Source organism: Adelges cooleyi, unplaced genomic scaffold (genome assembly GCF_023614345.1).
Source record: "Adelges cooleyi isolate 19-005CV unplaced genomic scaffold, UGA_ACOO_1.1 ACOO_flye_CR_arks_rails_tigmint_CR_PRNA_2, whole genome shotgun sequence".
In the NCBI taxonomy this organism is placed as follows: Eukaryota; Metazoa; Arthropoda; class Insecta; order Hemiptera; family Adelgidae; genus Adelges; species Adelges cooleyi.
In genome coordinates, this window is record NW_026095860.1 from 10860617 (window position 1) to 10932705 (window position 72089).

General features: G+C 32.3%; 6 protein-coding genes and 1 long non-coding RNA gene across 8 annotated transcripts in view; 4 read left to right on the plus strand and 3 right to left on the minus strand.

The window, feature by feature from the left end:
- The window catches only part of LOC126833409 (fibroblast growth factor receptor homolog 1-like), a 20175-nt gene extending 19159 nt beyond the window's left edge, over positions 1-1016 (plus strand). The window contains exons 13-15 of the mRNA XM_050564733.1: positions 1-110; positions 196-336; positions 398-1016. The exon at positions 1-110 is cut by the window's left edge and continues 84 nt beyond it. Coding sequence (XP_050420690.1) covers positions 1-110; positions 196-336; positions 398-596 — 450 coding nt within the window. The 3' untranslated portion in view covers positions 597-1016. The remainder of the gene's footprint in view (positions 111-195; positions 337-397) is intronic.
- A 1959-nt stretch (positions 1017-2975) lies between these two features.
- On the minus strand, positions 2976-9205 carry LOC126833702 (adhesion G protein-coupled receptor A3). 2 transcript variants are annotated; one of them, XM_050565185.1, is made up of 17 exons: positions 9116-9205; positions 8743-8988; positions 8604-8672; positions 8276-8347; positions 8102-8173; positions 7961-8032; positions 7670-7886; positions 7387-7544; positions 7182-7318; positions 6903-7114; positions 6347-6499; positions 6117-6269; positions 5899-6048; positions 5382-5836; positions 5128-5316; positions 4768-4872; positions 2976-4695 (listed from the first exon to the last, which is right to left on the minus strand). In XM_050565185.1, the coding sequence occupies exons 2-17, from the start codon at positions 8955-8957 to the stop codon at positions 3267-3269; spliced, it is 3858 nt and encodes a 1285-aa protein (XP_050421142.1). In that variant the 5' UTR covers positions 8958-8988; positions 9116-9205; the 3' UTR covers positions 2976-3266. The 2 variants fall into 2 exon arrangements, with proteins under 2 accessions (XP_050421142.1, XP_050421143.1); XM_050565186.1 differs by lacking the exons at positions 8604-8672; positions 8743-8988; positions 9116-9205 and adding an exon at positions 8425-8544.
- Positions 9206-9817: 612 nt separating this feature from the next.
- LOC126833200 (beclin-1-like protein) lies at positions 9818-12757 on the plus strand. The gene is made up of 7 exons (XM_050564367.1): positions 9818-10266; positions 10343-10652; positions 11575-11629; positions 11701-11888; positions 11948-12221; positions 12312-12526; positions 12592-12757. The coding sequence occupies exons 1-7, from the start codon at positions 10155-10157 to the stop codon at positions 12698-12700; spliced, it is 1263 nt and encodes a 420-aa protein (XP_050420324.1). The 5' UTR covers positions 9818-10154; the 3' UTR covers positions 12701-12757.
- LOC126833201 (uridine diphosphate glucose pyrophosphatase NUDT14-like) lies at positions 12531-15021 on the minus strand. Its single transcript, XM_050564368.1, has 5 exons — positions 14632-15021; positions 14519-14562; positions 13381-13445; positions 13100-13313; positions 12531-13029 (listed from the first exon to the last, which is right to left on the minus strand). The coding sequence occupies exons 1-5, from the start codon at positions 14710-14712 to the stop codon at positions 12792-12794; spliced, it is 642 nt and encodes a 213-aa protein (XP_050420325.1). The 5' UTR covers positions 14713-15021; the 3' UTR covers positions 12531-12791.
- Positions 15022-15390: 369 nt separating this feature from the next.
- LOC126833199 (structural maintenance of chromosomes protein 1A) lies at positions 15391-22176 on the plus strand. Its single transcript, XM_050564366.1, has 21 exons — positions 15391-15762; positions 15831-15951; positions 16054-16156; positions 16257-16405; positions 16486-16654; positions 16885-17097; positions 17167-17418; positions 17481-17909; positions 17993-18370; positions 18452-18574; positions 18652-18783; positions 18850-18915; positions 18988-19243; positions 19305-19486; positions 19565-19687; positions 19779-19912; positions 20051-20195; positions 21088-21267; positions 21330-21508; positions 21606-21783; positions 21873-22176. The coding sequence occupies exons 1-21, from the start codon at positions 15651-15653 to the stop codon at positions 21966-21968; spliced, it is 3720 nt and encodes a 1239-aa protein (XP_050420323.1). The 5' UTR covers positions 15391-15650; the 3' UTR covers positions 21969-22176.
- Positions 22177-28325: 6149 nt separating this feature from the next.
- On the plus strand, positions 28326-29635 carry LOC126833553 (uncharacterized). The gene is made up of 3 exons (XR_007684957.1): positions 28326-28466; positions 28554-28705; positions 29503-29635. It is a non-coding gene; the product is annotated as an uncharacterized LOC126833553 (long non-coding RNA).
- A 34154-nt stretch (positions 29636-63789) lies between these two features.
- The window catches only part of LOC126833583 (homeobox protein Nkx-6.1-like), a 16863-nt gene continuing 8563 nt past the window's right edge, over positions 63790-72089 (minus strand). Inside the window, exon 4 of the mRNA XM_050565007.1 lies at positions 63790-64621. Within this exon, the coding sequence (XP_050420964.1) occupies positions 64433-64621 (189 nt within the window). The 3' untranslated portion in view covers positions 63790-64432. The remainder of the gene's footprint in view (positions 64622-72089) is intronic.

Below are 72089 nucleotides of genomic sequence, written 5' to 3' on the forward strand. Positions count from 1 at the left end.
GACGTGCAGAACCAAGAATACTACAGGAAGACCACGGACGGTAGGCTTCCCGTCAAATGGATGGCCCCCGAGGCTTTGTTCCACAGGGTGTACACTACACAATCTGACGTGTGAGTACCTATTGGGGTTAATACAACTTACAGTTGTATTACAAAAGCTACTTTTCACAATCACAATATGATGATGTTTTTACAGATGGTCGTACGGAGTGTTGTTATGGGAAATCATGACACTGGGAGGTACGCCCTATCCTTCGGTGCCCAACATGGAGCAGCTCTTCAATCTATTGCAGAGCGGACACCGCATGGAGAAACCGTCTTGTTGCTCCTTAGAAATGTAAGTAGTCACGTCATTTAACTATAAATGCTTATTATAATGTATAATATGTGATTATTAGATACATGATAATGCGAGACTGTTGGAGCTATCATCCCAACGAGCGGCCAATGTTCGACGAACTGGTAGAGAGCCTGGACCAAATTCTTTCGGTAACGGCCAACCAAGAGTACGTGGACTTTGGTTTGCCCCAGCTGGACACGCCACCCACTAGTCAAGAGTCCTTCGACGAAGAGGCTTTGATGAACTTTGCAGTGTGATCGATCACAATGTGTATAGATCCGCTATCATTACTTAATTATGTCGGGGACTATTGGCAGTTAGTTTGATTTTTGTGTATTGACTGAAGTTCGAGGCGTTGTCGAACAGCCGTATCAGTATTTAATATTTATCAAAAAAAAAAAAAAAATGGTGTCTAACATAATATTGCTTCTAGTTGTTTGTACAATGTACGTTTTTGTTTTTTTATATGATCAAATTATGTTATGTATTGTTTAAGTGAAACGCGGGTCATTATTTCCTGGGAAATAATAGACGAATTATTTTTGTTAAAGATATGAGACTGAAAAATTATCGTTTTATGTATTATTATATAATATATATTATTATTATTATTACGCACCTATCAAATTTTAATAATGCAATAATAATAATGTATATATTATCTCAACAATTATTATTTTGTGTAACTTGCATTTTATTCATTTTCATGCATGTATATTTATATATATTACTACTTATTATCGTTAAAATTACATTGTATAGCTGTATAATACAGCCTGTATATATATATATATATATATATATATATATATATATATATATATATATATATTTAATTTATGAATAAAGGAGATGTCTAGTCAAGATCGTACCATATATTTTTTCAATAACACTGAAATTTTATAATATCCGAGAATATAGTGTGTTCAATGTTTTAAATAATGTATTTTCTACTTTGTAAATTGTATAGTTAAATATAATATCTTTATTTTACTATCTACAAACATATTATTTATTTGAAAAATGAGACTATATAAAATGTATTATGTGACAACTCAAACAAACGTGTAGTACTGTTATTGATTTAAAATTATTAATAAATTGACGTATCTGGAACATTGTCAAACGTTATCGATGGTGCCAAAGTCAAGCCATTTCCTAGGTTTTTTTTTTGTGTTAACCGGTTACTTAATGTATTACCATTTTCTTGTGTTAAATTAAAATTCAAGTTAAAGCAGGAAAATATTAAAATTAATTGAAAATATTTACTGAAAAGTATTTTAAGTTCTACCATTAGGTTGGTCGTGGAAGAAAAGGTATTTTTTTCTATCTACGCTCATAACTCAACCTCTAAGCTAAAATTTTTAATTTTTCTAACTATGATCCTTGATTGATTAATTACAAACCAACATCTTCAGTAAATTATTATTATGATAAAAAAATATGAAATCATTTATTTGTTACAGTACATTTATTTAGTAAATTATACAATATAATAGCTATATTACTAACTAACTGGGCAAAACTTAAAATAAAAAGCGTAATTTATATTATAAGTAGAAAAATTGTAAAAAGAAATGTATTAAGATATAATTTACAAAATTATAAAATAAGAAAAATACTAAAATTCTAATACAGATATGTTACTCTTAAAAATAAAAAGCCACGACTTAAAATAATTTACTACTTCACAGGTTGTAAATTAAGTACAATTTGTGTTTAAAAAGTACACACAATTAAAATTAAATTAAATAAAACAAAAATTAAAAATTACGTTATTTTTAATTAAGTATAATTATGTTTACAAGCATAATCAAATAAATACATATCAATATACAATTTATTTATCTTTAAGTAAATAGGAATAGGTAATTGATTACAATATGTTAAATAATCATTAATATTGTATAATTATTTATAAACTACAATTTAAATCTTTAGTACTAAAATTAACTGAGTGATGTAGTCGTAATAACGATGATAGATCAATAGCTACTATATAGTATTTATATTACTACTATACTGTTGTGCATATTAGAAATTTCCTATCTGCTTATTATGTTTATCGGTACGTTAGGAAATTTCTTCTTAGCACGGCAGTATAATAAATACATTTTTAGCTTTAACAATAAAATATAAAAAATCATAAGTTGGAAAAGTGAATAGAATACCTATGCAATTATTATATACACAATACATAATTTAAAAATATAGATAAGTACGTGAAAAAGTAAAGAATTGTCTACTTATATTTAAAGAAAATTATAAATACATTAAAAAAATTAATACATTACGAATATTACAAAATATTATTTAAATTTAGATCATATAAATAATTTTTTGATAAAATTCATAATGATATTTAAAAAATAATTTTTTAAGGGCAGTAGCACAGCTGGATTACCAGTGAAAACTAGTTATACAATTTTAAAAATAAATAATAATAATAATATAGTACAAATTAAGTAGTAATTCGATTTAAAATATAAAATACTTCTAAATGATAATAGTAACAATAATAATAGATCAACAAAAGTATAAATTTTTTTTTTTTTAAATAAAATTAAGTCAAAAACTAATATTATGTTAATAAATACTATTTATAAATAAATAAATCTAAGTTGTGTTGTGTGTGTGAAAGGTCATTTGAAGTATTTCAAATATTACAATAATTGCATAACTTTAACTGTGAGAAGTAATCTTTATGGTTTTTATTTTACACAATATTGGATATGTGAAAAAATAAAAATATTTATTTGTTGACAAATTAGGTAATTTTCAAATGTTATAATTTTTCAATATGTTTGAATTACAACGACACTACTTAGATATACGTATACTACTGTATGTTATTAAGTTATAATAATAATAATAATATGGAATTTGTCGTAATACAAAATTAAAATAAATGAATTGTCAAGCAAGCACTAAACACAAGTCTCATCATTTTCATCACTGTCCGATTTATTTGTTCTAGTAAGCGTATAACCAGATTTTTGTGATTTTTTTTGATCTTTCTTTCGTTTGCTCGAATCTGCTCTTCTCTCTTTTATAGGTGTAATCGTTTCATAAGTATGGTTCATCGGGTTTGCACTTGAGCAATCGGACACTATCACATGTGGACTACTGCAGTTTTCTTTTTCACTAATATTACGTCCACAGTCAGTCACACTATCCGAAATTCCTTCACAGCTGGCTCCACTCATTTGACTAGTGACAAACTCTTCGGTTGAATATTCCCTCGGTTGTGTATACTTGTGTTGATACTGGGATCGACCGTCTACTTCGACGTACTCGTGATCGGTTATAACACTGTCAGAGAACACGCCTCCGTTATGTTTTAGGTCTAGATGGAGATTGTTTGTTTTACCATTATGGCAAAAGTAACCGTTATCGGTGAGGTCAGGTGAAGTAAGTGGTGGACGCCGTGGTAAATTATTTTGTTTCCGTCTTTGTTTTTTGAAAAATTTTTTCGCAACAGTAATTTGATGGGGATTATAATAATCAATCTGCCGTTCGGAATTCAATTGATGCCTCATCATAACGAGCTGGAGCTGTGGTGACCTAAATGACTGGAGGGATACAACTTCACTATTCGACTTTGGTCTTACCGATTGGAAGCTATCAGTTCTGATAGATGGAGCCCTTACCGAGTCTACAACTTTTTTTCTACCCCATCGATGGTCTTTAAGTTCAGTAAGAGCGTTTTGAACATCGTTCCGAACAAAAACATAAAACCACATGATCAAAAAACATTGGAAAACGTTAAAGCACGCAAACCATACACCCAACCATAATTGTACAGTTGGACTGTACATAATGACAACATTGAAATAAGCCATTGCGACAGTCAATAAGTATCCTAACAAGGTACCATTGAAAAACCTCAATTGAAGAACCGGAGATTGTTCAGGATCTTCGACTTTACTGGACGGAGTGGTAAGGCTACGGCAGCTATTGTGTTCTACCATACTGTTGGTTTGGTCTAGTAGTTCTAAATCAGTAGCTTGAGTACCTTCAGAAAGTTGTACGTTTGAATCCAAATTGTTAGCGGCACAAGATACTAGCATACTGAGTATAATAATACAACAGATAACAACTAAAGCAACTACGACAATGAAACCAAAAGCTGGTCCAGGCTTTAAAAAACAGTAATCGCCTTCGTGGCCGCCGTAACCAGGTAAGTTCACAGCGCTAGACATACCGCACAGCAACATCGGTATGCCCCAACCAACCATGTATATACCTAGAAGTGGTTTTTTTACAACAATATCTTCATGCGGAATGTTCATACCGCCGTCATCTGATGGAGTACTGGCAGGTAAAAATGGTTTACGAACTCTTTTATACAATACTCTAAAATTTATATACCAGCTATTAATAATTAAGTGTGACAAAAAAATAGAATATACAGAAATGGTTACTTACTTTATTGTTACCGTCATCCAAAACATCGAGGCTAAACTAAAAAACTGAATTAGTAGACCAATTATTTGACATGTCCTAGCGTTTTCAGTTCGATGAATTCCATTACTAAACAAAATTGTAACGCAATTTTTAATTAATCATTATGAAGAGTTTTTTTTATACTAAAAGTTATTATCAGGATTTATCACTCAAGCATTTGTTTATTTTTTTAACACATCAATGAATCAAAATAAATTCTAAGGAAATTTATGTACACTTATTTAAAAAAAAATGTTTAAGTACTTAAAATAGTGTTATGAAACACAAATATAAGCTTAATATTTTTAAGTCATTAACTCTTATTATTAAATATATTCTTACCAGTATACTAAATAAAACATTGACATTGCAAACCACGTGTTAGGCAACGAGTGTTTTAATTTTTTAGCCATTTGTATGTTGTTGTTTAGTATTACATAAAGTACCACAGAAAATAACAAAAATGTACTCCCCATAAATGTTCCAATGTAAATTGACGTTTGACTAAATAGTGTTTTTCTTTTAATAGTGCTAAAATAAAAACAATTATTTAATAATAAGATTTGGTTTTATTTATTTCAGTTCAAACAGAATACCTGTTTATTGGCGATAACAAATTGCGTATGGAAGTCTGACTCATAGTCAGAGCAAAGTAACCAAATCTGTTACATCTGTAAACTAACATGCCACCGCCAATGTGTGCCAGTTCACAACTAGCGTTTGGATTTATATCCCACAAACCGGACAGAGGATTCCACCAAGACGGACTCGGTCTCATATTTGTAAAACGGTCATAGTTTTCTGGTTGGCGCAATGCGATAATAATTGGTTCTGGTGTAACTTCCATATCAATTCCAACTAGCTTGGAAACTAGTACACATGATTTAATTTCAGTGGGTATTAGAGTCACATTGTCATCTGCAGCCATCATTGGCTCTGGAAACATTTTGCCATCTTCGTACACAGTAAATACTAGTTTCAATTCCGATGACTGTTTTTTTGTGTCACTTGCAAATAATGAACCTGGTATCTCGATTAGCACATCAATAATCTAAAAAATGTATATATATATATTTTATATAAAATCCATGAGAAAATGTTCTATTTGCTCACTTTGTTGTGAGGAAGAGTGTGATTATTATAGACGTAACACATCAATGAATTCATTGTTGTCGGAGAATCTTCATCTCGGCCCCAAACACAAGTTAACCCACTAAAGTTTTCTTTTGATATTATAAAATCTTCCATAGCTATTGCCGATGTCTAGATTTCAATAAACATGGTAATTAAAAAATATTTTATAAATGTCTTTAGTATAATTAATAATTTACCCATCGAGAATTCAAAGTGGTTGTAAACTCTAATGCCGTTTCAAGTGCATTTACTAATCTGGAAGTCGATTTGTCATTTTTTTGAGCTGCTAACAGTAAATCTTTAGGTAGTTCAGCCATTAAGCTTATCAAATCGATAACAACTGGTGCCAACTAATAAAAATAATGTGAACATAAGTTATATCAAAATGTTTAATAAATTGAAAGGGGAAAATAATAATATAATTTACTAATTTTTCTTCACGCATAATATCCAAGTAATCATCTACTATATCAGCGATGTAACTAATATCAAGATAATCTTTAATTTCATTAAAGTGGTCTCTTGTATAATTGAATAATTGTCTGGCTGTTTCTGAACTGTCTTTATGAGTAATGTTAGTCTATGGAAATTATTTTTAAAAATAATTAATATTTACATAATGTGACAAAACATAATTTTTTATGTTGTACCAAACTTTTAAATAGTATTTTAAGTAAACAAACCTTTTTTTTATTTAAAAAAATTGTACTCAAACTAGACTTAAAGAATAAAGCTATATAATAAAAACATTGTATTTTTGTACAATAAATTTAGATGTAATAATGTAGTAGAAAATGTATTGAACACAAGATTTCTGATAGATAAACCATTCTTTGGTATTTACCCGAGGTTGATTTCTGAACCAAACTCTTTGGTACTTACTATGGTTTAATAATGTCTATAATTAAGTTTTGTTTTTGTTCGACATTCTAACAATTTATCCCATAATACTTTAATTAATTATTTATTAACACAATATTTACTTTTGACTGGGTATAAAAAATACGAGTAATTGGACTTATGTATGGACAATCTGATGAATCTGCTAAATCCCATTTTCCATTCCAGTTACAATGCCTACTAACAGTACCTCTAGCTAGTGGTTCTACTTCATCATTAGCTTGGCATTGTTTAACAGTAACCACATCTGAAATTGTACGGGTCCAAATATATGATCCTTTGTTGTCTTTACTCTCTAAAATAGCGTAAAATAATGTTTATACAAATTATAACTTAAATAGGTAAATATAAAAAAAGGTTACCGTCAACTGAACAAAATCGAGTTTTGTTTGAAATGACAGTAATCGCAATTGTTTGAATACGTATTCCACTAGTTGAATTCAGAGTACATTCATATTTGCCAGTATGATTAGCATTAAGCTTTGGAATTGAGATATTACTGGATAAATATAATAGTTGAGTGATTTTAATGGTTTTTGTCAAATAATAGCAACTAAATTTCTGTACCTTTGAATAAGTCCTGTATTTTTAAAATCACCATCAATAATAGTAATTGAACCAGAAGAATTTGATGTAATAGCATTCCACGTCAAGACAATTCCTTCTACAGCATCAGTGCCAACGGCGCGACAAAGTAAATCAATAGAATCTCCTTCAAATAAAACCTATCAAAATAAAATGAATAATTTTGATGGTTAATTGTTTAAAGGTTAAATGACATATGACATTTAAAAAGTACTTAATTGATTTTTAGAGTATAATTTACATAACATATATAAATTTCACTTACGAGATTAGAAGTTGGTATTATTTCAATTGCTGGAGGTGTATTTGATTTAGGACGTAAGCAGTTTAACATATCAGGACGTAGATTTTTAATTGGAGTATCTTTTAAACTAGGAGGTTCATGACATTCCGATTTGGGTCCAAGCTTTATTTTTCTTTTGACCCACTCAAGAAAACCAGTAATTTCACAATCGCAAACTAACGGATTATCAGAAATATCACTGTAACAATAAAAGTTTAATAAATTTGAAATTATAAAATAGTTTTTTTTTGTTAATAACTGCAATGTACTTACAGTCGTGAGAGATGATTCAAAAAATTAAAAGTATTAGCTGATATATGAGCAAGGAAATTTTTATTTAACTTCCTACAATAAGATAAAATAATTAGTTAATAATTTAATGTGTACATTAATAATTTTTATATAATATCTTACAATTGCTCTAATGAAAACAATCCTTCAAATATTCCCTGAGAAACATTTTTAAGTTTATTATCAGTCAATGTCCTAAAATAGTAAAAAAAATAGACATAAAAGTTTAAAAATATAATTTTTACAATATATTGCTAAACGCACTGACATAAATTCATTGTAAAAGAGCTAACTTACAAAATTTTAAGATTTGGTGTGCCTCGAAAAGCTCCATCTTGAATTATAGAAATCAAATTTTTAGTCAAATCACTGAAAATTAAATACAAATAATTATAAATAAATAACTATGTAAGTTAAAATTATAATTTATTGTATGCATTGTTTACATGAATGGGTTAAACTGCTTTAGCATAATCCAAATTAAGAAACTCCTAGAGTAAAAAGCATATAACACTTGTTTATCCGGTTTAGATAATTTATCTAAACTGTTAACCTATTTAGGTTAAGCTAGATTGGTTTGTGCCACACATGTAAACATAGTAACAACATAAATTCAGTTTCTTACAGTTTTTGAAGAGTCGGAACTGGGATTGCATTTGGCGGTAATGTTGCTATTACATTGACTGATAAATCCCTACAAGAATAAAATTGTGTATAATAAAATTAACAGGTTCTTAAGTATTATATATGACTAAAAATCATACAAAAATGTAACGCCTGTATTATTTGTCATTTGTTCAAATGGTATTTCATTGATATACAAAACTGGTTTATCCAATCCCCCGCATTTGACTTTGCTGAATTTGTCGCCAACACGTTTCTTTGGACAAACACATTGTTCGGGACATACAGATACATCGAATTTTTGAGCTGACACACAGGCAATCAATAATGTCCATAGACATAATTCAAGATACATGATCTCCCTTATGTATATTGCAACTACATCGCTGTATAAACCAAAAATATTACATTCTACATTTGAATTTCGTCAAAATCTCATTACTGGCTTAAATATATTTAATAGTAAAAACCGAAAAGTGTATACCTATCGTAGAAAAATATATAAGTGCATACCTATTATAGTGGATAATTACAAAATTGTTGAAAGACAAAAGTTACTTGAGGAAGTTTGTTTACATTTTTTTTCTAATTGAAAACATATACATAACCTTAAAATGGTAAAGAAAGGAAAAATGGTTAGGGTTAGGTAACTGTGGTAATAAAAAAATAATGTAAAACATGGTATCGCAATTTTGTATGGTATCCAAGATTTGAGATATCGATGGTGACACGGCAAAAGGATCTAAGCGACATATTTCATAGTTTTCAGGATGGCCACTAAACGTTTTTTTGTGATTTTTTACTATACAAAAAATAAATTGTTGTTCATATTCCAAATTTAAGATGAGAAATGTTCGTTAAAAAATGACCACAGCAGTTTTTGCGCGTGCGCAATGGACGAAATACATATTTTTTTAACCAATAGTGTAAGCCGTGTCGCTTAGACCCTTTTGCCGTGTCACCATCGATATCTAATCATATGATATCTTATCACATGTTATCACCTACCAGCAGCTGCAAAAGTCGTAAAAATAAATAACTTGTAGAAGTAATATAAGGACTTAGATTTCAGGACCTTTGGGTGGATTTATGAACTTATGGATTTAGATGGATTTACAGTCACCTTGCTTAGATCATATTATACTATGAATATGATCTAAGATAATCCATGTTATCAATTATCACTATCATCATTTGAATAAATTTATATATTTAATCATAACACAAGAATAGATTCTGTGATCATTGTACGTGATTTGTTCCGTTATATGTTAATCAGTTAATAAATAAAACGCACATTCGTATTGTGTACAATATGATATCAACAATAACATTTAGTAAAAATAATATAGCTGACTTTATGTAACGCATTTTTTTTCTTTTGTTGAATATGCATTTAAATTTTAATGCTCATACCAATTTTATTAACGTCATGATTTTTTAAAATTAAATGATTAAAAACCTATCAAATATGATAATTAATCATACCTTGATTGATGTGAATTTTTGCAAATTGTTACATTAAAATTTATAATACCAAAATAATAGAATAATGTCGAATGCTAATGTGAATGTTAACTTTGCATGTCAACGGTGTTTTGCTCCTATTCGATTAGATAGCTCGTTCAACAGTATCAGTGAACATGCCATTGCTGAATTGTCGTGTAAGATTGTAGCTCGACGATTTGTAAATAATTAAAGTTAAACTTTTTAAGAACAGTCGTATCAATATTTTTATAGTGCCAATTGTGACATGCCCAGAAGTTGATCTGGAATCGCAAGCTAAACAAGTGGACCATATTATACCTGGGTTTCATTTAAATGATTCATCAGGAGGGAATAATGGTTTCACACTTTTGGGTGAAGGAGAAACTCCAACGCTGAGCCATCAAATGAAAATAGCAGCTGGTTTATTTGACATTGTATCTGGAAACTCTCAAGTGAATCATCCTCTATGTGATGAATGTACTGATATATTAATGGATATGATGGATGAAGAACTTCAACAAGCTGAGAAAGACTATATGGATTATAATAACTATTTGAAAGAGTAATAGTTAAACTTACTATTTATTAAAAAAAAAAATAGTTAATGTAATAATTTTATTGAAGTAAAAAATTAACAATATGTAAAGGTAGTCAATTGGACATATTTTAAGAGAAACTATGTTAAACATTGAAAATGAGCTATCCAACCCTTTTTTATAAGGTTGTGATCATTCTAGTTATCTGTTTTTTATTGTAGGGTTTTCTCTAAAGAAACATTTTTAATTAAAAAAAAACCTTGGAACAATATCCAAATTAAATTATAAAAGTTTTACTAGTCATGTATGTACTAAATAGGTACTGTAAATGCAGTTTACTATGTAGTTATACCATATTAACATTCACATTGAACATTTAAACATTATGCATTTCTCAATAATTTCAATCATTATGTTATTAATATCAAAAACATCTGTCATACCTACTCCAGTCCATGTAGACATTTTTTTTAAAAGCAAAACACTATTATTTTAACATGCCACCTTTTAAAATGTTGAGCAACTGATAATGGCAATTTTTTATTTTTTTAATAACCATGGTACATGATTTTCTAAAAGAGAAAACCATTTTAGTTGTCAAAATGTCCAGTTGGGTTAATTTATCAAAACTCACGTTTGTCAGGGTATAATTAATTTTATTAATTATAATCATAAGTCAAATTAGTAAACTTTTGGATTATAGAGATTGTGTTCTATAGATTGCATTCAAATACAAGATTTTACTATGTAAATTTATTTATTTATTATAATATTGTTAACTAATTGTCATTATCATTTAGTTTAACAGGCCTTTAACCCAACGATGCTATTAAGAAATGGTTGTTAATTATACATTTTAATTAAAACTAATTACTAAAATATCTGTTAGTAATTAGTAAGTTAAAAATGTTTAAAAATACAATTTATATTTTATATCATATTTTACAGGCTCTCTACAGAAGAACCAGAAGACATGGACGCATTAAACAAAGAACTAGAGGATGTAAATGAGAACAATTTAAATTATTAACTATTAATTTAATGTAAAATTATATTTTATTTAAATGTTTTTAGCTACTTAAAGAGGAGAAAAAATTAATGAACGAATTAGCTAACTTACAAGAGACAGAAAATGCTTTGGATTGTGACATAAAGGAAGCAGAAAAAGAAAAGGAGAGGTTAATTAAAGAAGAAGAAAGGTATTGGAAAGAATATAGTAAACATCGTAGAGATTGTATTTTAATAGACGACCAACAAAAAAGGTATTTATTGCTTTTCAATTTTTACACATACCCATTGTTTTATGTCAATCTATTTTTAGTGTTGAATGTCAGATTAGTTATACAACCTCACAATTAGCCAAATTAAGAAAAACAAATGTATTTAATGCAACATTTCACATATGGCATCACGGTCATTTTGGCACAATTAATAAGTTGCGTCTCGGTAGATTACCATCAGCACCGGTTGATTGGGCCGAGATAAATGCTGCATGGGGTCAAGTGACTTTGCTGTTAGTTTCATTAGCAAGGTATATGAATTTAAAATTTGATAAATACCGTCTTGTCCCTTACGGAAACCATTCATATGTTGAGGTGAGTCGTTGTTTTATTTATTACCCTGATATGTAGTTAACGTACGGGAAAAATATTCAAATTTTATTTATATCATGTCAAATGTAACAGGTACTGGGCGAAAAGAAAACATTGCCTTTGTATGGCCAAGGAGGTATACGTTTTGTATGGAATACGAAATTTGACTTGGCCATGGTTGCATTTTTAGATTGTCTTCAACAGTTTAAAGAAGAAGTAGAAAAAGGCAACTCGGGATTCCATTTACCTTATCGAATGGAAAAAGGAAAAATTGAAGACTCTGCCACTGGAAATACATACAACATTCGGTAATTAAGATCAACATTTTTTTATTAATAAAGCCTTAAATACAGATTAACTTATTTTATTACAGAATACAGCTTAATTCTGAAGAAGGTTGGACGAAAGCACTGAAATTTATGTTAACCAATTTAAAATGGGGTCTAGCTTGGGTCTCTGCAAAAATAAACAATGAAATGTAGAATATAAGATGTGTTGTAAAATAAAAACTAAAGAATTATACATATTACTATTATATATAAATATATTATTTTTAATATAAATAATATTTTATCACATGTTAAGGACTATTTTATTTGTTAAAAACCACATTAGGCCAAAAAGAAAACTAGTTGATCCATTTAATACATCGGATTGTGTAACAATATCTCTTATTTGCGGAATAGTGTATTCCACAACTTCAATGTCTTCTCCTTCATTTTCAACGCCACCTCCATCAGAAACTTTCATATGATCAGTCACTTCTGTGTAAAAAAATGTTTGAGTTGTTCCAGTAATGCTTAAGCCGGATCTAGTGAACAATTTTTTTAAATTTAATTAAATAATTTAAAGCAATTATTTATTTCAAGTTGGGGACTTGCTTGCAACTAATGATTTTTTGTAAATCTGAAACTTTGATTTCGTAGCCACATTCTTCTCGTACTTCATCAACAGCTATTTCTTCTAAGGATTTGTTTTTGTCTACAATACCAGCACAAAATTCTACTGTTAACCCATTTGTAGGTGGATACTTCTCAGTATCAATTGGTCCTTCTGCAGGTCTATCAAAAGCTGGAATACTTTTATAGTATACAGCTGAAATGTAAACATAATGGTGGTTTTATAATATTAGTAACAATATAAAAAACATTTGTTGTATTACCCGGTCGAAATTGCTTCACACATACTAAAGTATTTCTGTTTCTGTTGTAAATTATAATAAAAACACTGCAAAGAAAAAACAATAAATGAAGTAATTATTATAATAGTCAATCTTTACTTGTTTTTACACATTTTATTACTGTCCTTGTTTTATTTTATTTATAAAAGTGTAAAGTCCAAGTTTACCAAATTTAGTAAACTTTGATAATGAATCTAAAAATAAAAGGAATTGTATTTTTCTGTTTGAGTTGTAATTACAAACATATGATCTTTAAAATTAGTACATTACTGTAGATTTTTATTTTTCAGGAAGAGGGGTTAGATTGGTATAGATAAATTTGAAAAATTAGATGGTCTAAATGTAAAACAAACAAGATTGTGAGTTCATAAAAACGTTATAAAAAAATATAAAAATTCTGTTTTCAATCAATTATGGGACACTGTACAAACCTTAAATGTACATATATAATAATTCAACATTAAAATGTTATACATATAACATTTTTGCTCATTATTTAAGTTTAAAACAATTTACAATACTTTTACATTCATATAATTATTTAATTATAAGAACAGTTTCTATAATTTTTAAATTATAATATTGTATACCATACTGTATTCTAAATATATTTATAATCAAAAGTGTTATAATTTTATTTAAGTTTTAAGGGGATTGAAAGCAGTCAATGTTTTGGATATATTAGACCTAAAAACCTGACTAAATTACGTCTACTAAGGATTTCAATTTTGTAAAAATATTTGAGTTTATCGGCCTATTTTTTAGATTATTGTGAGAATCGATTTTTGATATTTCAATTAAAATTAGGTTAAAATCCTATTTGAATTTTTCAAATTTCTTAAATTTTTAGTAATCACTTCATTGTCTTTTTTAAGTAATAGACAGTTATTCAAAATTCAATTTCTACAATTACCTGGAAAAAAGGTCGATCAACTCAATTATTTTTATAGAATTAAATCTGAAATCATTAATGACCTCTGGGCTTAACCCAAATTTACCCGACAAATTTGGTTTGAAATATAGATTATTATAGATAATAAACATTTTATAATAATTATCAGTTAATTGAGACTTTTTTAAGGATCAAGGGAATAAGAGACAACTATAATATTATTCTTACCTATCGTGGCTATCCATCAAATCCCATTTAATGTCTTTCTCTCCCTAGACATAAGTATAAAATATGCATACATCAGGGTTGAAAAAACAATGATACTAGGTATTTTTTTTTACTTGTTTAAACATCAAAGAAAATGGCTTGATGTAATTCGACTCGGTGGTTTTCACAGCTCTCATTTCACTAATAGGCTTCATAATTTGCTCAGTTACAATACTTATATCAATTAAACTTCGCTTTAAGTTATAAATGTGATCAGTTGTCACTGTAGGAGAAATAAGCAGCTAATGAATTACTAGCAACTTTTTGGTATATATATCTAAACCTTTGTTCGAATAAAATTTAATTAGTTTCAAGAAATCGGGTAATCCAAAAATTAGGAATGTAAAGTATTTATTGTTATAACTTATAAGTTATATAACTTATAAAGTTCAAAATAATATCTGGTAACAGACAAGATGTTAAAGTTTAGACATCGAGATAAAAAAAACAAATTCTTTATCTCGATAAGTTTAGACCACAAAATAACCAGAAGGGAAACTTTAAAAAAAATTACAAGGGTTCATATAATCCGCTGCAAAAAAGCCGTCTGCCATCTTGTTTTTTTCAGCAGGGAGCCAGAATATAATTGAAAGACTATAGCCATTGATTAAATACAATTTGTATTAATCATTGCAAGGTAGATTTTTCTTAAATCCAAAGGAGGATTTATCTTAAATTTACCTTAAATCAATGAATTATGGCTTAGTACACAATATTAGTGTGTTTTTTGGTCGCCGGGAGCGCTGAATGCTAATGCCCAAGTTTTTTGTTTTGCTTGCGCGTTATCTCTTACTCCAGTGTTTGTGTTTTGTCTTCATGATAACTTAATTGTTTTGATTTCGATTTGTTGACTGTTCTTTGGAAAATATGTACTAATATGTACTTTTTTTTTAATAACTATTTTACGAATAATTCTACCTAAAACTTAAACGATATAAAAAAAATGTTTTTACTGACGGTGTATAAAATTTTTTTTAAATAGCATTAAGCTTAGCGTCTGTATTAGTTTGTATCAAATACGATTCCCCTTTAGAATTTGCACATAGACTAAAGTCTTAAATTACTTGTTAAGTTTTCGGCACAAAAAAATAAAATGCCGCCGGTATTGAAATGCATTGAAATGGACAATTTCAAGTCCTACAAGGGCCATCATATGATTGGACCCTTGAAAAATTTTACAGCGGTCATCGGGCCCAATGGTTCTGGTAAATATATAAAAAGTCTAAGCGCTTTTTTTTAACAATTAGAAAATACATAATACTATTGTTTACAGGCAAATCTAATTTTATGGATGCTATAAGTTTTGTGATGGGCGAAAAAACAAATAGTCTCCGTGTGAAACGTCTTAGCGATCTCATACATGGGGCTTCAGTTGGACAACCAGTATCTCGCAGGTAAAGAAAGTTTTAATAGTAGTATAAAATTGTGTTTATATCATATTATAATATGTTTGTTTTATGATTGTAATAGTATTTATGAATTTAAAATATTTTCAGTGCGAGTGTAACTGCTGTTTTCCAAATGGACGATGAAGGAACTGAAAAACGTTTCACTCGAACGGTTCAAGGATCATCCAGTGATTATAGAATAAATAATGAAGTATGTTTTTAAAAATAATTTACACATCCTAAAAAAACTATCCTTGAAAAATATAATACTTTTCTTTACCTATTTTATAATATTTAAATTATTATTTTAGTTTGTTCAGAATCAAGAATATTTTGCGCAATTAGAACAGATAGGTGTAAATGTTAAAGCCAAAAACTTCTTAGTTTTCCAAGGTGCAGTTGAGTCGATTGCAATGAAAAATCCTAAAGAAAGAACTGCATTATTTGAAGAAATTAGTGGGTATGTACATCTAGTATATTATGTATAAATGTATTTTTTTTTACAAAATCTAATCATCTTTTAAACAATTTTTTTTTTAGTTCTGGAGCATTAAAAGAAGACTATGATCGTTTAAAAGCAGAAGTAATGAAAGCTGAAGAAGAAACTAATTTTACTTACTTAAAAAAAAGAGGTGTTGCGGCTGAACGGAAAGAGGCAAAGATGGAAAAAGAAGAAGCAGAGAAATATCAAAAACTGAAAGATGAACTGGTAAAACCAAATTCACCTATGCATTTCTTGTAATATTTTTAACATAAAAATAGACATTATATACCTAACATAGGTGTAAATAGTGTAATAGACTAACAAGACTATCGATTACGATATACGGGAATCAATGGCCACAAATTATAATAGACAGACGATCAATCGTATCAACCAATATGCTCTGTTCAATGCACTGGCTTTTATTAATAGGAATTATGATTTTTTTTTTTCAGGCCCGAAAAGAAGTCGAGTATCAATTATTCCGTTTATATCAAAATGAAAATATGATTAAAAACTATGAACTGGATATGGAAGATCGTAAGAAAGATGTTGCTAAAGTTGAAAGCAAAAAAGAGAAAGCTGAAGAAGTGGTAAAAGAAAAAAAGAAGGAACAAGGAAAAGCGAGTCGTGAATTAGCCAAAGTCGAACAAGAAATTAGAGAAATTGTAAGAGTATAATAAATAATTTATTTGTTAATTTTCTTTTGTATACTAAAATACATTTTGATTATTTAGGAAGTGGAAATTAATAAAAAACGTCCATCATTCATAAAATCTAAAGAAAGAGTAGCTCATATACTAAAAAAACTGAATACTGCAAAAAAATCTCTTGCTGAAGTTGTTATGGCCAATGACGCACATAAAAGAGATATTGATGAACTGGAAGCTGAACTAAAAGAAGTTGAGAAGCGAAGACAAGATTATGAAGACCAAGTAGCTGGCGAGAGTCAAAGCCAGGGAAGAGATGTACAACTCGAAGATGCTCAGGTAACATATTTTTAAACATATAAACATTAAACACCATTTATTCGTTTTTTTAAATATTTTAGGTAGCTGAGTATAATCACTTGAAAATTGAAGCTCGTAAACAATCTGCTCTTTACTTGCAAGAATTAGATTCTATTAATAGAGAACAAAAAGCCGATCAAGATAAGTTGGATAATGAATTGCGCTTACGATCGGAATTGGAAAACAAAATAAAACAGAAGACACACGAAAAAGAAGAAGCACAAAAACGTGTGGATAAACTTACCGAACATATTAAATCCAGTGAAAATGCTCTAGAAGAACAAAGGAGGCTCTATGATGAGCTAAGAAAAGACGTAGGATCGTCTAAAGACAAAGTTTCTAAGCTTCAAAGAGATTTAGATAACGTGACAGAACAGTTAGGAGACGCCAAAGTCGACAAACATGATGATAACAGACGTAAAAAAAAACAAGAGCTTGTAGAAAATTTCAAAAAAGCTTATCCTGGTGTGGTATGTTTTTCATTTTAAATTTAGCAATACCAGTTTATACATAAATTATTTATGTATTTTTTAAACATTTTTTTTTTTTTTAGTATGACCGTCTAATCAACATGTGTCATCCAGTAAGTAATCGCTACAATGTGGCTATTACTAAAGTTCTAGGAAAATACATGGAAGCTATTATTGTGGACTCTGAGAAAACTGCTCGTTTGTGTATTCAATATTTAAAAGATCACATGCTCGATCCGGAAACATTTTTACCCATCGATTACCTGCAGACAAAACCTTTAAAAGAACGTCTTCGTAATATTAACCGTCCACACAATGTTAAGCTCATGTATGATGTATTGGAATTTGACCCCGAAATTGACAGAGTTGTTTTATTTGCGACTAATAACGCGCTAGTGTGTGAATCGCCCGAGGATGCAAATCATGTGGCTTATGAATTGGAAAAAGACGGAAGATATGATGTAAGTATGCAATTAATTTTGGCTATTATGTATATCATTACTATGAACTAATATTGATAAAATAATAATTGTATTTATTAGGCTGTAGCACTTGATGGCACGTTTTATCAAAAATCGGGTATAATATCTGGTGGTAGTTTGGACTTGGCTCGTAAAGCAAAGCGATGGGATGAAAAACACATGACACATTTGAAAGCATCAAAAGTAATACAGCTAATTTAAAATTAATATTAACAGGTGTCGATTATAAACTGTCTTGTTAATTATATTATTTTTTTTAGGAAAAATTGTCTGAAGAATTACGTGAAGCTATGAAAAAATCTCGAAAAGAATCGGAATTGAACACAGTAGATTCTCAAATTAAAGGCTTAGACATGAGACTTAAATATGGAAAAACCGATAAAGAAAACACTGTAAGTTCATTTTTTCAGGAATATAAAATACTCGTTTATCTACATTTTACTGTATTTGTAATTTAGCTAAAACAAATCAGAGATCTGGAAAAAGAATTAAAATTCCTTGAAAAAAAATTGGAAGGAAGTGGTGTAAGCATTACATTTTTTGGGGGGTTAAGTTATTTTGTAATATTATATGAAACATTTTTATTTTATACTTAGCCTCGTATTGAAGAGATTGAGCGTACAATGCATACGCGAGACCTTGAAATCCAAACTATGCGCGGTCGTATGAATTCTGTTGAAGACGATGTGTTTGCAGACTTCTGTCGTCAAATCGGAATGACTAATATTCGGCAGTACGAAGAACGCGAATTAAGGTCACAACAAGAGAGAGCCAAGGTTCGGTTGGAATTTGAAAATCAAAAGAATCGTATTATGAGTCAACTTGACTTTGAACGCACTAAAGACACACAAAGTAAATTAATTATTTGAAATATTAATGTGCAATATTAATAATAATTATTATATTATAATAGATAATGTGATACGCTGGGAAAAGGCGGTACGTGACGATGAAGATGAGTTAGAAAGAGCGAAGCAAGCAGAGCAGAAACAAATGTCAGAAATTGAGATGGACATGAAGGAAGTTGACCGGTTAAAGGCTCAACGACAAACGAAAAAACAAGAAGTTGATCAGATGGATGAAGTTATCAGTAAAGTATGAAATGGTCATCTAATAATTTGAAAAAACTTCATTAATATACAAACATTAAAAAATATATTAATACGGATTTAGGCTAGAAAAGAGGTTGGAGCTATTGCTAAAGACATACAAGCAGCTCAAAAACAAGTAAATAATTTGGAAAACAAAATTGAAATAAAGAGAGCTGACCGTCATGCTATTTTGACTCACTGCAGGGTATGTTGTAGAGATAGAATTAAAAATATTAAACAAACTATACATTTATATATTTATCTGAGTATTACTATTTATGTTTATGTGTGTTTAGATGGAGGACATTAACATTCCGTTACTACAAGGGAATTTGGAAGATATCATTCAAGAACAATCGGTAAATAATTCTGAAGATCACGGAAGAGATAGCACGGCTCATTCTCAAGAAATGTATGACCTAGAATCCAGGTTTGTAATAATAATGATGTTAAATAACAGTTATAATATTATGGATTCATAGAAATACAAAATATTTAATTATTATTTCAAATAACTGAATAATAATAATTTATTTATTTCAAAATATTTAATTTATTTTGTTTGTAGAATTATAGTTGATTATTCTTCACTTCCTGAAAATTTAAAGGATCTAGAGGATCCGGACGACATAAAAAAAGTAACAGATAAAATGGCTAAAACTATGGCTGAGCAATCAATGAAGCTTCAAAAAATACACGCTCCTAATTTCAAGGTTGTATTTTATTTTTTTTTTATGCTGGCTTGGTCAATAGTTTATTTAATAATTATCTGTTACTAATTACTCATTTAGAATATTAAATTGTAAACAGATAGAGTGAGAAAGCTTTTTTATTATTATTTTTTTTTAATTTACTTATAATAAAAATTCGAATTTTGTGATGTCTCTCGATTGTTACTCCAATAATTTAGACTGTAATGACAGTCAAGTCGTGTGCAATGAATCAAATTTTAAAATTGCAAATCTCGTCAGTACCAGTTTTGATCTATTAAACAAAGTTTTCCAAGAAATTCCACGTAGACTCATAAAAGTAATACCATTTAAAAGAAAATATCCAAGGGCTTATAAAACTATAGATACGGAATGTCCAGACGTAAAACGTCTTAAACATCAAATTGTTAAATTGCAAAATGATTTGAATTGTTTGGAAGACGATTTGTGCCAGCGGACGGAAAATTTAATCACATTGCAGAAAACAATATCAGAGAATGAAGAAAATAACTTTCAAAAGCTAGAGTTATTGGAAATGATTGTGGGTTCCAAATTGGAATACTACAAACACAGATACGACGATATGTGTAGGCCAGACAAGATCAAGACCGATGTAAAATTATACTTAGTACAAATTTCAAACTTACTCCATTTTTTGTTTGAAAATTCAAAGGATGTTCCTTATGATAATATTAAATTAGTCAAAAAGAAACTCACCATGTTGTCAAAGTTGAGGAAACAAATAAAGAAACATATAGATAATATGGATAACTATGTTCAATATTTTGAGCAATTATGTGTTTAAAAAATTAATAAACAAATGTATTTTAGATATTTTACGCATTTATTTGTATTGTGTATAACAATTTATAAACGATTTAAATTTTGAAAACAGGCAATGCAAAAACTCGATCAGGCCAGAGAAAAAATGCAGGAAACTGATCGCGAGTTCAACAGTGCCCGGACTCGTGCAAAGAAAGCCAAACAAAACTTTGAACGTATTAAAAAAGAAAGACATACCAAATTTACAGAATGTTTTGAACACGTCGCCAACGAAATTGATTTAATATACAAGGTAACCCCTTAACCTCAATTGTTTCGATTTTCAAATTAAATTATTATTTGTTATAATACTAGGCATTGTCCAAGAATCAATCGGCACAAGCTTTCTTAGGCCCGGAAAATCCAGAAGAACCGTACTTGGATGGTATCAACTATAATTGTGTAGCTCCCGGAAAACGTTTTCAACCAATGTCAAATCTATCTGGAGGAGAAAAAACTGTTGCCGCTTTAGCATTGCTATTCGCAATTCATAGGTATACATGTATAAAAAAAAAATTCATACCAAAAATTGAACAATTTTGTTTGTGTCCGTCAGGAAAATATGTTACAGTTGTTTTTTGTTTTTTTTAGTTACCAGCCAGCTCCGTTCTTTGTACTTGATGAAATAGATGCGGCTTTAGATAATACAAATATTGGCAAGGTCGCTTCTTACATATTACTGAAGAAAGCCAATTTGCAAACTATTGTTATTTCTTTAAAAGAAGAGTTCTTCCACCATGCCGATGCTCTAGTGGGCATTTGTCCCGACGTAAGACATTTGAAATTCTAAATATTTAACTTTATATAAACCATTTGAAATACTTTTGATAATAAATTGTACAATTTTTTTTTCCCCAGGAAGGACAATGTTTGATAAGTAAAGTCATAATGATGGATCTAGCCGAGTACCCTTTGGCAGAACCAGAGGAAAATGTAGCCTATTCCTTACGTTAAAATTAAGTTCATTATTTTTACTATAAATTTAGACTATAATATGTGCAAGTATTTTATTTATATATTCTATTCAATTATTTTTTGAAAAATAGTTAAATGTATTTAAATGTCATTTAAAATTTAATGATATGATTTTGTATTTCGTGTTTGATACACTTACAGTTTTGAAAACCTATGATAATTCCTATATACAATGTAATAATGATCTAAAATACACTTTTTAGGACGAAAAGAAACTGTGTTATTTTATTTGACAACAAAGGTAACTTAAAAAATAATATAATAATCAAATAAAATGCGGTTTTTACTTATCGCTCATTATATAAGTTTAAAAAGCCAGCACGTTGGAGTCTGTGATAGTGGGACAGGATAGTACTGATCTTAGCTCTTCAGCAATTATTACACATTAATTACCTGCTAAAGGTATGCCAATTTTAACTAGTTGATTAGACAATTTATAATATTGAAAAATAACAACAACAAAGAAAACAACTTCAAAGTTATAGTTATTTTCGACGTGGCTTACGTTATCACCTGTATTCGTGAACAAAAATTAAATATCAACAGGTAACACAATATTGTTGAATTTTGTAAAAATAAGCAATTCTACTAATTCTACAAAACTGTGAACTGTCTTACCTAGTTGACACTATTATGTTCAATACAAACGTCCTACGGCGCTCGGTTCAGGTTTAGTGCTGGCTTCGCCGAAGAAATCACAAATTTGTGGACCGCCAAATTCTTTGTACGGTGACATATTACCAACAGAGTTATTGCACGGCCGTTGTAAGTCATATTATGTGCAGTGTGCTGCCTTCCATTAATATTGTGCAGATTTGTCAAAATTGCGACACGTGCAGTGTGGTGTGTGTGTGTGTAAAAATCAAATTATACAAACGACTTTGTCGACGGAATTATGTCGAGTTTTTCTTTAAGAAAAAAAAACGCAAGGGGGACAAATACCATCCGTCTATATACGAGGGCACTGGCCTGTGATAATAAGTACACAGAAACGACGAGTGTATTATATATATATAGGTGCAATTATTAAACGTACGGGGATGACCATTATTATATTTAGGTATGTGTATAATATTATATATAGAAAAACCATCGCCGGTCCATTGAAGAAACGCGTTGAATGAACCGAATATGAACGGACCTGACTGAATGACTGTGGATATAAAACGGTCGTGTAAAAAACCGACACACGGCCATAACTAGGTGTGCAGAACAGAACAATTAGGGCTCGCGACAAATAACTCTTGGCGGGCCCTGTTGCAGTTATATAGGTACAATGCTTTACGACATATTATACCTATTATTGTAAAGTATATACCTATACATCGATTCTTTGGTTCTAAATGTGTTGTGCGAGGCGGCCGCGCTAATATGGCTCGTCCGCGGGTGCATCTGCTTCAGAGTCTATTGATTGCTGCAGTCTTTGATGTCCTTAGTAAGGGAGGGGGAGATGTGTTCTGTAAGCCAAAAGGTCACGGCAGTTGCCCGTTAATCCAAAATCGGGTACGTGCCTCGGCCAAATTTATTGGTTTATGATAAAGCGGCTATATTATATATAATAGTGTAGGCAATATAATATGTATAATATCATCTATAAATACACCTGGACGACTCGGCGCGCGGGCTCGCCTTTGGTAGTTTGTTTTTTTAATCGACGGTTATTATTTTGTCGGAATCCCAATAATCGTGTTTGAATAATATAATGGCGACGTGATGTGTCTGGTTTGATCGATGGCACAAAAAAAAAATGTCATTCATAGAATCTCCCATCCTGCCGAGATTGCACCTATAGTGATGATCTCTATAGACTGGAAGTGTTTAAAAAAATTTAATTTTTTTTGTTTTCTGGATACTTGTCGACGTACCTAAAGTTTGATTAGCTGTTATTATGGTCAAGGGGATTGGAAACCGTTATTTTATAAGGGGAAAAATATAGGCAACTTGTTATAATTTGTTAAAAATGTCAAAAAGTTCAACGTTATAATATAAGAAGAACTTATTTTATAATAATTTTTTTATAATTTGTTTTAGTTAAGTACTATCTGAATAGCTAAAAAAACATTATTTTGTAATATACATATTTTAAAGAAAAACACAATCTAAAATTGATTTTGTTTTTTTTTCACTAAAAAGATAATATTATCTAAATCTTAGCTAAGTCCGGGTAACCTAATCCTATGGCTGTAGCTGATGACGACGATAAACAGAGCATTCAGTTTTTGCAGAAGACAATCGAAGACACTAAAAAATCGATTTTAGCGTTACAAGGTATCAAAGACGATTCGCTACAAAAAACTTTGAAATGCCTTTAAGATGGAACCGCGTTCGACAAATAGACAGAATTTCGATAGATGTCTGATTATCAGAGTATTTTTAAATGTTAAATATTGAACAAATACTAAATATTATTGAAAATTGATTTTGAAACTTACTTTCAATTTAATTAATCCCTAGTTCAGAATTTGAGTACAATTGTTTTTGTATTTATTATAACGGGTTAGATTTATAAAAATTAATTTTCTTCATAATTAATTATAGTTTATAGATAAAAAATAATGACTATAACATAATATTATGAAGTGATGAAACTATGAGATAAAATAGGGTACAAGTGACATTTTTCCCAAAACAAGTTCCCATCTGTGCAGTATATTTTATTAATGGTGTTTTTGTTTTTGTCACGGTGTGTTCCATTTGCACACGGTTGTTTATCATTTTTTTTTTAATTGCAGATATATTATATAGTAAAATAGTAAATCAGTAAAAATACTAATCTACGCGTAAAAAAAGTAAATATATATTGCTAGAAATTACATTAAAATAATTCATCAGAGTATGACAAATGTGTTCATGTGTGACATCCCATGACTTCTGGGACATGCACTGCGGTATGAACATAAATTTCTATCCGACGGCCGTCACACTCATTTTGTCGTTTCCATACCTAAGTGTAATTTTATATATTTCATATGAATATTTACAATATATATATATATATAAACTATTGTCAATTATACATTATTTGCGAACGTAAAATTAAAATATAAATCAAATGGTATTCCTCTAACCTATCGGAATGGTTATAATATTATATGCTATAAAATATGTTTTATACTGTTTTCATGAGTAAAAATTGCACGTATTCTGTGTATTGTAAAATTTCGATAAAATAGTTACCAGCTTCCTGAGTTGACAATGCCATTTTTGTAGATTTTAGAACTTTAAAAAAAAAATTGGTATTTTTAATTGAAACATTGTTGCGAGAACGATAGGTACTAGTATTTGGTGTATCATTACAAACAGCATTTTCAGTATTGCGCTCAAGTGCGGTACCTAATAATGGTTTCAACCATTTTATAATCGCGGTCGTTGCGGATTCCGGTCATAAAAAGAAAAGAAAAAAAGATATGAGTAAAATGTCGTTAGCCATAATAAAAGCTATACACAAACACACATACAGAGTGAGTGGGTGAATTCATCATAGGCAGATATTTAATCAGTGTGCGATTTATCCCCTCGCACGGTTTAATTCTCTCTACACCACGCTGTACTTTTCTACCCCTGGAAATAATTTTGTAGACAATGTTGGCGGACAAGTCTCCGGGGACGGTTACCACACACACCATAAGCCACCCGAAATTGAAACATATATATGTGTATACAAACGGAATAACGCGGCCAAAAAAGGGAGAAATTGACGCCCCTTATATAGTTGGCTGAGGGCAAAAAAATGGCCGACCATTGCATCTATAAGGTGGTCTAGCTTTGTACAGCTATTTGGGCGTTAGAATTTTAGTGATTATACGCATAAGCCGTTGTGTACTTATAGGTAATGTTAGATATAAACAAATTTCAATTACATACCACGTGGATTGTTCTCGCATTGTTGTCTACAGTATTTTAGCCTACGGTTATCGTCTCAAAGACAATACAAGGACATTGGCAGATATCAGGGGTTATAAAAACCTTAAAACTTAAAATTAGTGGTACTTAAAAAAATAAATGTAGGTTTTTTGAAAAGCACTGATTCCAAGTTTAAAAAAATTTCAGCACTCAAACATCCCCCTCTCCAACGTACAAGGGGACGAGGGAATAATTAACTGTTATATGTGTATATCCGGATTCACTGTTTTTGGTTTCAATAATTGTAGGTGATATAATAGTAATACGTTTAAATAGGTGCTACACGGCAAAGTGTTATATTAATATTTTTTAAATTACCGTATACAGCACTGTAAGAACTGTTCCAAACAGCTTATTTGTGAAAAATTTGACAACTCAAAGTATATAACCATTATTTTTCCAAAAAAAAATCCCACTGCCTTATTTATTATCCGCCCCGCGACTGTATTATGTCTACCTAACTCCAACGGCCAACCTACTTCTAAATCATGTTTGAATAACGTTTTCGCGTGGGGGTTTGGTCTGGACGTTCGTCGATCATCGATCAATATCAATAATAAAGTCGTCGATAATAGAAAATGATAATTGATGATGAAAAATTTACTCGGCAACAAAAATTGACCGCGCAATGGGCGTACATAATATTTCAATTGACAATATGAAATAGTAAAAACAGGTGAAAATGCGCCCATTGTAACGTTGTATGTAGTGGCGAGTCCCCCTAAACCTATTGAGCTTGTACGTGATTTAATGACTGTTGAGCAGGCCAACGTTCGGGGTTCATTTAATATTATATTGCCTATTATAAACTGAACCGAACAAAGTAATTGAACATTTCTCCAAGCTAAATAATAGAAATAATATTATATTATAAACAGTTTTACACGTTAGATATTATGTTGACCTCGCAGTGCCTCGACGGTGTTGTTTTTACCAACACTCAAAGATACGGCCATTTATAATTAGTAATAATTAAATTAACAAACAACGGAGAAGTTAAATTTTTTATTGTAAATATCAAGAGGTTAAAGTTTAAAAAAAAAGAGATTTGATTTACATTTAACGCGAGATATAGAGAGAGAATACCTCCTAAGATTATTGCAATTTAGAAGTTTTTCTTTTTGAAAAAAATGTCTGTTTAACGTTTTTTTTACAATATTAAAAGAATATATAAATAAAATATAACTTTTTAGGCCTGATTTTAGCCATTGAATTTTTCAAAACTATCAAATTAAAAAAATTAAATAATACCGTCTATATTTAATTGACTTTAAATTAAGAATAGTTTCCTGAACATTTTGTCTGGTCGATAATCAGTTTTGAATAATTACTCATTATAAAAGTGAAGCAACTCCAAATAAAGCAAAACAATTTTTTTTTTAAATAGAAAATACTGAATGAATACTTGTATTGTTTTTCCAACACATTAAATTACAAAAAGATCGTTATTTCAAAATTCAATTACAAGGAGATAATTCACTTTTACAATGAACGACACAAATATCGACGAGTAATCATTGTAAATGAAAAAATGTGTTTAATATTGTATTAATTAATACTTTCGAGTCATATAATAAGCTATAGAATATGCTTCTAGAATTCTTAATTACCAAATTCCTAAATTTAGTTAGTTAAATACACTGTTAAAATATAATGTCGAAAGTGTTGAACTTATAGAAAAGGTATTTTATGGTAAAATATCAAACTGCAACACAATGTTGATAACAACGTTATTTAATTAAAGCGGAAAATTAACATTAAAAAAAATATTTGAAAGTAGAAATAAAAATTGAAAATAAAAATTAGATAATAGTATCAAAAATTTATTTTTTATTTTTTCGTATGGCTGTCAGAGGGGTGATAGAACTTGAGCCGTCTAAAGACGTTGCCCGGGGTACACTACGTGGAAGCGTTCTATCATTGTACCACCATAAAAAATGTAAATAAAAACTCAAACAAAATATAAAACGGTATTGTACATAAAAATCCAAACCGAAAAAAAAGTTAACTTGTTTTTTTAATCAAAATTAAAACTGGAAAAAATTAGAGCTGTTTTGAATTCATTATAATTATTTATCATTCGCAGCAATCAATACTTTAATAGTTTACATATTTTAGTTGAGTGTTGATAATAACTTTTTGATAAATTGCTTTAACTTTTGAATTCAAATTTTTTCCACGTGATATAATATTATCTGTTAGTTAAGAATTACATTTTAAATTATTTGTCTACCTTGCAAATTTTCAATATTGCTCGTTAATGAAATGAGAAAACAATTTATAAAAATTTAGATCCAAATTGTACCTACATGCATTTTCTATTCTTATTATTTCCTTACAATAAATCTTGATTTTATTTTCTTATGGTTGCTTATCACTTGTTATTGACCAGAATAGCAATTTTAAATAGTCCGTATGTTGGACTTTAAGCAGACAATATGGTGCCACTTCATCGGATGATAGTAACGTGATCACGCCGGACACCGGTTATCAGACAACTCCAATATTCATATAAATAGGTGTGCAGCACCTTAGATCAAGCATAACACGTTTTTTATGCAAATCTATACTTTGGTAAGTGCAAACAGCAATATTTCCTTTATGGTATAATTTTACAGTAGAAATAAAATGGAAGTAATGACTTAATTCGATTTCCTTTAGTATTTCCTTCTCAAGTTCTCTAAGAACCAACTCAAAAACCAAAAATGGGCGCAGAAAAAGTATCCATGAACATCGTTGTCGTCGGACAAGTGCAATCCGCCAAAGCTATCAAAACCGTCGCCAAGAACAGCCCAGCTGCCAACCAAATCATGGTAAGTTTTTTAGTTATTTCTAATTTATAGAACTTATAAACATAATAGGACAAATTTTAACTTGCAACCTCAACGAATACATTTTTGTAGCTGATTCGTTTGTATCTATTGAATAGTTTTTGCATGAAATATATATTATTTTATTATGTAAAAAACGTGTAGGTTACTTACAGTAGATATGATTTTATTTAGATAAAAATAATATTTACACAATGATCAAGTTAATACCTACCAGAGGCTTGAATGAAGTAAATGTTGTCATAAAACAGTTTAGTTTCGTTTAATTAAAATAAAAGCATATTATTAGTTCATAAAACAACGATAGTAGTTATAATATTGTAGTAGACTTAAATAGACTTAAATAATAGACTATAATTAAAATAATTATTAAATAATGTCTTTTGTTGTTAATCCTTAATTTGTTTTTATACTATTACCATATAATATCCTGATCTATAATTATTAAAGTCTGAACCCACATTTACCAAGTTTATTTATAAAAAACACATATATATTTATAATTTTATAAAATTAGTTTTATAATTACTAAATTGTTACATAATTTTTGCTGCTAAGAAAACTAAAATTTATTGAGTATAACGATTAATTGAACATTACATTTATTTTTTAATTTAATTTACTAAAAAATAAAATGGAATTTTAAAATATACAACAGCAATATAGCATTTTCAATAATTGGAAGTACAAAAATTTAGTTTGTACTAGACATGTGATACAAAATTCAGGTTTTTCTCATGGTTTGCTTAAACTAATACCTAATATTTTTATTTTTTCAGAATTGTTAGTGAAACATATCCATGAAATCAAACTTCAAAATGCCATAGACCACACAATACATTCTATATATTATATCATAATAATAAAATGTAATGCAATATCATTAAATAAACTATAAAATATCCGTTTAACTATATTTAGTTTAATTGATTTAGTTCTGATTTTTACCTTTTAAAACCTATTAATTGTGTACTTAACATACTACACGAATCCTGCTGAAGATATAGAATTTGGAATTGATATCATGTAAATTATATTTAAAAAATACTAATCGCTATTTGCGTTGAGTTATTTAGCATTAAATTTATGGTACACAAAAATTATGAATTATAATATACGAGTATAAAAAAAACAGCACAGTCGGGTCGGGGCTGAACTGTAAAACGAGTTGAAGTTAGTTTTTTAAAGCTTAAAGTAGGGTTTTTGGTTTAAGAGTTTAGCCAAATATAGCCACAGGTATAAAGCCACTAGTTTTCACATTAAATATTGTTTTTTTGTAATAATTATAATGTTGAGATAAATGTTTTTAACTAAAAAAATATTTAAAAAATGATAATATTATGTTATTAATTCGTATTTTGGTTAACAAAAAAATGATTTTATACATGACTATTTATGACTCGACTTCTACAACAAATATACATAAGTTTAAACAGTAAACTCCACTTTACACGCAATACATACGGGCTATTTCAAAGTAACAGTCATTAGTCACGTTCAACTTGTTAATCTTCTATAAGGATGCGTGTTAAGTAAATAGGTATTAACATTTTGAATGAAATTAATTAGCTTCATATACTTAATTGTATAAAATAAGCTACTTTCATTCGAAACCGTGATAAACGGATGTAAAAATAAAAGAAAGTTTTTGTCGAGTGCCGTAAGGGCTGTGTTTGTAGTCACCCTCGTGGTGGATTGCTTTTCTGGAATAAGCTTAAGTATATACACACAAAAAATATAATGTCATCGCATCAACATACTGATTTATTGCAATAATTATCCGTGTGTTTAACATTGAGATTACATCATTACGCAGTATTCGAATATCCGTATTGTCGGATTAATATTGTATAGGGGTTGTAAATATTTTATTGTACAATTATCATAACAAAGCAGTGGCGTTTCCCCCCGGAAAATTGTAATAGCTGATGGCTTGCTTGAAGTAAATAGTATTTTTTTTAGTTTTTCTCACACTTTACAGCGAATGATGAGTTTTTCTCACTTAGTTTAAAAGTTTTCGAGATGCCTGTATGAAACCATATTTAAGAGGTTTATGCGAAAGCGGTATTTACAATATTAACCGTAAACGTGGATTATGTTTGCGGGGTTTAATTGCTAAAGCTCTATATTATCCTATTTATAGTTACCGACGTCGTCTTGTAATTAAATCACTCATAGATAGTCTATTGTTCTTAGAAAACGGCTTGAACGCCTTTCATGAGAGAGCTTACACCCACTTTAGTTTAGTCGCAGGCGGTTGTTGTTAGGAAGCAGACTTAATATTTTGGTAATCACGAGAATAGACAAATTGATTACTCGATGCGGCTTATTACACAATTTATATGAAATCGAAATTAGGAAGCATAGTAGGGGAATAAAACGAATCGATACTATAATAATAGTGTGACCAAAATAAGTATAGAGTTCCATACAGTTAATGCTACACGAACGTTTCCTTTTCAAGACATGGATTATCGTAATACCATTTTATGAATGAAATTCTCTTGACTCTTGAGTAAGATGGCGGACCGTGTAGATCCATATTAATTTCACACAATGGACGCGATGGTCCGGACACACTGTATATTATGTATATTTTTGGCAATACGATTGACGGACAGGCTTCCATATAGTGGTGGTGGTGTAATGTCAACGACGGTGATCCGCTAAAAACGGCTAAACGGTTTCAAGGCACACTGGATCGCATTGACGGTATACAACAGTAATCGTACATAATAAAATAATATAAAAATATATATCCATCCAACGACGAGCAAAGAAAGAGCAGAGAAAATCCGCCGGATCTGAGTTTTTCGGATGATTGAGCTCCGCACACAATATAAATCTGTTGTTTATTGTGCGTGTGTATCTTTATACCGTATTATCGTTATTATTACTACTATTACTATTGTTATTTTAGCGGTCCGGGGATATAAGAGAGAGAGAGAGAATCAGCTCGCAGTCAGTCAGCTCAGTCAGCCAGCCAGTCAGCCAGTCGACAAAATACAAAGTGGGCCTTTTGTAAAACGCGTGACTTTTAGGGGACGTATATTAGTAGCGCACCGATGATACATATAAATATAATATATAGTATATACACCGTATAATAATAATAATATGTTACAATAATAATAAAACATGGGTGCACCGGTGCGCGGTGGAGAGAAAGAGAGGGCATGACAGGTCTAGTTTGGTTGCCTGCGGGGAGGTTTAGTATGTTCTCTCACTCTCTCTCACTCTTGTTATTATTTTTTTGACGTTCGCGCATGTGGAAAATGATTTTATTGTGCTGAGCAGTTTGTGTGTGCAACTTAGGAAGGCCGGCCGCCGTCCTGGGGACAGCTGTTCTGCTACACTGACAATGTCATTGGACGACGTTTTCCGCGACGGTTTCTTTATTATTATTTTTTTTTTACAATTAATTTGCACACACCACGGCGGTTCCATTGTTCCATCTGGAAATTATTTCGCTCTATTAGCTGTATAATTTCCCTCTAAAAAAAGTATCCAGCTATAATAAAAGGGAAGTCATAGTGCTGTCATCAGTATAGATAATAATAATATGATGGTCGCAAAACTCTCACGGCAGTTTTCACCGTAGCAACGATAATTAGGGTTGCGTAAAATGTGACAATAAGCATATTATCATCACCACTGTATACTAATAGAAACTATTTTTCATATTAAATAGGTTATCGTTAAAAGCGATTTCAACGTTTTTTATTTGTCAATACGACTCGTTATAACATCTAATAAAATACAAATATATTATAATGCAATATATGAAATGGTTTATAACCTCAGTACCGTTAATTTTATAAATGTTTTGTTTATAACAAAATATGTTAATATTGTTTTATACAATAACAAATTAATAAAGCCATTTATTAATATTTTGTGTTCAAGAGTTGTTAGACAAAAAAAACAATTATTTCCATTTTATATTTATCAACATATCGTACATCAAACGTATTATGTAATAGCTCAAATTACGACACACTTAGACATACACAATATTTTGCCATGTGTACAAATATGTAACTACAATTGAAAAAAAAATCGTAAGAATTATCCATTTATCTAAAAATATTAATGTATTAAAAAAACATCTTGTTATAGAGCACTGAATTACATTTAGACGTATACCGAATTATTTAAAAACATCTACCTATATCTAGTATATACTAATCGAATTTATAGATAACCATTTAAAGGGATTGCATGCGGTTGGTTTTTAAGGAGTTTTGTATAGGCAATATTTAAGAAAAAAGTGGTTTTAATAAATTTTGATCATGTCAATTAATTAACCGGTTAATTTGTATAAGCTTCATGGTATTATTTTTAGTTTAAATTATTTTGTCTATGAGTAAAAACCATTTTAGTTAATATAACATACATTTTTTGTTCCATCGCACAGATTGAACCAGTGATTCGATAAGTAATCTGAAAACAGATTTGAATTTGTCATGAAGTTAACTTATGATCGGTCAGGGTACTTTTTTGATATCTTATTCGTACTATGTATAAAACACGTTCGAATATTATATAAAATTTCAGATTTTAAAATCAAATTTGGAAAGGGTTAAAATTAAAATTTTTAAAAAGTACCCTGACCGATCATAAGTAAACTTCATGGCGAATTCAAATCTGTTTTTAGATTGCTTATCGGATCTCTGGTTCAGTCTGTGCAATGGAATAAAAATGATGTGTTTTGGCTGAAAAAACCGACCGCATGCAATCCCCTTAACAGTTTTATTGCAATAATGAAATTCAACTAAATATACTTAAGCATATTTTCGAAGCGTTTATAATAGTATTATATCGCTTATATTAGTTCCTAAGAATAGTAAGATCCTGTGACCTATAATCAATTAAATTCAAATTGTGATAAAACGATGCCCAATTTAAAAAAAAAAAACCTTTTTGTACAGGGCATATTTTAAACGTTTAGATCCACCGTATTCTGATCTTCGTACGCGTTTGTCCAGCGATGTTTTACATACCTACCTTGCGCGGACGTATACGAGGCAGTACATCATGCCAACCGTATTATAACAATAACAATAATAGTGATGAGTACCTATACTAAAGTTGAGATAATAATAATATAATATAAAATATTACATAGAGTGATTTGTATTTTGTTTTTATTGTTATCGGTCGCGCTTTAAAAAAAAAAATCAATAAAAAATCGATAGGGCGTATCCGTTGGGTGACAGTTGCAGTTGTGTCGTTTGCAATAAATAATAATAATAATATTATATAATAATACAATTTTTGCCTTGGAGCTGCCGACTAAACGGTTGTTTGACTGTCGGTGGACGGCGGTATACAACACACGGTCTTTAAGCGCTAAACACAACATAAGGGTCCGGGGCGGTACCGCGGTGCCGCAGAGGAGGAAATATATTATTATATTGTTATAATATATCATATGGGAGGAACGGCGTACTGTTGTTGTTATTTTTGTTATGCAAATCGGGACAAATTTAAATAACCCTATCTCTCATTAAAACGCCTGTGTGTAAGTCTAAACATCCAGCGGGATAGGTTGGATAAGGCGACCGGCGTTTCATTGACTTTACGGTCCTCTTCATTGCCCGCACAATGGCTCTTTTGTTGCCGACACACTGTAATAATAATAATATAATATATACTATGTTTTATTGTATGTACAGAGATAATATTATATAATACCTACGACTGCTCCGGTAAAGTCTGCCGGAAAATCAAAAACTCGCCCTGCACGTTGTTCAGGCACAGACATTATAGCTGGTGTACGCTGTGTAATTTCTGATATATGGTGTGATGTGTTTTTAAAGTTTCTACGTTACGGTCGATGAGTACATTCGTACTATATTATACCTATTAAATCTTACCGGATAATGTCGTTGATGAAAATACATAAAACATCGGCATTATTATGGCTCGAGCATATCCAGTGGAAACCTACATGCTACAATATAATATATCATAGTGCAGATTGTACTTTTGCCTACACTGTTTATGAGCTAGAACCTATAATGCACCGATAAGCCCAGAGCCAGATATTATATAAGACCTAGAAGAAAATACAGGGCCTATACATACCTACTTTAATATATTGTAACTAGCTAATTGTAACTTGTATATGGGCAGGTAAAATGTTTCAATTTATTTTTTGAAGCTTACATTAAAAATAGAGACTCGCGTTGCCCAAGTGCCTATAGATCCTACAAACAGTTTAAATAATCTGGCCCATATCATCATGACTTTATGATTGTAATTCGATAATACCATTCATTGTAGTAATTTATGAGGACCGATTTTGTCCTAACCAGTTGTTCAATCATGAACTATGTTAAACGTTCATTATTCCTACCACGCAGTTAGCTCAAACAGTTAACTCGAACATTATACTACTCGCTTTGAGTTTTTATTTTTTCATCGAGAAATATTAAATTGAGAAATAGCTAAATTTTAACGTTTGTAGACCTCCTGTCGTACTAGATGCTCGATAATAATAAATAAATACAAAGTACTATTTAAGAGAGACGTTAAAAATCGTCCTCGACGGCTACTAATGAAGATATTATGAGTATGCACTGGACAAAACTACATAGTTGGTCCAACTAAAGTTATGCGGTTAATATAGGGACACAATAAATTTCTAGTTGGAATAACTAAATAAATAGTTGTGCCAATTAAACTTTTAGTTGGCCAAACAAACTATGTATAATTGCTTAAAAACTAGAAATTTGTCATTTTGGGAAATACTGTCCGTCTTATATCGAGGTGCTTATTGTGAGGGAGGGGGTCACTTCTGCCTTTATCTCGTTTCCATATTACTCGGTTGGGCGTGCTCATTTTTGCCCAAGCAAATCCCTTTGGCAAACACGAATAAAATATAATAACAGTATGATCTGTTAACAGCAGCAAGGACGAGGCGAGCGGACGATGGGCTGACGTGTAGAGGCTGCCATGCCAGTGCGGCGAGACCGGTCGAGGGCCGCATTGTTTGAGAGTCGTTTGCCCGTTGGTACTGTATCTGCGGGTATACAAGCACCACGTGGACGGCGGAGAGGGTTGTCAGTGTTGTTTGCATTGGCGAGATTTAACGTGTGTAGTACGGAAATATAATAACAACAACAATAATAATAATAATATGGATGTATATGTGCACACGGCCGAGGATTACACACACCGTGTTTTCCACGCAGGATTAATGATCGGAGAGATAGACATAGGCACACACACACACACACACACATATATATATATATATTGTATATGTATAGAAGCGCAGATGAGTGATCCTTCGCCGCCGCCGTTCCGGGTCTTCCCGAATAAAAAGTTGAGGCGATTTGTCAGGGGCTTTTCATCGGTATTTCCCCACACTTCCGCCGGACGCAAGAGAGGTGTTGGCGTTATATTTATTTTATTTTTGGGGGGGGGGGGTCGGCGGGACCTGACGAAATATGACGTCTTTAGAAAATCCGATGTTGAATGATTGGACCTCATCAACAACGACGACGACGACGGGCACCGCCAACCCCTCTGTTGTGCGAAACGGTTGGCGGCGGCGGCGACGACATCGTTTTCATAATAATCAAACACCGTGTAATATTGTACTACACTGCTGGCCTGTGTAGCGTTGCGCAGAAGGGGCTGAGAGACGGAGACGGTGTGGAAGAAACACCACGCCTTATTCCGCGCGCCGTTTGTCAAATATACGCCAGCGATTATATTATATTATTGTATTATATTTTGTAGTCGTGTATTTTGCACCATGAATAAAATATCGATCATATTATTTATTTTACGTTGTCTGTGTGTAACACGAGACGCCAATGGCTCTGGACGCGCTTAAAATGCAAAATGCCAACATACGAGTTTCAGGGAAAATTTTGCAAGAGATTTCAACTATTTTTATACTGCGAAAAATTGCAATCGTTCGGTACTTATTGCGCATAACTCGTATTGAAAGATTATATTAAAGCCAACGGGCACGCCTTAAAAAATTGAAAACCGTTATGCGTTTTCGAAATCGTTTGGATATTTTACTGACAACATCTACTCCTACGAGTACTACAGTACCAGTCAATTTATAAATTAAAGACAAATTTAGTCGTCTTATAATTCATCTACCTTATATAATTGTCTGTAATTCTTAATAGTATTTGTTGTGCAGTCTTTTAAATTTTAAACTTTTCGAGGCGGTTATTGCCTATCTATCCTGATGATTACTTTCCATTTATGTCATGAAATAATCTACTAGTACGGTACGAATATGAGCAGGTTTTAAAATCATAGTCTATTTCGGTGTCTGTAAAAGAATATTATAGTACTATTATTTACCATTTATTAAGCGTTTATATCAACTAAGGTTTGCTCGACCATGAAAGCTAACACCATTAGAGGTACTGAAGTGCTATACAAATTAAATATATCATTTTACAATATACATATACTACCTCTTCTACCTAAACTTTTATGTATTTATGTGAAATAATCAGAGTGTGACTGATAGATTTCTCATTTATAATGTAAGTTCGCTGCTTGCATTAATATTTTATAAATTGCTTCAGCCGTTTGGAATTATACAGCAATCCATCAATATACGTACACAATGTATTAAAATTGAGACTCATTCGGATATAACTGTATCCATTTTTTAGCTCTCTAAGTATATAATGATTTAACGAACAATCAGTTTACATATTATTATATACCTATTACATAATTAGGCATTTTATGCAAGTTCTTATGATTAATTAAATATACCTATATATAAAGGCATAAAATATGGAAGTCCGTGTGTGTATATACTTTGGCTTGTTTTATAACGCTATTAAATTATTTTTAAAATGGCCATTAAAAACGAAACATTGCTTTTTAATGGTAGAACGTGTAAGTTGAATATTTTATTGCCAAGAAACTGAGGAGAGAGGGCATAATTAAAAACGACTATCAAGAGGTTCCTACTTATTTTTCCTCGCAAATGGGCTGAAGTTATCACGATGTTGTTATGAGTTACAATTGTAATTGCGTAACATAAGGATAGTCGGGTTATCGAAGTCATTTTTTTTCTTTAATTGGTCTTTTAAACATTAACTTTTCCCGTTTGGTAAAAGTAGATGCAGTAGTTAATACTACACAAAACCCTTTTTTTCAAATAATACTTGTACAATATGGAAGGGTCGGTTTTAATGTATTTTTCTTTTGTTATCCGTTTAAATAATCAACTATGTGTACGTAGATACATATATTGCTTAACGCGGCATATTAACTAACATCTATTGGGAAAATTTTGAATAATTTATAAAACTATCACTTTGGAGAATCTCAGGTATTCTCACAAATGCAGGTATGAGATATTTAAACAATTATAAGTAGGTACATTTCGAATGAAGTAAAATCAAATTTGTTTAAATAGTAAATGCTACTTATGGTGTTTATTAGTAAAAATTAAATCACATTTTTAGCATTTAAAATAAAGAAATACTCAGTCCTAATTTCTTCGGTTTGTATAAGTCAATAAAAGAGGAGAGATAAAACGAAGAGATACAATCTTTATTGACAATACATATAATATCTACTATCAGCTCGATTGGCAGCTCGCCCAACTTACATGTTGTCACTGGGACACTGTCTACTGATCATTAAATAGTAGTAATATAAATTATGAACAAATTACATAATGGATTCAATGATAAAACAGTGTTAATCATTTTTAATAAATACAACGTTCAAAAGTAGTACGTATAGAGTATAGTTAGTTACTAGTTTCCGGTTTCAAACTTTCGAGCTGACCTTTGAGGCCTTTTATTGGACAGTTTTATTTTATCTGAAAACCGTAAGTTTATATTAAACAAGTAAATATTATTATTGGTACTTACCTTTAATGTTGTCATACATAAAGAACTGTAAGTACTAAGGTATTGTAACCCTTTCGCACTCGTATTCAATTATTACTAAATCACACCCGGCTTGTGCATTTCACCTGTTTCCCACACTGGATTTGACGCGTTGGGATTGGCTGGCCGCATAGACTTGCTATGAACGAGGGCAGCCATCCAACAACAACCTTCTCTATCTACAGTCATTATTATTGTTTGGTAAAAAAAAAATGTATATATATAAAGTTTCACCGCACAATCAGGTTAATCGGTTTATAATTATTGCACCGGGACATAGATTACGGGTTCCCATTGTTAAAAGCAACAACAATGGCTGCAAAACGTTTATATATATTTTTTTATCTCTCCCGTTCTCTTTCTCTCCCGGTGCACACACAATACATTATGTCTATTGATGGAAAATATAATATATTTTTTATGGCCTGAGAAGTTTTGCGTGCTACCGCGGCCACCAAAAGGGCTATTATTGTGTGTGTGTGTGTACGTACTTTTTTACATCTGCGCGCCAAAGTTAATTAGATTTGTTTAGTACGTGACATCCGAGCAGATTGTCATCAGTCAAATCATAAATTGCTGGGACAATCACTACAGGTATGTATTCACAACACACCCAACAACGACTGGATAGATATTTTGGGACAAGAAAACGACCTCAACAATTATTAGTGGCCAAGCAGACAGCGCAGACTGAAGTTGTGTCAACGTATATTACTACAATAGTAATGTACCTATAGTTACATTGTAAAGATAGTGTATTAAAAATGAAACCATTTAGAGGATTTACGACGTGATTCCCGGTTCCTCATATATATTAAGAAGTTCGGTATAGGCGTTTTTTTTTTACAATATATTTAATTTAAAGTTTAAAGAAATGTATATTTTCTTGTATACTCATTGTTTATGGGTGATTATTGATTAATAATATTATCAGACCACCACAGCGCCCTTGGCCAAGTTCTTAACTATTTTTCTATCCTAAATATAGGTAATCAAAATAGTTGTATTCAATCTATGATGGTTTTAGATCAAAATTCAAAAATACCTATTTTAAAATAATAAAATCGAAAGATAATAATATTTTAGTGACAAAGACAAATCTATTTTTTTTTTTTAATTTATTCACTTTATAAATAATTTTAACTTGATATTCGATGTTAAAAAGAGTATTTTTTACTTTTTAAAACAGTGATAATTTTTTTACTGAGAAAATTGTTTAAAAAAGGATATTACACTGGCTCCAAATATTCTATTTTATTTTTATCGTGGATGATTTTACTCTAAAACCAATATCGTCTGAGTAAAACGCATTCTGAAAATCTTAAGAACGTTTACTTAAAGTGACTATTTCGACCATTTGGAGACATACATTTTTTTAGTTCTTAAGACTCGCACAACTTTTAAGGGCAAGACCCAAAATGGTAACGGCGATTATCATTAACATACTGAGAATAGTTATTTTTTTACCATTTCTTTCTATGTTATAACACTATTTGAACGAAAAATTTCGCATTATAAGGCAACGTTCATGTTAGATAATAGCCATAGATGTCGGCTTAAAATGTGTGTAAATCGCGTTCTTAACCCACGCGTTTTCTCGCTTGTCCATATAGAAAGATATATGTTAGGCGCGCCTCCATGTGTTTATAATTGATTTATGTTAAACGGCCTATCTAATTTGCTAGGATTTCTTAAACCGTTGAAAATCATATTGATCACAACATGTTATAATAGGCAATTATACCTATCTATATTACAGCATTGGGTTATTTATGGGCTCGGCTATATTAGTCGCATAAATCGCTGACACGGCGCGTGTATGTATAAATAAAAAGACCACCCTTCATCATTTCGGTTTTCATAAAACGATTAAGGGTAAAAAAAAAATAAAACAACCCTAAATGTGCGAGCAAAAGCTACTGTGGTGGCAACGTTAAATAATAATAATAATAACCGTCATCCGAATTTTTAAGTTTTATAACATACTTTTTTGTAATCCGAAATCAAAAACCGTACAATAATATTTTGTTTCCCAAATCTGTCTGTGACTCTCACTTGAACGCCTGTTGGCCATTCATGACATTTTACCGAAAAGCTATTTAATCATAACTATACTTAAGTGCACGAGTGTTGTACAAGTAGTGTAACGGGCGCATGTTATACTAGTGCGTAAATGCGTCCAAAATCGAATTTGGCCTTAATCTAATACTTACCAAAACGACCGTATAATATATAATATAAAGTGCGTGTACATCTTTGCTATATAGATACATATGTATTATTATTACACTATATACACACACACACGGTGAACGGAACGCGTTAACTCGATAAGTTAAAACACCCTTGGTATAATCTGATTACCACACGCTGTGAGCTGGTATTACAACAGCACTTTTGTATATTATTATTATTGTTATACAAGTACAATATTATTATTATGATTGTGCGATAGTGTGTGATGATAGAGCAACCTCTCGTGTATAGACGGTGCACTTAAAGTTAAACGGACACCGACCGTACATCGAGGCTGTACAATGTAGGTTATAATATATGGAAAAAGATATATATATATTTTTTCAGAGTATTTTGAGCTTGCAAGGCGGTAGTGGACGAGACCGTACGGTTACCCCTCGTGGCGTCGAAAAGCAATTGTTGTACAAAAGTCAGGATGAAGAGGAAGAGGATATATTATGTACAGGAGCGACGATGTCGGGTATACTTACTTATATATAGGGTGTGCACACGCGTCGAGGGCGTATCGATTACGATGTAATACACTTTGGCTTTTAAAAGGACTTTAATGAAATAACGCCATCGACGTCCATTTGTCCCGAAGACGCGAGAGGAGCACCCGTTTTATTATGTACAAGCGATTTGGATTTTGCTCCCCGCTTTAACGACGACAATCGTTTTGTACAATTACATGTACTCGGCAATGGCACTTCCTTTTTTTCTCTCCAACGTCGTCACGAATAACAAATCATAAGTTATAAAATATTATAAGCGATTTGCGAACAATGTTTTGATCTAACGCCATAACGTCCATATATGAATGTTAAGTATAATACAATTTTACTCTGTAGGCTGCTGCTATTAGTAATATATACCCCGATATAGTATACAATTATTTTGTGTTTTATTTCGCCAATTTTAATAACAAATTATTTCTAAAATGTATACATCTTGTGAAGCTTAAAAAAAGCCAGCGCGGGGGAGTCTGAAATAAACGTTAAAGTAAAGGCCTTACCAATGCGGTTTGTATATTAATAAAGTTAAACATAAAATAAATAAAAAAACACACTTAGTTCTTGCCAGGCTTGGAAATATAAGTATAATTTACAGAATTAAAACCACAAAGACAATTATTTTGGCTAATTTATAGCCACAGACAATTATTGACACAACGCATCAACTTTTATTTAATACTCATTAATTAGTATTGGTACGTTCTATAATATGGAGCTAATAAAATGTTTTGTAACTCTTGTAAATTATCTAACAGAGTTTTAGCTTTCAAAATAGTTCAACGACATCAAAATGTTTTATAGTAATTTTTTTTTGTTTTAATTGATAATATAATGCATTGGGTAGATATATATGGAAATTAATGCTATTAACCGATCAACTTACCAAAATACCAAATTAAACGTTATGGTCGTTAAAATGTGCATACAAATGTAATATTGTATAATCCAATCAATTTCAGTGCCAAATATTTGTGTTATTATTTAAAATATTAATATATACAATAATATAATAGAGGTAAAATGTAAACCGAATCATTCTGTTATATACGCCCATTACACTTGGCGCGTATTAAACGTCATTAACCGTTTTAGCCACTGCACACATCACGAGGGGGGAGATTTTATTTTTGGTCCAGCCTTTACCCTCCACTCGTCGAGTATTAATTTAATTATACAGATTAATATTCCAATCATTTACACGATAAATAACATTATGTGATATTATATTATGTTTGGTTGGTTGTTATTGTGAATGGCGATATTAATACAGATTATAACTATTATAGATTATAAAATATCAAATCGTTTCAAATCCGAGGGAGCCATATAATATTATTATTGAAATTGAGTTTACATTTTACAGTAGCCAGTAAACTCATAACATTATAGAATTTAATTACACTTTTATGATCATTTCTAGAATAAATGACGATTGGCGAATGTAAATATGCATATTATAATTTTCATTTGCAATAAATCTAATTCGAATTTATATCATAATGTAAAAAAAAAGTATAGACAAACAACATATTAGACAACTTAAGCTGAACAAATTATGGGTTTTTTTAAGAGAAAGATTTTTTTGGCAGATTTAAAATCTATGCTCGTTTAGGGGAAAAGGCAATTTGCAAATATGTAATGCTATCTTCTGTGTACATGTAAAAAGATCTGACTACTGTTTTATTTAGGGTGTGTGTGTGTTAACCGTAATCCGCTGGGCGTTCGCTTGGAAACATCAAGAGATATAATTCGCAGTTAATTTCGTTGTATCTCTACTCGTGTAGCGACTGGATTTGATATTCACACTTAGAAGAGTACTAGATGACGTACGTTAAACGATAAAAAAAAAGAAGATAAATCTCTACGAATAAACATTTTGAATTTTATTATATTTTTTAAATAAACTTGTTTCTCTTACGCGCAAAACAAATCACATAATATTCTTGCATGCAAATTTAAAAACAAATTTACCTACATATAAGACATATAAATAACAATATTGTGTGAAAAATAATATTTACCAGTGAAATGTTTAATGTGCGTTACATGCTTTAAAACTAGTTAAATTTTAAATATAGTATAATATAATATAGTTACGACTTACATGACTGTAGTTTATTAATTTCGTTAAAAGCGCAAGTCGGAACTATAATCCGTCCTAACTTTGATTTAGGTTTTGACGAATGTATATGTACAAGTTGTTATCAAAACGATATGATATATTTTCATAATACTAACAACAGTTTATATTTTATATACCCTATTTCCTTATATACCCTTTACCCTATTTCGAGTTAATTAACTAAAAAAAAAAAAAATCAAACGTATTAAACTTTTTATTATCATGTATAAAACATAATGATTTACTCTTATACCTATATACGATATCGTTTATGGTTTTACTTTTTACTTTCTACAAAGGCAGCACTGCATTATAGGTATATTACCGTTACCTTCTGTCGAGTTTATAAAGGAGTAAGCCCCGTATATAAGATGGGACATAACCCATGGGAAGGTACATAGTAATAATAATAGTTAATGTTCCGGTATAGGTATTTACACGTTTAGGGCATTCGCACTAGGTACATAATACAGAATATACACAGGACTGCATACAGTTTGGCCGAACTTGATTGCCCGATAAAAAGGTAAATTTATGTCGCGATAACGTCCCCGGATTATGCCTCTGGTTATTGTTATTATTACGACAACGACAGCGAAGACCGTGACTTCCAATGGAAGTACAAGTATATAATAATATTTACTATAAAGGTAGGAAGCACGGACAGAATAATATTTTATAGTCTCGCTGTCTCCTCGTGCCTCCTCCGTACATACATACACCGTGTATCCGAATTGATTAGATATATAAGTTTAAGTGTGTGTGTGTGTGTGTATTATAGGGATAGGCGGGTGTATTATTGCCCATCGAGAAATATTATTATGTATACCGTACTATATGTAATATAATAAATTTAATAATACTATACGGACTTGCCGTTGTACATATAACATGTAAGTCCGGGGGATGCGTTTGGCCGCGGCCTATAGATCCCAAGCGGGTTGTTCGGGTTCGTGTTCTCCGCCACTCGTCCATAGGGCTTTTTGCCCGTTATAAACGCCCTTCTTGTTGTTAGTCCATATTATACAGACAATAATAATATTAATCATATACACGTATAAACGTACATTCGGCACGTCCAGAAAACAGTGCTTCGAAAAGTTCAGTCCAAAAATGCCTATTAGAACGCCGGTTTGCACCGTGGCGACCTGACCGAGTTTAGAAGTAAGCTGATGCAAGGTAAAGACAATTACTATTGTACGCTTAACAGTAATAGGTACTATTTCTGTACAAAAAAAAGAAGAAAAAACGGGAGAGAATGGCATATTGGGCCCTTAAGGAAAAACAAAACGGCGTAAGTAGGTTTTGGAGGACTAATATTGTCACTTGGTCGACAAAGTACCTACATAATATAAACGTTATTGGTTTTAGAATGAGAAGCTATAAGCAACCGAAAGAGCCAGTGAGCACACAATATTGAGCTTAAAGAGTAGGCAAGTTTTCAATTTTGGTAAGCATTGAACTTTGACCATGCGCCGATATTCACTGAAACAAAGACCTTTCCTTTCTCTCTCTCTCTCTCTCTTACACTTATACACTGCAAGTATATAATATTTATTATATTTATTACGACGGTTCTTTAGCCCCTGGAAAGTAACTTTAAATGGATGTTATGGAATTAATACAAAATGATAATAACGGCTAAACCCTCTTCCACGGCCATTGCACGTCAACCCCGATCATCGGTTCCCGCCACCGCCGCTATTTATATTGTTTTTATTGCTCTCCAAGCAGTTTCTGTTCACTTTTATCACTGCTATATTGTATATCTCTTTACAAGTTGTACACACACACACATACAAACTTTCCCTTCACCTCTCCAACTCCATCGATCATTTCCCCGAAGCCCATATCGACTTAGGACACCCCAATATATTATTATTATAATAATGTACGTATAAGTCTTTATAGTTTCCTTGAATTGTTAACAAAGAAACAAATTGAACAGGGTACCACCAACTTAGATAATAAAAGAGTTGTAAACAAAAATTTGTAATTTGACAAAAAATATCATCCAAGATTAGGATTTAATGTGACTCGTTTAAAATATAACTGGCTAATCATATTGATCTCGAAATAATGATTAACCAACTACAAATTAAAAAACGTCCAAGTACATACTATTTTATAATTGCGATTTTCATTTTGACATAAATCCAGTGCACAGTGCAAATTGTACGCTTCAAATCACGTACCGAACATGTGTTTTAGCTAAATAATAATTACAATTTTTTTATCAGATCACACGGTTACTAATTTGCATAAGTAATTTTTTTTTTACACTAAAAAATCGATCGAAATTAAATTTATCGTTCTTGTATTTTGATTTGTGTGATAAGCTCGACCGGTGCTTCCGACTATGCTTAAAAAAAATATTTAAAAGCAACAAAAAAACATTATGATTCCAACGGCTGGACCATTAAAATGATAATATAAATTGCTGAATATAAATAGTGTAAATCACTGCATATTATATACATAACTATAGCGAATTAGTCTAATGCATGTACGGTCGATTATGCCGTATATTTCACGCTGTCACATATAATTTGATGGCGTATATTCAATTGTGTGTACTTGCTCGCGGGTCAAACGTCGAATGCTATATGTGTCCCTCGAGTTTTGCTATTGTATTTTAAGTATATATAAATTATTATAATGCGCTATATATAATATGCACGTATGATGTATATAATGATCGTAATAGATTTTCATTGACGTTATCGAGAGAGATGCGCGCACTAATAAATACATTATATATATTGTATAAATCTGTATTGTATAGTGCATGTATAATATCAAAAATTGCATTGCCGAGGGAGACAAATATAGTGTAATGCGCCTCACTTGAATACATTAATTCTGAAAGAAAAAAAATACCATTTAATAAATGATATCTAGCAGCTATGTGAACGTTTCGAATCAATATCATTATTACAATGCAATCGCAATGAAAAAAAATCGGAAGGTTATATCCACAATGGCGGCCGTACGTAGGTTTTTTTATTATTTATTTGCACTGCAGATATGTTTATTCTCGATTTCGGAACACTCGAATGACCGCATAATCGCAATCGAGCCTAATGGTGTGTAAGTTTTACCTATTAGCCGTATATAAAAATATATTATACATGTAATATATTATGTTTTGTTGAAAAATAAATTGATATTAACAATATTTTATTTATATTTATTGTAAAAAAAAAAACTTGGCAATTTTAATAATACCCAATACACATAACACACTTAGAAGCTATGAGTTAAATTTTAATCTTACCTAAAAGCTTGGAATTTAAGCATGCACGGGTCGCTCAACGAAACGGTTCGGGGATGATCACTTTTATTCTTATTAGGATTAATTCCAGTTCCGTACTAAGTATCTACTTGTAATTCACTATACAATAGTATTTGCTTGTTTAATCGGTTTGGTCAAATTGAGCGAAAAGTGGGATGTATTGAGTTGGAAAAATATACCCATCAAGTTTTCTTTGCGTTAGATGGGTGAAGTTGTGGATTTAACACTCGTTGACCTGACATCTGAGCATGTCTTATTTGACAGAATAAGAACCCAAATTATTCAATAAAGGGCTTGTTTTTTTTAGATGTAAGCTTTAAAACCTATTAAAAATGTTATTTACACACCCCTTGGACCATTACTGAAAAGGGCTCTATACCAATAACAGTAATAGGGTTCATTTGGAGTTGGCAAAAAAAAAATACTATAATCTTTGATAAATTCTTCAAAAATAAAAACAGATATTTATGAAACAAGAAAATAAATAATAATAAATGTAATTTTGTCTTTAAAATAGTTAATTCGATAGTAAAATTTTCATATGCAATTTTAGTTGTTACATTGAAAATAAATTTTAAAAATATTTAAACCAAAGTAGTAATGTGGATTGCGCAACAACGTTCATTGAAGTGTGTTTGACTTATAATCAAATATTCCATCAATGAATTCCACTAATTTAAAGCAGTTAGCACGCATGATGTGCGATCAGCTGATGTATATAGCATTGTAGTCGGAAATGAAAAGTACATTAGATAAAATATGTAGAGATCCGTCGGTAAAGTACTATAATTACATTGGGTCCGCACATGTGAACACTTATGAGAGTCGTATAATACATTTTAAGTAATTGAAAAATTAAGAGTTTTGTTCGAGTACTGATAGCGCGCAAACGGTTATATATTATGGTTTACTAATTACCAAACTTGAACTGAACTGGAGCGTTTTCACACATGAAACTAAGGCGATTGGGATACGTATATATATCTATATATATATATGCATATTACGGTTAAATTGGATTTACAAAGGGTAAACGCGGACCGTATTAAATAAATCTTTTTAGCGAGGAAAATGTTAATTTGCTCACGGCCGGTCGGTTTCGGGTCCAGACAAAAGACCAAACCGGCGCGACGATGTTGATCGTGTTAATAATATAAACGTGCATATATTGTTTATACTTGTCCTAATATGAATATGGACTCGGAGGCGGAGAAGAAGAAGGGAAAAAACGAGCAACTTTGGAAATTAACAGCCGCCGCATAGCCGGAAGATATATAAAACGAGAGAAAAGCCATTATTGAATTTCGAGGGTGCAGGAAAAAGGGTTTTTAAGAGTTACCGACTCCAAAGTCGGTGGTCTGACCTCACATTTGTCTAAATTAGCCCCCGGCTGCCCGGCAAGTGGCCTAGGTCTGTTAGCAAAGTTATTTTTGGACAAAACTTTCCGGCCATCTGACCACCACCACCGCTATATACCGCGTCACCCTCCAAATGGCTATCTGAACGACTTTTGACTGCTGTTCATACTAAAGATTCGCTGAACGTTTGCCAACCCCCTCGGCGCTATACTGTTTGCGCCAGTAGGTATGTACGTATATATACACACGACACATAAGACCACTTAGCTTTGGCGCTAATGTCTTTCCGCCGCCGCCGCCGGATTTGAATTATAACGCCGCCATTTCCATTGCGTTGTCGTCGTAGTCGTCGCCGCCGTTTTTGGTACATATTTATAAACTTTCGCCTTTATTAGAAACGACGTACTTTATAGTCACACACATGTCATGCACACATTAGCACCAACACATACCTACCAACCCGTCCCACGTCCTTGTGAAAATTATTATGTTCCGAGTTTTTGGCGCGAATACGCATTCACTGAGATTAAAACATTTAAATCGGCTTTTCGCAGAGAACTCTTGTCGAATTCCCTGCAAGAACATATATCATTATTATGTTCTGACGACCGAAGGTTCTGACTCTTACACTTATGTATTTTATTTTAAACAACTCAAATCACATGCGGATATCTAATAGATACTATGTGCAACATCAAATTGAGCCCAGAAGTATAGCGCCTCGTGTACGTTAAATTTTTCTTAACCTTTGAGAAAAAAAAGTGTAGCCTCATTAATACCATCTTAACGACTAATTCATAACTTTACATATAATACATACAATATAATCTTATATTATTATTCGATACTTGCTCCCTTTAAGTAAAACTTGTGGTGGGAGAGTGTATTATGCATATAGTATTACTACACTGCAGTCAATTGCAATTGGTTGTCAATTAAAATGGGCCCTAAACAATAACGGTTTAAAAGTGCTATCTTAGCACGGTGAATAACTATGACATAAACTCAAGGTCACTTAAAATAAATCCAATAAATAATAAGAAAAAAAACTGATAATTGGCTCTTCTATCGCAGTAACGTTAGGCTCTATCTGAAGTTAGAGCGTATGCAGCTGTATGTGTTCTGTGCGCACGCCCATATGATTTATCAGAATTTTCTCAGCCTTAAGCTGTTATAGTTTCCATAGTTATAATGAGCGAGATCTATGTCCTGTAAAGTATATTAAGATATTTATCTCTTGCGCGTTTCTGATGCTTTGATGATCGTTATGTGGATTTTATACGGTGCAATGTTCCTGATTTATCATTATTTTAAAACTTAGTGACAAACGTAGCTACTACATAGACTACTATATTTTAATTGTTTTTTTGCGAGTTATTGCATATTTTGTCAATCTGATGTGGTCATATTACATTATACTACCTACTACATATTATAATACTACTTACAACGATGACATAACACGTTAAGCGATCATATTGACTGTGTATGTCCTACGCGTGCATGATTTATCGTAGGACAGACGTGAATATTTTTCATCCGCGTGGTCTTTATACATATATATATATATATAGGATAGGATATAATTTGTATTATGATAATACAGTTTTGGTACCATAGTATCGAGGACAAAAGGGAGTGGTTTTTCGGTTATGACCAAGCAATCTCTTTAAGACGGCCTTGCACATAATATATAATAATAAACGATTAACTCCAATGAATGCTCGCTTGGCCGCCGCCGTATAGTAAATGGACTCATTCACAAATTACCCCTTTTTTTCCCCCATTCATGCGGTCACTTCTTCAGGATTTTATTTTTATACTATACCTACTCTACCTTTTCTATACCTACTATATGTGACGTACCTATATAGTAGTATATGTATTGAAAAACGCGGTATTTAATGAACCCACGCAGCGTTTAATCTACTGAGAATGTTTTTTAACAATTTTTTTCTAAACCGTTTGGATTTATCGCTCGATTTCCTACGGCTTGTAGTCTATATAATATTATACGTGTACCGGCCATTGCGTTTTGTGTGATAATGAATCGTTAGATAAATGACATTATATGTCGAAATAATAATTATTGTGTTGGCCCGGGTACAAGGCGGATGAATGAACGACGGCTGCCGCAGTCCGTACGGCTAAACTTCAAAACGGCGGTTAGAAAAAACCTATTGTAATATAAGCGTTAAAAAAAAAATTAACATTTCCACTAGGTTTGTGGACTAAATAACTATGATAATTGCGCTCGAGATCCGACTATAATTATGTTTACTATATTATAATTCTATTGAATTGTACAATATACATCCAATGATAACATATACATATATTCTTACACACACTAGTTTGTATTAAAATCATGGTTTGGTTTCAAATTATTATGTGCCTACGGTGAATTATTTTTGCTGCAATTTAACAAAAAGTCGAATATTCTAGTTTGTACTCTTAAAGTCAAAAAACCAAAAAAAAAAATTTTAAATATTATTTTAATACTATAGGATTTACTAAAATACCGTAGATACAAAAAGCAGTCTAAATAAATTTATGGCCAAATAAAAATATACCAAGGTTAACAAATAAGAAAACATTAATATATTTTCTGTATGGCACAGGGTGTAAAACGTTTCTCTTATTGTGTTGTATATCCCTGGGACTTGAAGAATCCCTGCTACTAAAAAAAGTCCATTTACCGGAATTTAATTATATTAATGTCAAGGGAAACAAACAACTTAGTAATAAAAACTGTATAAGTTACAACAATTGTTGCGGATTAAAATCTTTCCATTAAAATTTTGGAAAATTATTTTTTTGAAAAAAAGTTTTTTTTATTATAGTGTCATTACTTTTAATTAAAAGTAATCTCCAAATAGTATTCATTCTATACTAGACTGTTAAAAACTTACACTAATGTCAGAGTTAATATTTTGTTGCGAGGAAAATTAAGATTATATTATAATTATAGCCGTACAAAATATGTGTATAGTAATATAAGAAAAACTTTAGGTATATAAGTTAATAAATTATAATTAGTATAATTTTTTAATTTAAAAAGAAAAATACCGGATAGGCGTGCTATCTATTAAATTCGCTATCTTAATAAATTTATCTATTTATTTATAACCGTTTTTACAATATTGTTTGTAATTATGTCTTCAATTCTAGTTTTCACCATCCAACCGCATGTTTCTGGTCTAATATCTTATCTGTTAGAAGAACATCTACTAGACATTCAAACAGAATCGTTTTTATGTACACATTTAACTAAATATCCATACAACATTATAATATACATATGTGTGTCATGACTTAGGCGATAGGTATACAAATCCGTTTTTGTGCGTGTACGGTTCAAATATATTTTAACAATGTGCGATTCGTACATTTAAAAAATGTTTGGCTAATATATAATGTTATGATGTTAGCTTTTACACTCCTTAAGCACATACTATATGCAGTTCACGGAAAACGGTATTGGCGTAGTACCATGTGGCGGTGTCAATCAAGATGGAAAAAAAACGAACCGGGGCGACGCGTTTGATTGACACTCTCGCAGTGTACAAACTAAACATTATACAATTTTTGAAATTAAACCCAGTCCACGATAACCCACAGCAACAATTACACCGTGTTGTCGGAAATCAAACGCACTATTAGTCATTGATTGGATTATCGAGAATTCGCGGCCGTCAAGCGCACATGTCGCACAGCTCCCCGTTCCGGCTTAATACCCTCTTTAATAAATTACATTTGGAAAAAAAAGAATAATAATAACAATAATAAAGTAAAAACGTATATCTACACCGGCATTTATATTTCCTCCCATTTCTCGCAGTCGACTCTGGCGAACATCTCAATGAGGCCGTTCCGACAAAGATCGCCGCCCTATGTGACTTTTTTTACGTTATAATAATATTGTAAGTATAATATCATATTGAATATATAGAGACCTAGGTATAATAATAATATAGTGTGTATAGCCGTTGTGGGCGTGTAGGAATTTCACGGACAAACGAGCCCGAGGAAGTACATATTATTATATTATGGTCGCAATTGATAATGTCTGCGGGGTGTATACGTTTGTGCAGGTGACACGAAATTAAGGATATAGAGGTACATTCTTACATATATTGTATTCATAGTGAAAGAGTAGAGCATATTATTATTGTACTGCGTTTGGCACGGCCAGCCACCGAGGCACCTTCCTTCGCATTACTACTACGCTTTCGTGGTATAGGTATTAGGTACCTGCCGGCTTGTTCGGTGCCAAGCTGTCTGTGACCCAAAATCAGTATAGTAATAATAATATTAGTAATGTATAATATTATTATATATATATGAGTGTGTTGGCGGTTTTTATTGCTACGCGGCTGTCGACGCGACTCCGCCGGGCCAATATATGCAATTATACATGCGATGTGTGTTGTAAAAACATTGGACATATTAAATTTGTTTAATGGGGTTTAAAAACGATGGTGGTCATCAAATAAAATAACGACGACCGATATTAAATCGGCTGTGATTTTCGCCATAAAAATAAAACGCTGCACACAATAAGTATAAGTACATATTTTATAAATAGGTACACAGATATATTGTACAAGCGCACTTTTAGTATCGCTATTTATCACAAATACTCAGAGTACTATTATACTTAGAATATTATAAATTTACAAGTGCCTGCGTGTCACGACTATCGTATATTTCTGAACGTGTAGCTATTTATATTTTATAAATGCAATAACGCATTATGTTGTATCTAAGCATTATCGCGTATTAGTCATAATAATAATAATACTATATTATACTATTATTCTGTTTAAAAAAAAAAAAAAAAAATTATGTAAAAAGGAAAATTATATTATTATTTTATTCAAATAAATTATCCGGATTTAATAGATTTAAAAAAAAAAAGATTAAATTGTATAGCTTAAGATCGATTACTAAAAAAATAATTAACAATATTGAACTATACATATATACAATCTAACTATCCATCTACATTTATTTTATGTACAATATAATATAAAATTTACAAACGAATAGGTTATATGAAACCTCCTCCTCTAATAATGGGTTGCTTAAGTTCATATAGAAATAATACTGATGTACATACATTATGAATGTAACATCAAATAGATAACAACTTGTTGTTAGTAGTTTTTGATTTAAAATGAAATTGTTGAGAGGCCGGTCTAACTCTGCGTGGATATACAGGATTTTGACGTTGATCTGTCAGATTTACACACAGGGGTGACATGTGTCAACAATTTCAAATATCCATAATACTTTGTTACAGAAAAAGCGTATCTAAAACTCTAATCAAATACAATTGTGACACGCATCAATATATTATCTTGTATCAATTAACCATGTTGATGTATTTATTATACAAATAACTTGGTTATAATAGATTGTGTTATTGAATATTTATAAGTAGGTATGGTTAAATGCCAGAACCATACAATTTGTCAACAATATCATTAAGGATATTTATGTAAATCATTTTTTTAAAAAATACCGATCAAATTATACGATCACTAAGGGGTGTAATTATCATATTTTATTATATGCTATTTTGGTGGTGGTACCTACTCGTTAACCGGGCGTGCTCAACCTCTGTACCGCGTTTATTTCCCTGTCAATACACCATATATGTATTATATAAAAGTAAATCGTTATCGTCGTACCTAATACACGGCGGTAAGAATGTACATATGCACCTATATGTATATAGCGGTGGGTATATATACACTGTAATATATGCAGATGGAATCACTAAATCGTCGGCGGCAAAACTTTATCACGTTACCGAACGCGCTCCATCCACACCACATACACATACACTTATCGCATACGCGCAATCTTATTGCCTAAAAGGCTCCTCTTGTTTCGCACGTTGCCGTCTCTCTACTTATTTTTTCTCGTTCTGTGTGTTCCTCAGACTCTATCTCAGTCTGTGTACACCTCGCCCACACGACGTCTCTCTTCTCCTGCAAAGTGTCGCGCCCGAAAACTTTTCCATATAATCCGATATCAGTATCGTATTACGGTCTACGGGTATATGTATATGAACTTAGTGCCAAGATGGCGGCGTCGGGCGGTTGTGTTGTTGGGTCGTTATCGGCACGTCTGCCGAGAGATAAATGACTCCATTTTAAAAAGCGTCCTCGCTGCTTTTACAGCACAGACCGAGCTCGTTGAAAAACAACCTTACACTGTCATACCACTACCCCCTTTGCTCGCACCCCGTGTGGTTTTCCCTTGGCCGTACAACACAGCTCAGATTTGGAAAATATTTGCAGCGGTTTATATATATATATAGGGCGAAAAGAAATTGTCCTCGCTCTAAAAAACCTATTCCCAGTCTATATAGTGTATATACGATAGGATATTTGTAAAACAATAATGCGCTTTTGGCCGCGCATAAGCGATTGTTAACCGTTCAATAATAATAGTCGCCGGATAAAAGCGGTTTAGGTTGCAGAGTTTTCACGCACTTAGACCATTTGCGGTCGTTTATATATATATATATAGATATTTATATAATATGAACTTTCTTTTGGGGTTTTTGACAAAACTTTTGCGAACACATTCACATCACAAAACGGTCGTTTGTTCATACTTTTGCAGATGGCCGCTATATAGTTTGCTTGTTATTTCCTAAGTGATTTCCAACGACAAATAATAGTATAAACGAGTCCTACACGCTGACAGAATGTATTTTACACGCAATAAAATAAAGCTAAACTACAAAAAATATATCCCTTAAGAATTACATGAACAAAAAATATCCCTAATAATTTCGATTGATATGGTATAATAGACACAATAGTTGTACACACAATTGAAAAGTAACAGGGTTAAGGAAAATTAGGTCTAAGAGAATTTTTCAAAGTCATATGACTTATAATAATATAATATTTTGATAGCTCTTTGAGTTAATACTAAAACAAGCTTGAAGAATATTAAAAATCGGCTAATAAAAACAAAACAAAATCTGTACTAATAATATTAATATTATCTGATAATATTAATGTAGTTCCCAATTTTTGTGTGCGCTTCTTCTGGAAAATAACTAATATTTTTCTTTTTTCCTTAATACTTATTATTTATTAAACTTATTTATGTCAAATATAATATTATAATAGGAACAAGTAAATAGGAACAAGTGGGTTTTACAAAACGATTTGTATAAAATAGACTTTTGCGTTTTATTAAATTGTATAATAAATTAACATATCACACAGTTAAAATATTGAGTCAAAATTAAAAATTGTCAGTTATTAGAAAAAAAGACTTGCACACTTGTCGCATTACTCGTTGACCCCACGTGGCACTTTTATTACAGCTAATTAAATGATATATTATTTTCGCTACTAGTTCCTTTTTACTTTTATCTAGCCCCTTACGAATGATAGCCTGTGTTTTACCACATTTGATAGTAAAAATAATGGTATATAATAAAAAAGAATCGTCATCTCGATTTTTCAATCATCTGCACCGCATTGTGACTGACTTGATAGTTATAAGAGCCGATGCTCGTTAAACGTTTTATTGTACTATAGTCTTTTTTTTTTCACTTCAAATTACTCGCAACGAATATAGTAATATAATATAATGTAATTATTATTACTATTATTGTTAACGAAATACCTGTACATGTGTTGTCCTGCAGAGCCGGCGGTCGTTACCGGTGTATATCGGTTATATTATATTATTATACAAGACCGTTGACTGCAGACGACCAGGGGGTCAACCGCGGCGTACCCATGCAGTTTTTACAATTATTATTGTTATTATTATTATTATCATTATAAGAAGGCATCAGCATCGGTGTGTGTGGATTTCGCCACGGAATTCGGACCGTCTCGTATATCCGTTGCCGCTCAAAGTCATATACCACCCGGTGGGTTTTTATAACTCTAAGACGTCGATTTTATGAAAGACTGTAACCCGGACAATGGGTATAGGCCGTCCGCCGCCCCCGAGACCTCCTCATTGAGCGCAGACTGACCGGCACCACCGTCGGAACGACTGCAGGTGAATCGAAATTGATCCGATATTCTTTTCCGTATATTGAAAATCCCCAAAACCCTGGCCGTGCCATTCACATATAGCCTATATTATAATGTATACACCGTGGTACAATAAGATGTATAATTCAGCGAAACGCATCAATGAAGTCGCACATCTACTACTAAACCATATAATAACAATACATACATTCGTGTACAACCTACCTTAACGAATTCGTTCCGCAAGTGCATCGAACAACACCACGATATTATAAGTAGGCTAGATTAGACTGCATAACGACGAGACAAGTGCCTCGTTCGAATTCTACTTTGTCTGTGATTTAAGAAGTTTGTAATTTAATATAAAATAACAATGACGTATCCGATAAAAATGTACATTATAGAATTGGAAAAATGCTTTGCTAAACTCTGTCCAAGTATCTTCTGAGCGATATTGACCGTTCTGCTGTCGTGACACTACTGGCTAGCCCGCTTATTCCTTGTCGCTATTTATGAGTTCTGCAATTGCATATAGATTATCTCATTCATAAGAGTAAAAATTACCTAAGAATAATACTTAATGTTTATATTTGTCTAAAAGTTATGGATGAACCGATGAGTTGAAAACAAAAACTAATGTTAACTTGTGGAGTTTTCCTCAATTAAAATAGGGAACGGTCGTTATAGTTTTTAAACTTCTGGTCTTAAAACGTAACAGGAATCATTGGTGGTTTCTGAGAATGAAATTTAGACACATTTAAGTCCTAGGACACACTCGTGTACATTTTTCGCGTTTAAGCTTAATACAGATTTAAATAAACAATATTACTCTAATTTCCCAATTATTTAGCATCGTTGTTTTGAATAAAACGTTTGTAGGTGTTTTGTTATTAAAAAAATAATTGCCTGAATATTTTGAACTTCCTTTATTTATAGACCTAATATAAACCACATAAGTGAACATATGCCAAGCAAGCGTAGACGGTTTATCTTGTGGTGGTGGCGGTGGTGGTTTAGTCATTTTACTCATTTATTATACATATAATAATAAGAGAGTGTGTGATTTTCACCTCAATGGCCATCTAATGACTTGACTATTTACTCTTCTCCCTATTTTTTTTTAATCTTTTTCTTTTTTTATCGACCGTTATATGGTAATAATAATGATGATTCCGAGACGAGAGAGTGCATGAGTATAAATACGAAATTAATGATGCTGGAACTGCTACCGTCGGGTCTTCTCACCTGTATTGAAGAAGACGGCATACATAGAGATTTTTTTTTTTCATTCATAAGCCGGAAACTGAGATGAATGAATGTCCCCCAGCATGACTCCACGCACAGGTTATTTCTCTACACTCCCGCACCCCATTAAATACATACAATGTAATAATAATACTATAAGTGAACCTTGTATGTGTGTATAATAATACTATATACTATTATAATATTATATAAAAGATTTCTTCCCGCCGCGTGAAAAAATGAGCATCGTCCTACAGGAATAGTATTTTTTTTTGTCGCTCTTTTTCTGTTAAAAGGATACGGCGGATCCTTTTAAATCCGATTATTGAGTTCGCCGTGCACATGTGTGTGTGTGTGTTGTGCGGAATACTCACTTGACTTACGACGCGGACCTGCCAATAATAATAACAATAATATCTGCTGTCGGGATTTGAACACGCACATAGAAATGCATTAGAAAGCCATGAAGTGTAATGTAAACCTGTAACGTATAGTAGGTATTGTATGATAACTGTAAGACATTATCCGGGCATACCCTTAAGCCACACACGGTCAAAAAAATGTTATTACAGCAAAACGTTTGATATATTTTACACGTGTTAACATATATAATATCTGCATTTTTGTAAAATATTACCTACTACAGTATACTTAGGCACAGATGAAAATTGTGAATTTTTTACTTAAATTTATTTCCCATAATATTGTTGTGAAAGATCAACAGCTAATTTACTTTTTGATGCCCTTATAGCGCACGTAGGTACACTAATTTCGATTTCCAAACCAAAATAGAAAATTTGTTTATTATAATTAATATTTATACATAGGTATACAGTTATGATGTCCACAAACAAAACTAAAAAAATTAAAATATATTATTGTGTATTTTCAAAAAAAAAAAAATATATACATATATGACAAACGGATGAAAGCAAATTGGTTATGCATATTATACACAACTAAAATAAGCGCAGACTTTTGTCTATCTATACGCAATGATGAATTACAATAACTGGGTTTTTATTATTCGCCCGTTGTGATTACTTTGAAATCCCACCTAGTATAAAAAAAAAAGAAAACCCAAACAAACAAAACAAAGCCCAGCGTTTCCAATGATCCGTAATTTAATTTTTCATTATTTCGTCGTTTTTATTCGCAAAAAAATAATATTGTTTTACAATTCAATTAATGTAATTTGGAGCCACTTTTTTCGGCCCCTCGGCAATCTCTAATCCCGTGTCGTCGTTAGCTTCTATGAATATAAATTAAAACTACAAATTGAATCGTGATTGAACCCTCCTCTAAAAAAAAATACACTAACAATATCGATACGCATGTATATTTGTATATTTATACAATATGGTTGTATATAGAATATTATTTACATTTTTCAATAAATACACAGAGGGAAAAAATGGCAAACCGCACGTATTATACCTATATGTATACACACATACATTGGAAACGTTACCAGATTATAGAAAGAGATTTTAGTAGACTATTATTAAAGTGTAATGGAACGCCGCTCTGCATATGCGTGTATAATGCATGTAGGCGAATTTCAGTGGCCGTCAGCAGCAGGTTTATACGAATATTGTTAAAACCGAAATATCTCTCACTCCCCTTGATTGTATGTATACTGCATAGGGCCGGCCGCGTGCAATGGCAACTCATTTAGAGAGATGCTAACAGATTTTGAAATTATATGAGTAATTTTGTTTACAAATGGCCTCTGCCTGTGTACAGGAGAATATCCATTACTCGGAGGATCAACGGCTGTAATTGAAATGACCCGCAGATTAGGATGAAGGAGATTGCTTTAGAGACGGTGGCGTTCATTAATTGTGTCGGAAAATTCGAAATTAAAATTAATTTCGGGTCGGGTCAGGTTGGATTCGAAAACTGCTCTGCCAAAACGATTATACCATCGTACAGCTAATTCCCGTCCAAATCGTGCTGCGCGCACATCTTTCGTTCATTTTTCCACTGGCCTAAGACCATACAATTACATGTTATTACATCAAACATATGAGCACTGAATCCGTCATATACAATTTGGTAACCAAACTTTGGTTTATATAATATAGATTTATAACTACAGTCCTACTGATCTCGCTGGTCATAACTACATAGAAATATAGTCGATAAACTATATAGATAATCCGTTAAGATTATTCGGTGTGTGTGTAAAAAAGGGATAAACAAAATATTGTCGTCTTCCGGTTCTAGTTTTGAACTCTCAACCGAGTTACATCATATAGATCTTTGTGCGCACTCACACTTGTAAAATGATATATTGCCTAGAAAAAAACTAAAACAATTTTCCATAATATATTTTCCTTGATGTTATGTCGTGTACTTATAGTTAACTGTTAAAAGCTTCACAACTTTAACGTTAAATGAAGTTTTTGAAAAACAGCCAACGCCGATAAATATCTTGAACTGCCGGCCAACATAGATTTTAAAAAGTCGATTAGCGATATACTTAGCTTGGATGCGAGTCCCAAGTTAAATCTAATACTTTATACTTAAAACAAGTGGCAATACTATTTCGACCTAACATATTAAAGTTTTTTTTATAAAATTGTGCAGTACCTACAGCATACACAGCGTTGATCGTTATATTAATATTATACATATAGACATTGTTGAAAGCTTTGCTTGGCAGACGTTAAAGAATAATATTGCGGTTTATAAAGATAAGACCTCGTGTTACTGCACGCACGGGTTGATGTGATCACCGTTTCATCCCTCGTGTAATAATAAGGTAATGTAAAAAATAATGTCATAGTGGATACATTTTTTTTTTACTGCCCGAACTGCACACGGTTTATATGTAGAGTGGACCAATATCAGCGGATGTTAAAAAAAAGAAAAAAAAACGAGTCCATAAGTAAATAAATAATAATAAAAGCCCATTGTAAATATTTTTTGGAAGCATTACGGTGCCGGATATGAGAGCCACGACGTCCCCGGAATGGCACATAGAAGACACCTGGAACCTTTGTAAAGCCATTGTGTTCATGTACACACAACTCTTCTTGGGCTCCACCAAGCACACACACATATTATATTATAAACACACACACCGTATATAATATTATATTATGTATACTATGCGATATACTATATTACATATTATTATTATTAGTATTGTTATATACCGTTTTTGTTGTATAATATCCGGCCAAGTCTCGGCTTATACACAATGATAATAATAATAAAACCTTTAAGAAAAATGATCATATCCGTTAATAAATATTTGCGGTCCTCTGCCGATATATATATATATATACATAAAATATCATGTATTATACTTTGCCCGTTTGCGGTATACATCATATTATTATTATAGTTTGGCAAGGGAGAAAAATGCGGATTAAGCATGCCATATATAATAATAATAATAGTAATAATATAATATTGATCTGGTTTTCTCGTGTTATACTATATAATATGTATGTATAAGCCAGAAGAAACGACCGAGTCGTAAAAAAATCTTTACAAATTACAAAAAGGTCGCCGAAAAAAGTATTATGCCACGTGTAATGGGCAATGGCCAGTACGTGCATACGTATAGTATATGTATACAACATGGTAGAGGAACGATCATTGAGTAACTATAAAACTCAGACGGCCACTAAAGACAAACGCTATTCGTGCAATGATAATTACAGTAAATTCTGTATTAGGTAATACATTGAAAAAATTAACCAACTCAGTTTACATACCTAACCCACAAGGCGCACGATATGATATTCCATTGGAGAAAGGTCAGTTTCAAAGTAATCCATATGGCAATCGTCGCCTCTTTATATTTGATTTAGATTTCAACATGCCAATAATAATAATATTTTGATAGTTCAAATAATTAAAAATATTAACTATTAAATAAAACCGTATTGTTATATAGTACAAATACTTAAGTTAATACTTGATGCAAGACCCAGGATAACTTTTTAACAACCGGTTTGACTTTGTCTTGTATACAGTACACTATAGATGAGAAGTTGTGTACACTATAAAAGTTAAGTAAGACCATTCATCCAATTCCTAATCTAATTTGCGATAACAACTTCTATGTGTAATTATAGTCTCGCTGGTGTTTATACCGAATCTCTGTATTTATCAATGTATTAACTTATATACTTGAGGGTACATATCATGCAAGCGTTCACAACAATTCACCAACTCTGTATTATAAATTTGGTAAAATGTACATATACAACAACCGAGCGTGTAACTTTACATAATCCTTTCACAGGAAGTATTTAATTGTGATTTGTGTGTATACACACATGACACACGAACGAACTGCTTGTTTTCAACTCGTTTTCGAGAATGAAACGACAAACTTTTCTTCTGAGGATTAATTGTGTGGTCCTTTTTAGCATCTCTCTATGGTATATGTGTATACATTAGGCGAGTTTTATATTATTATACATATCTGAATCAAACCAACAGCATCCGCAACGCCGTACGTATAAGTTTGTACTTACTACTTGTTATACGAGGGTATTTTATTTTTGATAAAGCCAAGGGCTGGTAAAAAAAAAAATGGCAAATAAAAATGTTGCACGGTGTATTACAAGGGTATAAATGGCGCGCGCGTGTCCGAACACAGGCGATTCGTAGGGGGTGCGTGGGGGTAGGTGACGGGGAGGGTGTAAGTCCTTTTGAATTCCGAAATTGATTCGATAAGAATCTGTGCGGACCGTTACCATGGCTACTATGTCGACTTATGAAATGGACAGTTTTTCGACCAAATGTACCTTTTATCCCGTCCTCGTATACCCCCTTAATATCGCATGTCCTCCTGTATACTTACACGCGTTTCCTCTAATTCAATTGAGAAATCTGTTTTCACATATATATTAGAATAGAACACACACACACACTATACACGCTATATATATGAATGATTCAATAATATATAAACCAACGCACGAAAACGGCCGTATTATGAGCGATACACAAAACTGTTATAGGAAAATAAAAAGTATAAATAAATTATTTTTGTTCTCCTCTATTTTCTATACTCACTTTGGGCATAGCAAAACGGTGAATCGGTAAAATCGTACTACGGTTGTTGTTCCCAATAAATGATTTCTAATAAATTAATCATATACATCATATAATATTTATACTTTTATACATATACACTTTGTACAAATACACCTATTATATTCAACCCAGAATATAGGCAATTACTCATTCGATGTCAACATTAATGTCACGAGCAGCTTTTAAATTTTTCCACTGGACCAAAGCCTCTACAGTCTGTCCCTGATCTGACGAGCGGTAATAAGTAAAAAAGTATATCGCTCCCATTTAAACCGTGTAAATTTTAGTATTTTTTTCAGTCGTTGTTTGTATGAAACAATACAACTGGTCACTGGTTAGACACGGTCATAAGCCATTAGTATATCAGCTACATTGTAAAACGACTTATTCTATAGACTTCACTTAGATCAGACAACCACACTTTATATAGTCACGACTTTACTAAAAACATGGCATTTTTTTCCTATATACTTTTATATTTAGTCGACTTAATTCAATTTTAGCTTAATATTGAGTGTTATTTTGGAGGTAATTAACTATACATAGTAATTATTAACAACCGTTAAATCACCAACTGAATAATTAAAGAATTTTACTCATAAAAGTCAACTTGTTTACGATTATGCTCGTTCATAATCTTTATTTAAAGATTATGTCAACTATATATTACTTTTTACCTATGTCTACTAGCATAAAAACTTGGGTAGGAAGTCAAATGAATTTCATTTGTTTTTTTCTTATAATTTAAGTAAACCAAATTATTTAAATACACAAGCACTTTTGTGTGTGTTGTTTTAAAACCATACAGTTCTGTCAATCGAAGTAGAAATAGATATATTGATCTCAACGTCGAGTAGCTTGCTTGATCATCTCTTATAAACATCCTTTGTAAACGTGTGTAGAGTCAATTAACTTGGCCTAAATACACTTTAAATGTTTTGAAAATAAGTTCTTCTGCTTACTTCTTTGAATAGTTTCTTGTATATGAAACATAATTATTTGTGTAAATAATTAATCAAAAAAATGTAGGTATGTTATTATAGATAATTTGCGTTTATTTATAGTCTTTCAATGGATGAAAAGTTACCGTTATATAAATTATTGCCATCATATTATAGTAATAGCGATTTTTTTTTAAATAAACATATTACATATTGTACATTTTGTTTTTTCCATAAAAAGATTATACAGGACTTTTAAATTCTTATATTTTTAATGGTAAAATGTATATGTATAACTTATAAATATATACGTGCAAACGATTATCCAATTAAATCTTCCGCTAAATTAATTGTATATATTATTAACAATAGGTTTTTTTTTATGTATATGTTGTATATGTACATTGTACATACCATTTGTAGGATATAATAATATATAATATTCACATTGTATAATTACACATCATCCATAATCCTATATAATCTCTTCCTCAGAGATGCGCACAAGCAGTTAAATTAAAACATAATATTATACAAATGACGACACGTAGTACTGGTATAGAAACTGTATTAAAAAGCTTCTATTCACATGAATTTAATATAATTATGTTTTTATAGTCATTAAAAAAGCATTGTTCACATTTCGCAACACTATACAGAAAAAAAAAATAATAATAGTAATAATAATAAATAATAATAATTTAAATAAAAACAAAAAAAATGAAACAATAATAATAATAATTTTGGTAGAACCGCGAGTCAGCACTGCAATACCATTTAGCTATTTTTACACATACACTAAGATCATCTAATCTAAGTATTATAATATAATACTTATTATTTATATATATATATATATGAAATGACTAGACGTTTCAGATAATAATAATAATAATTTGCAGTACATAAGTTGTTTACCGGCCGGAAACGACCGCCAGAGGAATAACGTAAAATTTATTCGTGGGTCTTCAGGTCCAGCGTGCCAGGGTGGCCAACGCCCGGCCAAGCCTGATGCTATATGCCGCCGCCGCCGCCTCCGTAATGTGCGGCCAATTCCCTCTTGAGCCGTTTGGCCGCACTGTCGTCCCGCATGTCCTCGTCTTCGTCGCTCTCGTCGGCCGCTTCTTCTTGCTTCCTCTTGGCCGTCGCCATTTCGGCGGCGTGCTTTTTCCGCCACTTGGTCCTTCTGTTCTGGAACCACACCTGTAAAAACAAAACAAAAAAGACGACGGTTTAGCATAAAGAACAAAGGCCAAGTAATAATTGTAATTAATGCGTATCACGACTGCGAAAAGATGGAGTCGGATATCGTTTAGCTATTTCTGTGTAGGTACAACACGTTTTCCACATAATTAAAAGAAGAATGCGCGCACCGGATATAATATGGCACGGGCCATTATTTCCTACGGCGATTTGCACGAGGCGCGGCTGGCGGGGGCGGGGGAGGCGGTAAAACTTTATAATATCATATCGCTGTATGCGATTTTAATTATAAAGTTAAACCATTTGCGGGGGGAACGGCCCGTAATTAAGACCGTCCGGGGGCCGTTTGTGCCGGTGTATTTGCAAATTACGCGGTATTTAGGCGTCCATGTATTCGCCATTAATCAACCCTCGGGCTTTTGCAAAGGTCGTTAGACGGTCTTGTTTTTAATAACCGCATTAAGACGCCGCGCCATCTGGACTGCGCGCGCGCTCCCCGCCCCTCCCGTGTGCTCCTTCTTCTCCTTTCGCTGTAGCGGCACTCTTAAGCCGCCACCCCACCCCCCCCCTCCCCTCTGCATTACAGCAATAATCTCGGCGTCACATCTTGCAACGTCTTGCCATCGTCGTCCCACTCCGCGTGTACCCGCGACCCCCCTCCATCGCCGCCGTGTTCGATAATACTACTAATTGCGGGACGGTTTGCTTTACAAGCTGACGAGATCAAAACTGCCGAGTAATATATTAGGCGAGGGAGACGTGTAATTCACAGTGTTGCCAACCATGTTACGCCAATAGCCGTGTACGGCGAAAGAAAAATTGGAGAAAAACCACAAAATGATCTAACCTAACCGTATTGCTAATTCAACTAGAAATGGCTTCCAAACTCCGTTAGATAAGGTCCACAAAGTCTGAGCATGACTTACGGATTGCTTATAAACGTTTTTCGACCCTTTTCCGTTCGGTACTTACACAACATGGTGTGTATACTTATTGTTCGTTAAAATGTACATCCTTTCAAAGCGGTGGTGGCGGTGGACAATTTCAGCTGTAATACGATTAAATACTCAGTGACGGCGATAATAAAAAAAAGTAAACTGTCGGTAAAACGACCGTGAAGGCGGTTTTAATTTAGCATTTTGTGTTTTTTTTTTATGTTGCACATTGGAATTATAATTAACGACGCGCTCTGGAACACGAGGTAGGTATTAAAGGAAATTAAATCGGATGAAAATTAAAAGCGGCTCTCAGAAGTGAATATTAAACCGCATAATCTGCGACCTGGCATTAATAAAAATAATAATAATAATAACAATAACAATAATGAAAATACACACGAAAACTGTTATTTTTATATGCACCGCAATGGAGACTTTTTTTTTTATACTCGAGTGTACGTGCCCTCACCTCAACACATTCACAATCATTTTTTTCTGTCGTTTTTTTTTCTACCATAGTCTTTTTTATATATTTAAAACAGGCGGGCCAAGTGCTCTCCAGGGCGTTTGTCATTTGAATAAAAAGCACGCGCAACGTGTGCGGTTAAAAACTTTTTTAACCTGCGACTAACCCCCTCGGCCCACCCCAACGCATCGCCACGACATTAATTTACATTTTGCCTTTTTAGAATACATGTATACAACGGGTTATGTCATTGAAATAACAATAATAATAATCTACCATTGTACAAATTAAATAAGACCGAAATACGACTCTGTGCGCCTTTTTTTAAATCCCAATTATAGTAATAATATCACACATGGTTATGGGTGTACATGATTAATGTAGGTATAGGTATGGTACGAATAATTGTGAAAGACCGTCACGTCTAGGACCTGCATTTACAATTACCTAATATATCTCACGGTAAACATCATACATAATATATAACATTAAATAACATCAAAACGCGCGTACAATTAGGGCTGAAATTGAATTTAATTCCTATATTATATTATGTAAAATCGCATAGATAACCGGCAGATTTACCGGGGCGGTCCAATATTATGCTGATTAATAGCCAAAGTCCCGACATTAGAGGAGACATTATTCGAAATCGACCGTATCGCAGATCCCCAATCAATTGTATCCGGTTAATTAGGCGTGTAAAACGTGTAAACTTGGCCCCGGGCTATACCTATACCACGTTTTGATCATGGTAAACGTTAATTAACCCAATCAGAATATTGCATAGGGCATAATAATTAGCCTATTGTCCCCACGGGGTATGTAAATAAACTATACAAGTCGATCGGTCGCAAAAGGTCCGTATCTTGACCCGGCCGAGTCGGACTTGGCGCAGTGATCTCCCCCATATCATATATCTATCTATATATAAAGATTATACGGTCCCTTTCGCAGTGTTATTACTACTATTATCATTGTTATTATTAATATTATTATACGACCGTTTTAATAATACGTTACGAGCCGAGTATGAAACGGGGACAAAACAAATTCGGTCAATTCGATTTTTTTAAAACTATATTTAACGGAGGAGGGGCGATAAATCATTGGCCGACCGACTGCATATAGGTAGGACCTAGTATATATAGCTAATCTGATTATGTCGGAGGGTGTTTTTTTCCAAAAACCAAACAGGCTTTTTGTCACCAAACTTAACCTAACGTTGATGTATGCGCGTCAGCGTCAAAAAACCCGGTCAAAACCACCCCAGCAGTTTTGTTTTTAGCAGATTTATTGGCCCATCGCATTTGGAAACGCCGGCAATAATCCCGAATTTATGATTTTCCGCTTCGGACTTGTCATCCGAAAAACTATTTCTATTCGGGTAATTTATAATACTGGCAGGAAAAAAACTGTACAAATCATTATATTATTATTGTACCCGGGATATAGGTACACTACACTGCTGACACGCATAGTGTATATATATGTATACAGCGTATATATTATGTATAGTGTGTATTGTACATCTGAATTCTGTCATACATACAAATGGACAGAGTTTGTGACACTTTTTCCTGTCGGTGCACAACTATTTGACCGTATCCAGGACTTGTTCCCGGATGACTTTAGCATTGCCGGGATTGGTTGTGTTTTTAAACTGCTGTGTGATGTTATCGAAACACACACGTGCTATAAATTTATTCAAATGCAATTCTGAGGAAATTATCTCCGGACATGATCGAGTGGTACAAATTCAAATTTCATCCCCCCCCCCCGTACGCTCGTAAAGGGTCCTTTGGCGATTTTTTCGGATTTTGTCCGCCGCCACACGTTGCACATCATACAGATGGTATCTAACACACATACACATATAGGACTGCGGCGGTGGCGGTGTACATTATTATGTTAATTTTGGGATTTCCGAGACGACGAGCCTAAAGGGGCAAAGGCAAAGGGGTGCACAGCAAGAAATCCCCGAATTATGTTTTAATTAATCGAGTGTTAGACAAGTTAATGCCGAACCCAAGCCGCGCGCCACCGGTAAGTATAAAGCAGGCGCGCGCAAAAGCCGCATCAACGTCCCTCGATTATGCGAAAGGGAGATCCTGTATACGATAGGTTCGGCTTACTGCTAAAGGAACACATGTCCTCTTTATCGACCAAAAAAACGACGAGGGTCCGGTGTATATAATATATTAAAAGCCTATTATAAAATATGTAAACGTTTAAAAAAAAAAACGTGACCGACACGTCCGGTTATAGCAGCATACTTCTAACCCTTACTTCCTTGGCCGCACTAATCCGGTGACTCGACTTAACGATGTCCTAGCAAGGTCCATTATATTCTGGAAAGCACCGTACCGGCCTTTTGTACTCACCTTGGTAAGTACCTAATAATTCCCACACACATAGATCAACGATTGAGTAACGCATAATAATAGTAATTATTAAATTAATAATTTGTGGGCGAATATTTTGTTTTTAAGGTAAGCTGAGTGGGATTGCAATATATCCCGTTGAACGTTATCCATCAGTATACCTATAATATTATGGCCGGTCGATTTACAAACGGATGACGAAAAAAAACATGAAACTAAACGATGATATATTAATGGAAATAAAATAATGATATTCAAGTTGAAAGTTTTCGCGGCGATGTTTAATTAAAACGGTTTTTATTTATTAAACAAAAAAAAATAAATGTATAAAAACTAATTGAATTGCAGATGCATACTGCCTCACTGCTCTCCCACCGAAATAAAAGCATTTTTTTTTTTTTGTACAAACAATTCTATAGTTAAAATAATACAATTATTATTCTTCGATTCCGTTTCAAAATAATAATATATATTTTACAAGTATTACTTAGTTTTCTGATTACTTTTAACTTGGTCACCAGTAAAGTATATCAAATTAAATGCGTTTTCAGCGGTTGTAACCTATCCGGGATAAAAACCCTGGAGATCATTCGATTAGTATTTCTGCAAACCCATTGTGTACAACAGCGTACTGTAAATTGTAATTATATTGCATACCATATAAGAATGACTTGACTACATTAGTTATGTCGAGTCCCAAATGCACTTTACCACCAAAGTTCACAAGAGAGAGAGAGAGAGTGGGAAAGAAACAAAAAAACACAATAATACTTTAACTCGGTTAATGGACGGTGGTTGCACCCCGTGTCTAACGTAAACATATTACACAACAGCAGCTACCCTCGGTAGGATTTTTCTATAAATTGATTACCACACCACCGTGTATATACATATAAGTAAATATAATGTAATATGTACACTGTACACACACACAAATGTGTATATATATAGCGTTGACCGCCGCCTAAGCTTTTGTATATGTGTAAGCGTATAATAATTGGTTTATCGAGTCAAACCCCCCAAAAAAGGGGTTGTAAGTGTACCTACCCGTTTACGGACGGTTAACCCTGAGCGGGCGTGTGTGTTTGGCTCATATATATATATATATATATAAACACGCTTGTACTTAGTGTATATGTGTGTATATGCGACCATCGTACCCATATGGCGTTTTCTCAAAGGCTAATCCGATTTGGCCGTGCTAATGCTAACCGGGGTATCGTTGTTGTTGTTATTGTTATTATTTTTATCATCATCATAGTCATAGTGTAACCAAAACGAAAATCTCACTCCCCGCCCGTTTGAGTCAACCCCCCACCCTCAAGCGTTACTAATATTTGCCTTTGGGTTTTGGTTCAAAGTTGAAAAAAAAAATAATGATATTTGAAGAAATCAATGGCATAATCCGTACTCGGTTCAGTAATCGGTCATTGGGTGTTTAGTTAATTTGGAAACGGTTTTCTATATCCAACAACAAGCATACAATGTATTATGTTTGGTAACTATAGGAATAGTGTCAGTGGAAATATATTTAGTTGTATATGTCTTAAGAACGGCGAGCAAACAATATATAATAATATTATGCAAATATACAGTCCCTTTTAGTGTGATCATAATATTATAATATTGTGTATAGTTAACCTGAAATTATGCCCCCTCATATACTATGTATGAGTAAATTTGTAATTATGTATAGGTATATATACCGAATTCCAAGACGATGCCGGGCTAAAACCCCAAGTGAGTGGGCGGCGCCGCACTCGAGGAAAGCCTATATAAGCCGTCCAAGTATACGTTATCTCGTTATAATACAATGATTATAATATTATATATTATAAATACCGTGGCGGCCGTATATATGCGTGCATTATGGTTGAATACACATTAAGGGATAATACTCAATACTGGATTGTGTGTACAGTATATACTATGTGCATTTAGGTACTATATAGGTACATGTAATGCGTATAAAGTATGTGTTTAATTAGCTTCTCTAAAAACGACTTGTATACATGTATACGAAAAACCAACTCTGCGAAACAAAACAGGAATATAAATCTTTCGGAAACCGTAACGCGACGAGTCTTTTACGGGCAGCGATAAAAATTAAACTCAACGGCCGACGTGGAACAAAAATATTTTATACACACAGAGGGGTCGGAATCTCGTTGTGATGCTCTCTCGGCCTTTTAAACCCTATTTTTTATTTTTATTTTTTTTGGCTGTTTCCATTTGCTGCAATTGTGGAGTGGCGCGTTTAACGAAATAAAGGATTATATAGGTACGTTTCAATTGCTGCTGCCGTATATATTAATATGATTACGACCTGACGTATTCTGGTACACTGTATTATCATTATCATTATACCCAATAGTATACACTGTACAACTCTACAATATTTAAATGCAACCAACGTCTTATGTAAATTTTATGACCGTGGCGATTTCGTCGAGTTTTATCGTTTTTATACAATATACATAATACTTAATAATAACAGCTGTACCGCGTTGATGACTCGCAATGACAATTTACCATAATATACAAGACCATCGGGTAATAGTTTAAAGAACCACTTGTATGAAATGAGTCGTTTCGACTTATCAGAGCTTTTCAGAATTATCATATAATCAAGTCAAGTCAAGTTAATAAATAAGTTTTGAAATGAATTAACGCCTATTTAACATTGTATAGTATGTATACTTTAATGAGATACAAGAAACAGCTTCGACCGCGTTTCCTTTCATAATTACACATATATTGTATATGTAGGTAATAGATCTTAATGGGCGCCAAGACAAAATTATTTATGTAATACCGCATATTATTATAATAATAATCCGCGTGCGTTATTTTGACAAAACGCGTTGCGGCGATACCGTCATATAATAATATTAATATTACTCGTTATTATAATTATATTAGTGCGACAACAACACCAACAACAACAACAACAACAACAATAATAACACGGGACGACGCCGCCGCCGCAGGCACGTGCACTTTTTATACAGAGATTAAGCGACAACGACGGCGGAGGCGTTTTACAACGAGCAGCGGTTACACGGTGGCGCGTGCACTAATGAAGCGTCGTCATCGAGTGTCGGATGTTTGCGGCGGCAGAGGGTCGGTTGGCGGCGGCCGTGCACCCCACGTCGTCCGTTGAAGGCGTGATTTATGGCGGTGCCGGCCGGCCGGGCGGGCGGGCAGGCAGCGGCGGCGACGGCGGGAAAAATGAAGCGGATCGTTAGCGCTTCTTCGCGGGGCAATTAAAAGCGCCGTCACCGCTGCCTGAGCCCGCTATATTATACCACGGTTACCACGGTAACGCAGAGTTGGTTGAGCATATCCGCCGCCGCCGCCGCCTGTCATGTATTTGAGGAGAACGGATACAAGTGTTACGGCCTCGGGCTTACATGCCGGCGGGAGAAACCGAGCTGTCTGCTGTGGGGAACGGATGGGGAGCGAACGACCCAAAACCGTCACTATAATTGGAGGATTACACAGATAATTGAATCGCCCTCAACAACGTGTGGAGACACGTGTATATATACATATATATATATGTTTATAATACGAATACATAGGGCGGCGACGACACGTTAAAACCGCCACCGCCGCCGCAACCGCTTTCAATAAAAATGCAAATTCGCATAATAATAATATTAATATAATTTTTAATG

Bases quoted from the DNA above. Each gene is read 5' to 3' on its own strand.
- LOC126833702 (XM_050565185.1), bottom strand. From the start codon at position 8,957: ATGTATCTTGAATTATGTCTATGGACATTATTGATTGCCTGTGTGTCA. The intron at 8,033-8,101 runs GTAAGATATTAT...ATCTTATTGTAG, and splicing joins TTGTTTTCATTAGAGCAATT to GAAGTTAAATAAAAATTTCC. The intron at 6,049-6,116 runs GTAAATTATTAA...ATTGAAATCTAG, and splicing joins CCACTTTGAATTCTCGATGG to ACATCGGCAATAGCTATGGA.
- LOC126833200 (XM_050564367.1), top strand. From the start codon at position 10,155: ATGTCGAATGCTAATGTGAATGTTAACTTTGCATGTCAACGGTGTTTT. The intron at 10,653-11,574 runs GTAATAGTTAAA...CATATTTTACAG, and splicing joins TATAATAACTATTTGAAAGA to GCTCTCTACAGAAGAACCAG. The intron at 12,222-12,311 runs GTGAGTCGTTGT...CAAATGTAACAG, and splicing joins GAAACCATTCATATGTTGAG to GTACTGGGCGAAAAGAAAAC.
- LOC126833201 (XM_050564368.1), bottom strand. From the start codon at position 14,712: ATGAAGCCTATTAGTGAAATGAGAGCTGTGAAAACCACCGAGTCGAAT. The intron at 13,446-14,518 runs GTAAGAATAATA...TTTTCTTTGCAG, and splicing joins TTGATGGATAGCCACGATAG to TGTTTTTATTATAATTTACA. The intron at 13,030-13,099 runs GCAAGTCCCCAA...ATTGTTCACTAG, and splicing joins CAAAAAATCATTAGTTGCAA to ATCCGGCTTAAGCATTACTG.
- LOC126833199 (XM_050564366.1), top strand. From the start codon at position 15,651: ATGCCGCCGGTATTGAAATGCATTGAAATGGACAATTTCAAGTCCTAC. The intron at 15,763-15,830 runs GTAAATATATAA...TATTGTTTACAG, and splicing joins CATCGGGCCCAATGGTTCTG to GCAAATCTAATTTTATGGAT. The intron at 19,487-19,564 runs GTATGAAATGGT...ATACGGATTTAG, and splicing joins TGGATGAAGTTATCAGTAAA to GCTAGAAAAGAGGTTGGAGC.